We start from the raw sequence: 63,214 nt of genomic DNA on the forward strand, positions 1-63,214 counted from the left end.
TATGGCTAATGAAATAATTTATTTCTTCCATCATCAACTAGGTGACACTGATCCTAAAGTTCAACCTCCTGACCCTTCTACCTTGAGAAACTTGCTTTAATTTCATCTGCCTACTGAGGTTACTACTGGTCTGATTAAAAATGTCACTACTGATTAAATCAAAGAAGCTTTATTTAACCATGGGAATGACAAAGCCTGATGGATTTACTCCTTTTTTTCAAACACTCATGGTCTACCATAGAGGATGATTTTGTTGAGGCTATCAAATACTTCTTTCAAGAGTCTAATATCCATCCTGCTTTTAATTCCACCATAATTACCTTGATTCCTAAAACCCTGAATCCTATCAAAGTTAGGGACTTTAGACCTATCTCTTGTTGTTCTGTTGTCTACAAAACTATTACTAAAATCCTTGTCAAAAGAATGAATCTGTTGTTGCCTGACCTTATATCCCTCAATCAAACTACTTTCGTGAGAGGTAGATCTATCATTGACAACACCCTCATTTCTCAAGAATTAGTCAAAGGCTATGGTAGAAACAATATTTCACCAAGATGTGCCATTAAAATTGACTTACAAAAAGCCTTTGATTCCCTTAACTGGGATTTCATATCCTCCATTCTTAGAGCCATAGGACTACCTCCCATTTTCACAAAATGGATCGAAACTTGCTTCAAAGAAGCTAGATATTCCATTTCTTTTAATGGTAGTCTAATAGGGTATTTTAAGGGTCAGAGAGGTATTAGACAAGGAGACCCCTTATCTCCAATCCTTTTTGTGATAGCTATGAATATCCTCTCTAAAATTCTCAATCTTGTTGCTACTAGAGGTATTTTTGGATACCATCTTAAGTGCAAAAAACTTGGAATTACTCACTTGTCTTTTGCTGATGGCCTCTTAATCTTTTGCAAAGGAAACCTTGAATCTATTGCTAGAGTTACAAGTGTTTTAAACCATTTCTATGTTTTATCTGGTCTGAACCTCAATGTTAATAAAACTGAATTTTATGCGGCTGGTATTCCGGATAGAACCCTGGACTCTATTAAATCTGTCACTAGCTTCAAACAAGGTTTCCTACCTGTTAGGTACCTTGGAGTTCCTCTAGTTACTCGGAAGCTTACTGAAAAAGACTGTCTACCTCTCTATGATAATATTAAACGTAGGCTTCACCATTGGTCTGGTAAACTTTTAAGTTATGCTGGACGTCTCGAGCTTATTAAAACTGTTCTTTACATCGTTGTAAACTTTTAGAATAGGCAATTTCTCCTACCTCAGAAAGTTATTAATCGTCTAGAACAACTTTTCTCTCGTTTTCTTTGGAAATGAAACGATACAGTTGTTAAAGGAGCTAAGATTAGCTGGGATAGACTTTGATGTCCTAAATCTGAAGGAGGTCTCGGGTTGAAGAACATTCATACCTGGAATAAAGCTTGCATGTTACAACTCATTCGGAAAATAATGGTTGGAGAGGGATCTCTATGGGTTGCTTGGATTCACTGCTATGTTATTAAAAATAATGATCTTAACGACATTAATCTTAATTCTTCCCACAATTGGACCATCAGAAAACTAATGAAAATTAAAAGTGAAGCCTCTTCAATTTTAACTGTTGGTGACACGAATACAAAAGAATTATGGGAAAATATAAGAGTTCATAGAGATAAGGTTTCCTGGCAAAAGGTGATTTGGTTTCCACTTCACATCCCAAAGCTAAGCATTATCTCTTGGATGGCAATTTTGGATCGTCTTCATACTTGAGATAGACTTATTAGAATGGGTATTACGACTGAAAGTCTTTGTATTATGTGCAATGAAGAACATGAATCTAGAAATCATTTGTTTGTTGACTATATTTATGCTACTTCACTATGGAATTCTATTATGAATCTATCTAGCATGAGAGATACTCACAGGTCTTGGGATTCAAGGCTTCAATGGGTTGCTCAAACATGGAAGGGCAAGTCTCTTCTTTCTACTGTAATGCAGATTGCCTGGACTTCTTTCATATACTTTATTTGGGAGGAGAGAAACAGAAGAATTTTCAACAGAGGAACAAGAACAGCAGACCAACTTCTCAAGGCTATAAAGGAGCTTGTTCGAATCAAAATCAGTGACAAGGGTTTTAATAGACTAGACTATGTTAATTCTAGACTTTGTAATTATTGGGGTATAGACTAACTTTATGTAAATTTGTGTTTATACTCCCAATTGGGATGACAGTTGTACGATGAACCTTTTTTATTTGGGTAATAAAATTCTACTTATCCAAAAAAGAAAAGAAAAGAAAATAATCTCTTCTCATGATACTTACTCTTTTTTCTTTTTCATTTTTATTTGATTGAGAAAGATATTAATTTTAATGTTAATTGTTGAACATTAATATTTTTTATTTTATATATTACTTTTTTGAATTTTTTGTTTTTAGTAGGTTTACTTTTCATGTCGCATTTTTCTTTATCTTTTGATATATTTTTTATTTTCTTTATCTGTTCAACATTTTCTTAATCTATTGTTAATGCATACATATCTTACAAAAACTACAAATATCATTGCTCGAGTTTAAAATCTCTAAAAAAATAATATACATTTTTTACTACTGATATCATTTTATGAGTTCAATAAGAACTAAAACGTACAAAGAAACATGGGATATATTCTTATTGTGCATTAGAAGGAAGTATGATGCTGAAAAAAATAGGAGAAATTAAAAGGAGATGTATGATGCTGAAAAATAGGAGAGCGTAAGGAAATTGAGGTGTTAGAAACAGACATCCAGGGTCAACCATTGTCTAGCCGCCACGTTATCAAGTAAACTAATATCCACAAAAACCCTAGTTAAAAATGAAAACCAACTCATAAACAAAATGATCAACAATACGACAAAGGAATTCGCGTATTTAACCCAGTTCAATCTTAAGGTAGTGTTGAAAAGGGCAGCCTCTTCGCATTTCGGAGAAGTCGCGGAAGGAAAGGGAGAAACTTTGTTTTTGGTAGGAGAAACTTTGTTTTTGGTAGGAGAAACAAATTGAAATGGCAGTCTCCACATCTTCATTTGCTCCTAGGGTTTTTAATGCTTATTCTTCATTTGACTGCCGTCCGGATCCCGACTTCTCGGGTGCGCCGATCGGGGACAAGCCTCGTGTCGCGTCCAGCCGAAGGGTGACGGCGTCGTCACTTTATGCCGGAGTTATCAGTAGCCGTGGTTTGTCGTCCCTGATCTTTCGCTTCCCGCCGAATTTCGTGCGCCAACTCAGCATCAAGGCTCGCCGCAACTGTAGCAATATCGGTGTTGCACAAATCGTCGCTGCTTCGTGGTCGAATGGTCCCGCCTCGGATTCCCCCTACTCGGCGTCTGCTGCTTCTGCTCATGCAGCTTCAGCCGCTGTCACCGTCACCGTCAATGATGACGTGTCGGGTGTAGAAGTTTGTATTGACAATGGTAGTGTACAGATTGGAGGTTCAGATAATTCAACGACATCGTTTTTGAGCTCCGATGGGAGCATCACTGTTCATGCTGGTAATTGAATTAGTCATTTTCCATTTCACTGAAATTTGAAATATATTTAATTATTTTTCTTTTTCTTGAAAATAGTTTTATTTTGAAAGGAAACTAAGAGAAACCGATGCTTGTGCTCCAGATTAGATTCACGTATTCGAGATAATTAGTAATTTGATAATTACAATAATATGTGTATGTTACTAAATTGTTTAAGATTCATTTTTATCTAGGTTTAATCATGGATTTTTTTTAATTATTTATTTGTAGTTTCCTCTTATTTTCTCTCATTAGATCCTTACATTTTCGTGAAAATAAGTATCTAAAACGATTTTGCTTCTATTTCTTTTTCTTTTTTCTTTTTTTTTTTTTGCAGGTGAAAGATTAGGTCGCGGTATTGTTACTGATGCAATTACCACTCCAGTGGTTAATACTTCTGCTTACTTCTTTAAGAAAACTCAGGAGCTTATTGACTTCAAGGTATAATAATAGCATCCATATATCTGTTGTCATGACGTTTAATGTTTGCATTGACCAATTAGTTTAATTGGTAAGGTTTATATTTTAATAAATTTCTTGGTTCACTATATGTAAGTAGATATTGCCATGGTCAGAGTACCATGTGTTAGTATTTTCCAAAATACAATGCAAACAAGCTCCTTTTGCTTATTCAGTTAATGCGTAATCTAGAGATGAAAGGTTGAGTTCTTAGAAGCATTTGATGTGTGACCTATGAATTTCAGTGGATTAATGTTCTATGTGATCTTGCTGCAGGAGAAACGCCATACAAGTTTCGAATACGGGCGGTATGGAAATCCAACTACAGTCGTTGTGGAGGAGAAGATAAGGTTTGGCCTCCTCTTTTTTATCATATTTTCTATTGTACTTTTTGGCAGTTTAAATGGAGTTGAAACATTCATAATGCAATCTTCCTTTGGTTCAGTGCACTTGAGGGGGCTGAATCGACCCTGATTATGGCATCTGGTATGTGTGCTAGCACGGTCATGCTGATGGCATTAGTCCCTGCCGGGGGACATATGGTAACAACAACAGATTGCTACCGGAAAACTAGGATTTTCATTGAGAATTTTCTGCCTAAAATGGGAATCTCGGTATGGCTTCAATTTGTTCTTGTTTCTTTTCTGTCATTATATTGTTTTTTGAGGATCTTGTTGAGGGGAATGCCAGGGTTTTGTACCATTCTTGTTTTATAGAGGGCAGTGATGTCGAAATTGCTTCTACCAATTTTTATGTATATCATTTTTTAAACATTACAACTATACCAGAAGTTACAATCATGATCAATTGTTACATCCATATATTACCAAATAAACTGAATTATCCTACTAACAAACCAGAATACATATAAACAGTTATATTCAAATACCAAACCCACTCTTTGTGGAACTTGAACTTGGTACCTCAAAGTTCCCAAAGTCTCCTCCTTGCCATTAAGCTAAGCCCCAAGGCCTCATCAATAGCTTCTACCTAAAGAGTGATGCACATGCACCTAAATGATGTAATTTGTAGAGTAAAAGTGCAATAAGAACATTGAGAAATGCAATATTTAATTGAGTTTTTCGCTATCATCAATATGCAGGTTACTGTTATTGACCCCGCAGATGTGGATGGCCTGGAGGCTGCACTCAGTGAGAACAAAGTCAGTGGGACAGAAAGTGGTTCCTTTTTTTTCTAGATTTGTCTTTTATGTTAACTTTGGAAATGACAGCTCATCCTGAATTGAAAATGAATTATGATTCTGTTCAGGTTTCTCTTTTCTTTACCGAGTCCCCCACAAACCCTTTCCTAAGATGTGTTGACATAGAAAGAGTTTCAAAGATGTGTCACAGCAAAGGAGCACTTGTCTGCATTGATGGTACCTTCGCTACACCTCTTAACCAGAAGGCCCTGGCCCTTGGCGCTGATCTTGTTTTGCACTCTGCAACAAAATTCATTGGTGGCCACAATGATGTAAGCACTTGCTCTTGTTAATTTAATCGGTTTTGAAATCCATTCTTGCTGCCAGTCATCGTAAATTCAAACAATAAATGTGTAATTCTCCATTTCACAGGTTCTTGCTGGTTGCATAAGTGGTTCAGAGAAGTTGGTTACTGAAATTCGTACGTTGCATCATATTTTGGGTGGTACTCTCAACCCGGTGAGTTGTCCTTACCTGAATCTTGATCAATTAGTTTCAGTGTCTCATGTTGTCAAAACATACATATTTGTCTGCCTTAGCCCTGAAGTAGATTTTATTTGGTAATTATATTCGGTCAAGAGTGCTGGATTTAAAAGTGGTTGGGCAGACTTCTCGTCTAAGAAGAATATGTTGTGTTATTTTAAGAATGATGCATTAATGACTTTCACTTTATTCTTCAAAGATTTGTGCCCTAGTACATAGTTCTCCATTATTTGTGGCAAGGTTCACAAAGTAATATGTTTTTTGCTACATATTAACAGAATGCCGCTTACCTAATCATCAGAGGCATGAAGACGCTACATCTTCGTGTACAGCAACAGAATTCAACAGCATTAAGGATGGCCGAAGTTTTAGAGGCACATCCTAGGGTATGTGTTTCTGTGACATTCCCTTTTCTGTTATCGTTTATGTACAGTTCATTTAATGCTATTAAAATAAGAACCATGAATGGGCAAAAAATCTAAAGAAACTGAATTCAAACTTTTAAAAAAGAGTGAAGATGAGCATGTGAATCAAGTTGGCTTCGATTGGTTTTTGGCGTTTCAATGATTGTTTCCAACCCTTGAAACGCCAGTGGTAATGTGATAGTACTGTTAATATACTTTCAATTGATGTGATAGTTCTGTTGCATCTGATTCCCAGCGGTAATATGCCTCAACTGTGGGATGCATGTTGTGTTTGCATGGTATAACTGGTTGAATGACCACCTAGCTTTTGGTGTTGTCGTATTTTATAATTATGTATTTATCTGATTTAGCATTTATGACTTTCAATCTGGAAAATTACCTATTCTCTTGGCTTATTAAATATCAATGGCAGGTGAGATGCGTGTATTATCCAGGTTTGCCAAGTCATCCAGAACATGAAATTGCCAAGAAGCAAATGACTGGCTTTGGTGGTGTGGTCAGTTTTGAGGTTTGTTTTACTTTAAATACTTCAAACCTTGAATACCTTGGAAATTCATGTTTAATATCTTTTTATACTTCCATTTGGTTTTATGCATGCAAAAATTGTTTGAAGTTGATGTCTGCTAAATCATTCAGGTGGATGGAGATTTGATGACCACCATCAAGTTTGTTGATGCATTGAAGATTCCATACATTGCTCCATCCTTTGGTGGCTGTGAGAGCATTGTCGATCAGCCAGCTATAATGTCCTATTGGTATGGCACTGTTTCCAGTTTTATGTATAGATCCGTACTGCTTGAGTTTATCCCACTAATGAACTCAAATATTTAATGCATCATAAGCTTATTAGTGCAGATTGATGTCAATTTATGTTATTAAATAGGATTGTTAAGTATTTGCTAGGGACTTTGGAGACAGATGGAGAGCGGTATCGTCCGTGTGTGTGTGTGTGTTTTTTAACATGATATGTTCGAGGGTTATAATCCCTGTGGATCATGAAACAGGGATCTTAGCCAAACGGAGAGGCGCAAGTACGGGATTGAGGATAACTTGGTTCGTTTCAGCTTCGGAGTTGAAGACTTTGAAGATTTGAAGGCTGATGTACTGCAGGCACTGGGTAGCATATAATGGCGCGCTTTTGAGGATTTATGGGTTTAGGTTTTGAAACTTAGTTTGTTGTTTCAAGTGGCGTTGAAGTTTCCTGGCATTAATAATTTGGAACTTCGTTTGTAATCCCATCAAGGGGGGGGGGGGGGGGGGCATTTTCTGTTGTATTAATGTTTGTTTCCGCCATCAAAATTGAACACAAAAAACAGCAACAAGCTTAAGCAGGAATATCAGCTACTGTTTGGACAGAACAAAAAATTATATGATATGAAAGATAAGATGAAATTAAATATATTATGAAATTATTTTAAGCCTGCTTTTGTTTCATATCAGAATTTTCAAAAATATTAGATTTTTAAATCTTAATAGTTTAATAATGAAATTTAATATTAATATTAAATACATATTAATAATATTATTTTTGTTACATTAAAATTAATAATATCAATTTGATAGAATGTATAAATTTTAATTACTAAATTAATTTTTATATAATTATTTTTGTTAAGTTAATTGTCGAACTTAATAATAAATGATAAAAACATAAATAAAATGTAAATTTGAAAACATTAAATGAATAAAACCTAAACAACAAAATAGATGGTGGCAGAATATATATATAATTCACCCTACTTTTTTTTTCAGTTCTAAATTAAAAGGAAATTAAATCAAAATTATCGATGGTTTTACCAAAATCAAGGACGATTACCCACAACTTTCAAAATTAATGTATCATTCGTGTTAAATCTATAAATAATTTCTCATGACATCATTTCCTCACTTTTTTTAATTTCTCCTAAATTTGTCAATAAAAATTATCTATCATATTTATCCCATTTCCTTCATAGTTCACAGTTATAATTACACAAAATATTTTAATATATTTTATTTTCATCATTGATTTTTTAAAAAATTATTTTTTATTATTATATTTTTAATTCATTTTATTTTGATAATTGAGTCATTAATTTTTATTCTTTTACTGACATCATACTTTAATAAAAATTTAATAAGTTCATGTTAGTGAACCTTTAAATGTGCGACATCCTCTTAAACAACGTATCTCCTTAAATCAATAGTGGTTTATAAGAATTTACTAATTATTCATTCAATAAACGTATCAGAAATATATTAAAATATAGATTTATAAGAATTTTATACTCGATATATATATATTATCTCAATGTATCTAAGAATAATTTTGAAGCTCAATTAAATTTAAAAACGTATTCAACACACAAAAATTGGTTAAATAATGACAAAATTAAGAGACGAGATATTTTTCATTATTATTATTATTATTCTTATTATTGAATAAAAAATATATTTTATTATATTATTTTCAGGATTTAATGAAAAAATTTATTAAAAAAAGAAAAAAATAATTATTTGAAGAAAATGATAAATGTGAAAGACACATGATTTTCTTTATGGTCATAGGACTTAATTTTTCAGAAACAATAAATGTTATAGATCCAACAAACAAAAATACAGTTACTTTCTTAATATTCCATAGCGTTTTTTACATAAAAATCACCATAACATAAATTAATTACGTATCAAATACCATTTTAAAAAATGTTATAGATCTAACACCCATCTCAGAAAGACACGGATGATGATCCGCGCCTTAGCCCACGTGAAGCCACATTAGCATAAGGCATATATCATCACTCGTGTCTTTCTGCAAATGATATTAGATTAATAAATTTTTTTGAAACGGTACCTGACAAGTAATTAAAATCTATTAGGGTAATTTTTTTGATAAAAACGTCTATTTTTTTTAGTTTTTGGATAAATTATAGTACCATTCTATCCCATACTCTAAACACTTGGAAAAGAAAAATCCCCATTGAAATTGTGGAAGAAACATCAGTTTTCAAATGAAATTTGGTAAAGAGTTCAAGACCCATCTACAGGAGACTTTACCCGAGTGGAGGGACAAATTCCTTTGTTACAAACCCCTCAAAAAGCTCCTCAAAAACATTCCTTCAACCCCTTCATTTGATCCCAATCTCCCCCATGATCAACGATCTGTATTTGCTGACGCCACCAACACCGTTGTTACGGTCGTCGATTCTGACCATCAACAGCCTCCGCTTGATTCGCAAGATTGGTTTGTTAGAATTCTGAACGAAGAGCTTGAGAAATTCAATGATTTTTATGTCGATAAAGAGGAAGAGTTCGTTATTCGCTTTCAGGTTTCAACCCTTTTTAATCACTCTTTTATCTTCATTTTTGGGGTAATTTATATGATCTCGTGTTAAGAATGGGTAAATGGTTTATTGGGTCTTTCATAAATTTTTTTTTCATTTAACGTGAATTTCTTTCTTGACAGGCATAACAATGAAGTTAAAAACTTGCTTTTGATAACATAAGATCTAATTAAAATTCTTTCAGGTGTAAACAGTTTGCTTTTACTTTATAAAATGTTGGGTTTTTGCTAATTTTGAACTAGAACAGTTGTTTGCCTCCAGAAAAGTTTAATTGTCACTTAGAATTTAGAAACTCTGATTATTGCCATAGGTAAAATAGTTTTGGAATGTGAGGTTTCTAACTTCCATGTCAATGTGATTCCTCTGTGTTTTGTAATTTTATTTCCAAATCTGTGCTTACAATTTTTGGAAAGGTTATTGTTTTAGTAGTTGGTCATATATGATGAAGGTTTAAATTTTTTTCAGCAAATGTAGCAATCCAGAATCAGTATTCAATCTGTGTGAGATTTTAACTGCATATTGTTGTTTGCATCTAAGTTTCCACATATTTTGAGTGTTCTTTGTTAAGTTGAGAAAATCTCCAAGAAAAGCCATTTAACAATATTCACTGGATATATGATTTATGTTTATTTTCTGAAGTTATTTAAGTATATACCTTCTTGTCGTTTGGGACTGGTGTAGCACATGAATATTATTGGCACATCATATATTTTATATAAGCTGCTTCCTTGGGTTCATTTCTTTCGATGATGCCAAATCGGTTTAGTGAATCTAGTGAAGTCATTCAAGAAATCTAAATTGGTCTATCGTTTGTAATATGCTATTTGCTTATTGAATGAGTGTTATCTCTTACCAGTTCTCACCATGGTCTTCTTATTCCCAACTATAAAATGGCCTGCAAATCTTTTCATTCTATTTTAACTGTGTGTATCAGGTGATTGTTTCTTTCATGTTCTAGTTAGCATCTATTACATTAAAAACAAAAGATTGAAATCTTGTGACATGGTCTGAAAGAATACTAATCTCATTTGATTGTTTCCCAGTTGTTTATTTGGTTCCCTTTATATTAAAAAAGAAAGAAAGAAAAGAAAACACTTTCTACTTTAGGTCATGGTGCCTGAGAGCTATGTTACTCAGATATGGATGTAAGTGTCAAACATGGGTATATGTCCGACTTGGTTATGTTCTATTTCCCCCTAGTTTCCATGCATTTGGAGAGGCCTTGGAGGATCATATTCCCATACTAATGTCTGTGTATGTGTTGAGCACCAGTACTTTGAGAAAAAAATGAAGAGTTGGAGTAACATATATTAAGAGAATGAATCCTTGAAATCTTATACTGTATTTTTTTTTAAGATTCTCAGTTCAATAATCTCCGTTGGAGGTGTTGCAACTCATTATTGTTGTATTTTTTTTAATTTTTTTTATGCATCCGTGACTTTTATCACAGGAGTTGAAGGAAAGAATTGAACAAATTAAGGAGAGCAGTGGGAAAGGTGGAGTTTTTGCATCAGAGAGTGAATTTAGTGAAGAAATGATGGATATCCGCAAGGATCTCGTCACCATTCATGGAGAGATGGTGCTTCTTAAAAATTACAGTGCCCTCAATTTTGCAGGTAAGGAAATTACATCAGAAATGTATTTGCACTATATGTTGAGTTCAAGTTTCTGAATCGTTTCCATATTTCTGCTTCAATAGGGATTGTTAAAATCTTAAAGAAGTACGATAAACGAACGGGGGGTTTGTTGCGACTACAATTCACTCAGCTTGTCCTTCACCAGCCTTTCTTCACAATAGAATCTCTTACAAGGCTAGTTCATGAGTGTGAAGCCAATCTCGAGCTTCTCTTTCCACTGGAAGCTGAAGTCATTGAATCTACTCCACAAGGAGAACCAAACCCACTGTTACATAACACTGCAAATTGCTCAGAGGAAGCTTCTTCGTCGACTCTGGGAGAGGAAACAATAGACATTTATCGTAGCACTCTGGCTGCAATGAAAGCAATACACGGGCTTCAGAAGGCAAGCTCCACCTATAATCCTTTATCATTCTCGGCTTTCCTCAAGAACAAGGATGATGACAGTGGTGCTGTAACAGCTGAAAATTCTGCTTCAGACTCTGCTGCCACATTGCAAAAGGGTAAGGAGTCTGATAAAGAGGATGCGCAATCTGTGCGCCGACACTAGGTTTTCAGTTTTCCCAGGTACTTTTATCTTGTACTTCCTTTTGTTTCTTTGAACAACTGACAAATTAATAAAGTGTTTGAAGCTGTGTTTTGCAATCAGTTTCATGGTAAATTAGCTGGGTTCGAGATTGTAATTTGTAACATTACCGATTATTGTTGGTTTTGAATGTTTTACTTATTTTTTTCATTTGGTATAAATTTTAACATCAAATCTTTACCCTTCCCAATGGTTAAAAGTTCTTATCGGAGGACAAATCGGTGAGATCTCTAAGGCGCACATGCCATTGGTCGTTTTGCACTTCTATTTTCATCAATAGAGATCACTAAATGATTACCATCCCGAATATTCGGTGACCCGAGGCTCTTGACCCGTAACCATCGGTTCAACATTAAAGCTGCTATCACCCACAAGACCCCCCCCCCACACTTGGACATTTTTCTCTTTCAAAGGCATCTTCGACGATTGGCCGCCACTATCCAATGGCCATAAAGATCGTCACCCACCCCTGAAGGACTAGTCGTTGGAGGCAAGTGAGTGGTGTTTTCCTCCTTCGGGATAGCTTATTTTGCCATGGTCGCACCACATAAGTCCTAACAGTGCCCATATATTCCACATTTGGAAGAAATATTTTGCAAACCTTCACACTCTAATTGTTGCACCAATCCATCTACTCCAATACACGGCAATAGAGGTTTGTTAAGATCCAAAGCCACTGTTAATAGCACAAATTTCCCTCTTTTGCCTGCATTTGTATTGTAATACACTTTGGTAACTTTTTTGATCCAGCAGCAATCAAACGAAAAGAGATTTAGGGGCCGTTTGGAAATGCTTATGAAAGTGCTTTTGATCCAAAATTCTGTTTGAGACATAAGTATTCACAGACAACTAATTTCTAGCTAAAATTTCGATTTTAAAAAGTTATTGACACAAACCAAGTCGTTGGAAAAATGATGCTTTTGCGATAGACATGCCTGTTGAAAAAATTCTTTTAGAGAAGCATTTCTAAACGAAGTATAATAATGATAAAGAAGTCATGACAATCGAACTCAAACAATGACCTGATATGGCTATCCAAAGTACTAAAATTCCTGTTCCAGGATTGCACCGTCATGTAGCTACTAAAGATCACCTTTGACCCTTCCGTTATTACCTTCGTGTAGTCACTTTATTGTTCTAGGCTAACTAGATATTACTCATTTTCTGAGATTAAAGAGTTTAAATTGATCCTGAGGTTGCTAGAGTAATTTAATTTTATTCTATAGTGCCCTACATAACCGATTGTCTTCCCCAAGAGTCGAATGATTACTCTCTTTCGCATATTTAGTAAATGGGGTCATGGACCTGATTTGAGAATTGAATGACAAGGTAAGGATCGCTCCTATCAACGACTACATCAACGTCTTGAAGCGCAACGTCGTCATCTCCAAAGTCAAGACTTCCGGTCTGTCCTCTCGAAGTTCTGACTGACATAACGGCAAAGGATCTCGCCCCCCCCCCCCGGTCCGTTGGTTGCGATAATTGTTGAACACCCGCATCCTGCACAGCCTCGCCCATGGCAACATCATAACCATCAGCCAGGCCGTCACTGGCAACAGAGTTCCGATCTTAGAACTCTGACAACACATAGTGGAAGACTTTGGTTGGTGCTGACATTTTATCTGTTGCTTGTTTCCTTTCGGAAGTTGTAACATTGAGCGTTGACACAAAGTGGGTTGAGAGCATGAAGCACAAAGTAGATGGTTGGTTGCTTGCTTCAAGAAGAGAGAATGATCCCAAAAAACGTGGTTTCCCACATCTTCACAAAACTTCAAACCAAAACCCTCATATGCAGTGCCATTTTTAAGATGACAAAATAGGTTTAGAGAGAAAGAGACTACGAAAATTTAGCAGTGTAATTTTGTTGTCTGTTTCTGATTGTTATAATCATAACAACAAAAAGAGGGGAAGAAAAATGGAGAAGTGGGGGATCAAACCCTGTGCTTCTCTCATGCGAGCGAACGCTCTACCATTTAAGCTACACCTTCAAATAACATTTTTAATTATTGTTTTTTCAGAAACTTCTAAAGGATGTCAAATTAAATATTGATATTTTTAAGGGTAAATTATATCATTGACCACTTAACTATAATCCTTTTTCATTTCGACCACTATTTTTGAATTCTTGTCAATCAAACTATCCAACTATTTTAATACATTCAATTAAATATTGATATTTTTGAATTCCGTTAACATTTAACGGAAGTGCTGACATGATAGTTAATAAAAATGGTATAATTACATATTTGATCACTCTTACTTGTATATTCTATCAATTTGGTCCTAATTTTAATAAATTAAAATAAAATTAATCTTCCAATGGAATGCTACCATGTGTCACCATTCAATTTGATGATAAAATTTAATTTAATCTACTTATTTAATATATTTATTTTCTACCAATAAGAGGGTGGCAATACCACCCTCTGGTGGAAAAAAATCAAAGAACAAAGAGAGGGGCAAGGGAATCAAACTCAGGCTGATTGGATAAGAAGAAAGAAGACCAACCATCAACTAGACTAATTGTTGGTTTCAAAATATACTACATAAAATATATAGCTTATATCTAAGTCAAGAAAAAGTAAAACTTATTGTTGGAATCCAACCGAAGCTAACTTTTAAAATATATTTAAATATATTTTATCTTAACATTAACATTAACATTAACATTAAAAATAAAAATATAACTTTATTTTTATGCATTTAAAATATATTGAAAAATATGTTTTTATTTTTATGCATTTAAAATATATTGAAAAATATATTTTTAATGTTAAGATATGAATTAAATTTAATATATGAATTTAACATACAAAATATATTCTTTAATGTTAAGATATGAATTAAATTTAACATATGAATTTAAGATAAAAATAAACTTTATTTTTTAATATTAGCTTGGGTTTTATTCCAAACAATAAGCTTTAATTTTCTTAGTCTTAGATATAAGATATATATTTTATTTAGTAGCTTTTGAACGAAACAATCAGGTCGAGTGGCTGGTCTTCCTTCCTCTTATCTAATAAACCTGGATTCGATTCCCTTAGCCCCATTTTTGTTCTTTGGTTTTTTTTACGCCCGAGGTGACACACGTCACCCTATGATTGGTAAAAAATAAATATACTAAAATAACATTAATTAAATTAAATTTGATCATCAAATTGAATGGTAACACATGGTAATATCCCATTGGAAGATTAATTTTATTTTAATTTATTAAAATTAAAACTAAATTGATAGAATATATAAGTAAGAGTGATCAAATATGTAATTATATCAATTTTACTAACTGCCACGTTAGCACTTCTGTTAATGGCAAGTGGCCTGATTGAATGCATTTAAATAGTTTGGTGGTATGATTAACAAGAATTTAAAAATGATGGTCGAAAAGAAAAGGGGTTATAGTTAAGTGGTCAATGGTATAGTTTACCCTTAATTTAAACAAATCATTGGTTCCGTTGGTTCGATTATAAGAATGGGAAAATGAAGACGATATATAGAGATTCTATGTCAACCAAATACCAAAACAATGAAAAGAATATACACATCTTGCATTCAGGGGATAGAAAGAGCAATAATTTTAACATCATCCAAAATGTTAATGTTTAGCAGTTGGTTATTTCAATGTCAGGTATAGGATATGGTCACCAGAAATCACAACAAGAGCATGATCCCTCGTTAAAACAATGAAACCGGTTCCAATCTTGGACTACGATTTCCCGATCATAGAGCTTCGAAACAATCTTAATGGCAGTCATGGTATATTCGTAAGTTGTTGAAAATATAGAGGTTTACCAGGCTATGTGCTTACAAGTCCAAAACAGACCGCCAGCTTCTCACTGTGTGTCAACATCTTTTCGTCCTATTATGATTCAAACTCCTAAAAATAGGATAAAATTTTGTTAGGATTCAAACTCTTAAAAATAGGATAGAGTTCTACTATGATTTAAACTCCTAAAGATAGGATCCACAAGCACTATAAATAGCCATTGTAACTCACTATTGTAACACACGATTTACAGCAAAATACAGAGAAAAACACAGAAAATACAAAGGCAAAACTATTGTAAACGATTCAAAAAGGAAATAAAAGGTAGCATTTTTTTTGTTTCGTTCATTTCTCGCATGTGCACGTTATTTTTTTGAGATTTGGTTCGAATAACCCAAAACGTGGGTTGCACCGATGATAAAAAATGGGTGGGATTTCGAAGTTTTGAACCTAGATCTACCCTGAGGCGTGTTCATTTTTTATCCCCCTAATGCGTAATATCAACGTTAATTGTCTTTCAAATTTGACCCCAATCTTTATTTTTTTATATTAGTTCTTTTATTTATTGTATAGATATTTTTATTTATTTATTATTTACATTATTGTCATTATATAAATATATATACGCATATTTTTTAAATGATTTTCAATTGATTTTTTACACTGTATATTACTATTATATATACATATATTTTTTATTTATTTATATTCATTTGGTTATTTTTTAATACTATATTTATTATTTTTATATATGTATATACTTTTTTTAAATATTTTACTTATAAGCATATTATTACTATATATATATATATATATATATATATATATATATTGTAATTATCTTTATTTAGTTTTTTTTACTTTATCATTATACATATATATGTATGTTTTTAATAGTTTATTTATAAGCCAATTATCATTATATGTATACTTTTATATTTGGTTTATATATTTATTTATTTTTGTTTTTGATTTTTTTATTTATATTATATTATATTTTCATATTACTATTATTATTGTTATGATTATTATTTTTCTATTTTACTCATTTATATATATATATATTAATATTTCATTTATTTATTTATTTATTTATTTTTCCTTTTATTGTTTTTACTTATTTTTATTCTTCATTTTTTCATTTATTCATTTTTTCCCTTTAACACATCTTATGATTTTTTAAGAGTATTTTCGTCAATTAATCAGAGGTAAGTAATTCATGATCAAATTTTATCTTTTAATTTAGAATTACAATTTTCTTAATTAAGACAACTAGAAATTACGTAGTACCGAAAGGGCGGTTCAAGGGTGCTAATCCTTCCTTGACCGTAACCGACTCCCGAGCCCGACATATTTATGGTAAGACGCAGATCAGGTAAGAAATAGGGTATCCGATCAACCCATTTATTTTTAAATAAATGATCGGTGGCGACTCCCAATCCACATTTTTCAAGTCGAAGCCCAATCCCGGGGCCCAACCGAAAGACGGTTGCAACAGCTTGGCGACTCCGCTGGGGACTTTCAAGTGAGTCAGGCTAAGGTAATTTTCAGTTGTCTTTTTAACGAAAATGGTAAGTTTAAATTTTAAGGTAACATTTCGATCCTTATTGCTTACTTTTGATTATATTTTTTTGAGTAAATAGTTGTACTAACCGTTTTCTCAATGATTTCAGCCCTTAAAGTCTTTTTTCATCTAAGGCTCTAAACCCGAGCTCCGAACCCATTTTAAGTGGGGGTGAAAGCGACGTATTCGTGTGAATTTATTCACCGCATGTGCCTAGTTAGTAGCCTTCGGGATTCATATACCTTATGTCTTCGTGTGAATTTATTCTCCGCATAGACATAAGGGAATGTGTCCTCTCGAGTTTAACTTAGTCCACACGAGCCTGTGATGGGTTTAGGACTAAGGGTCTGGCAAGCCCAAGGGGGCACCAGCAAGGAGAACTCGGGTACCGTTTTTTAGCACATAAACCGGGAGACTTTGAAAAATTAGAGCCTACCCCAAAACCTCATTTCAAACCCTAGGATGGCAGAATTATTTCATGCTTTACTTTCTGTTCAAAGAATGCGAACTAGATAAATATGCGGTTAGGATTTGTTTGAAATTAGCATGCGGGATAGATATCATCTCTGAGTAGGAATACTAAGCATGTTCGGGTATATATCATGTGGGGTAGGATTTTTCATTTTATTATTTTGATTTACCTCACTATTTTTTTTTATTTTGTCCTTTTTTATTTTGTTTTCATCATTTGCATCATAACAAGAGGCCATTGATCCCTAAAAAGGTGTTTGTTACACAAAATAATCTGAATTAATGGATAAAGGTGTTGTAATACAAGAGATTAAAAACCCCGAGGTACGACTATGGTCCGAGAAGATTCAGAAGGAAAAGGGAGACAGTCTTCAAGGAAGCTATGTGTCAGAACTGGTTAGCTACGCCTCTATTAGCCTAAAGCAGAACGACGTACAAGAGCTTCGGGACATCTGGGGCAGTTGGAAGAATAATTGGAAACAGAAGTTCGGTCAGTGATATGGTGACATTGCACTTTTGCTTCATGTTAAGACCGATGAGCCCTTAATCAGAGCCTTGGTTCGATTCTGGAACCTGGGATACAGTTGCTTCACTTATAACCAGGAGGACATGGTACCTACCATCGAGGAGTATACTACACTATTGCACTGTGAGAGAATTAAACTGGAACGAGCCTACATCAAACACATCAAGATTCAGCCTTTCAAGAACAGACTGGCTAAGATTGCAGGAGTTGATGAAAAGTGGGTGACTGACCGACTCCGAAACAAAGGTAACGGGCAGGGAATTGAGTGGATCCATATAAGGAAACTAATGAATGACCACCCTGATGAATGGAAGACTATAGAATTTTTTTGCACTAGGTCTGTATGGCTTGATCATCGTTCCGAAGATTTTGGGATGCATTGACGCAGCCGTGTTGGAACTGTTTGAGCAACTTCCAAAACGGGTCAACCCAGCACCAACCATCTTAGCCGAGACCTTTCGGTCTCTCAACCATTGTCGAAGAGCTGGCGGAGGTAGATTCATTGGATGTGTTCGGCTCCTTCAAGTCTGGATTCACAGCCACTTTTGGAAGACTAATAGGGTTGCCTACCGCCGATTTAGCACTACATATTCACCTTTGAGAGAGTTCATCACCATGAAATGGCATGAAGGAACTTCAAAAGAGAAGTTGATGAAAGTCTTCACTCATCTATCAAGACCGAGATATTACCTGGAGAGCCCCCTGGTTGTTCTTCAGTGACGTTCTTTTCCAATGTGGGGACTCTGACCTTACCTGAACTTTGGGATGCAGTTGGGTATGCTCCATTGTTAGCACTTAGACATTATGGGGCACGTCAGTTTGTCCCAGCAACATGCGGACTAGCTAAATCAGAATTTGAGTATCACGGTGATAGTTATACGAAGAGGATCAAAGAGATTGTTGATTCATGGAAGAAAGTATTACAGATGGATATTGTGGCTGCTAAAGACATGCTTACCCCAGACTATTTAGAGTGGCGAAGATTGCAAAAAAATGACAACACCCCGGTGCCAAACTGTGAGGACACACGGACCATGGAGGAGTATCTCAGGCATGTCCCTTCTGGACTTGAGATAGCCAAAACAGAGTTTGAAGCTGTGAACAATGAGCTGGGGAAGAGGATAAAGGAACTTGAGGCTGAGCGCTATCAGTGGAATCTAGATGCCGACTCTCAGAAATATCGAGCAGACAAACTAGAAAGAGAACAAAAAGAGTCCGTTTAGAGCTCGAAGACTTGAGAAAAGGGGTATCAAGATAAAGTCAAGGATAACTCCAAGTTGAAAGTGGCTTCTAAATACTGGAATGAGAGAGCTTGGAAGGAACAGATGAAGACTGCCCAGAGGCGCTTAGCAGGCAGTCAGCATCAAAACCAATGCTTGAGAATCCGGATGGCTGATCTGGAGAAACAACATGAGAGAGATGGCAAAACAATAGCTGAGTTAGAAGCTATTATAGATGGGTTCAAGAAGCAAGCAAGCAAGCTTCAGATAATGCCCTTCGACGGATGTTTACAGTGGCATTTCCGTTGGGAGCAAGCATAACAAAGGGTGAAGGCCAGAGACGCAGTACAGAAGGCAGCTCGCCATCTACACAGCCTGGCAAGGGAAGCTGGAGTGGTCTGACAACGCATACAACCAGTGACAGATGAAAACAGAAGACTTGTCAACCTGCTGGAAGCTGTTCGGGGTCTAGAGGATTTAGTCCGAATGTACCTTTGATTGTTTTTATGTCTCTTACAAGATAAAACATTTTTGTCGAAATAAGGACTATTTATAATAATGGACACTTTTCTTGATCAATGCCTCGAACATTTCATGAATTTTTTTCATTTTGCGTTGTGCATCTACATTTCATTTTTAAGCATTTTCATAAACATGAAATTTCTTCATGGAGGATTCGATGAAGTGGTTTTAACCACATGACACCACATGGAAGCAAGATTGTAACATCAAAAGAAAAAAAAACTTAAAATAATACAGTGGGAGCCTGATCAGCTGATTGTAAGACAAAGCCTGCCAGGATTATCTAAGAAAAGAATTCACATATCCTAAGGGCTACGATGTTGAAGCTGTTAGCTGTTACCACATAAGAAGCCCCAAACATTCCTCTAAAAACTGTAAGGCGCTTGCCGAAGAAGGAGGCATGGCATATACCATTTGCACTTAGAGGATTGTTTTGTTTGAACACGTCTTTGATCTTTCATGTTTGCTTAATCTTTTAAATGATTGAATGCTGCTTTCTAAGGTGGAGCAATTGAACAAATTTTAATCTTTAGTTCTTTGAATATTAAATGAATTAATGATTCTTTTAATTCTTCAAGAATTATAAATTTTTGACATATAGAAAGATTAGACCTTTCTCACCCTGCCTCAAACCCCAGAATAAAATACCTTGATTCTTTGCCCAAAATAACTCGTGGTCATTACCAAAAGACGAAATTTTGACATTACCTCCTTTTGAAATTCTTGAACATTGCCTTTATCTTTTTGATACACTCATACCTTTCTTTGAGTAAATAAGATCACACTACTGTCTTTTTTAGACTCAAAAATAACCTTTCTTACCATTAAAACCCAAGGCATTGAGTTGTTCATTTTAACATGAGCATTCTTCTAAAGAACCAACTTGGGGCATCTTGCGGGAAGCCTGAACATTGAGACATCTGGGGGGAAAAAGAAGAAAAATTCATTCGAAATAATTCTATCGTGCATTAATTACACTGTTTTCATGTGAATAGAATTAATCTTGAAAATCTATCCCCCTGGGGATACCTCTTCTGTGAAGATTTACATGTATGAAATGATGAACGACTTTCTTTCTTTATCCCTTCACAACAGGAGAAAAAATATATCCCTTGTGTCCCCTTTTGAGCCTGTAGTATTTTTCTTCTGATTCAACCCTAACCAAGGATCACCCTCCACATTGGGGGGCAAGGTGGAAGAAATATGCTCACATGAGTGAAGACATTTATTCAGATGAGATACCAAAAGGTGAACCAATGCCAAGTGCGAATATTCAATCATAACAAAAAGAAAAAAAAACAAAAAAGAAAAGAAGCAAAAAAGAAGAAAACAAAAGAAAAAAGAAAGAACAAAAATCAAAAAGAAAAGGGACAAAAAAGCACATGCAAAGATTCCCTGAAGACAAATGGCGCATCAAGCTTCAAATTATGAGATTGATCAAGCACAAACATTCCTGAATCACTCAATCACTTCACTCGAAGATCATAGAGCATCAAGAGAGAGACATTTTGAGCAAGACATGATTGAAGGCATCAGAATGAATTGATCCTTGGTTCAACACTCTGAAACACTTGTTTGGGCCTATTTATCCTTTTCTTTTATAACCATGAACTCTGGCCTACATTACATGCCTTAAAAGTCCCTTCTAATCATACATGGATTTCTAAATAGAAGAGACTATCTTCAGATTTCATCCCGCCCATCAGGATTAATCTTTGTTTGCAAAAAACAATGTAATTAATGCATGGTATAGAAAAATAACAAAGGGGGGGTTCAAGAACGTCTTGAAACCAAAGGAGGGTTCGAGTTGAAAACCTGAAAAGGCGGCTCGAATATAAAAATTATGCAACTGAGGCGATCACACAAGTTCCTTGATACGACATCGCATAATCCGAGTGTAACCACGAAGGTTGGGAGTCAGAGAACACTTCTAGTAGAGGAGCATGCAAGGTACCCCATCAAACCTTTGAGCATCAAATGTCAAACCTTTGACCAAACACAATAACCTGAGACTTTTTTATCCTTTCCTTACTCAACCATTTCCCAAAGATAGCTTTGATCTTGGCACTTGTCAAATAGCTATAATTTATTGAAGGATTAACATTGTAATTAATTCTTTAATATCCAATGAACTCTAGTTTTATGATTCGTCTCAATTGTAAAACCGTGAAAGGGAAACTTTTGATATTTTCAGAACTTTGAAAATAAAAATAAAAACATTTTTTTTTCAAACAAGACAGTTTCTCTAGAATGGATCTTGGTAAATGACATGTGACTCTTAGACACAAAACTCATGCTCAGAATTAATGCTGAAGCAAGAAATGAGGAACATTTGGGGCATCTTTGAAGATTCAACATCAAATATTGGGGCATTTTTTGATATTAGGGCATCATTTGGGGATTCAACATCCTAATGCAAATTATCAGACCTTTTTCAGGAGATAAAATATAACCAATTCATGTTACATGCATCTTATGCATACATTTTAGAGCATCATATTTATCATTTTCCACATAAATAATTTTTTACAGCTTTTAGAGTCAAGTTTCGACTTCAAGACGAAAGATACTCGATTCAAAAGCACCTTTAAAGATTGATGTTGGTTACTTAACTCAGCAGCAAGAAGCTACACTTCAACCAACTCGACAGATTGAAAGATCGACATTCATCTTCAGATTCGACATTTCCAATATAAATTTTGTCTCGCTTGAGACACTCTCATTTAAAACAAGATTTTATCTCGCTTGAGGTGGTTTTTCTTTGAAACAAATTTCGTCTCCCTTGAGACAGTCTTCCTTGAAACAAATTTTGTCTCCCTTGAAACAAATTTTGTCTCCCTTGAGACAGTTTCTCTCCAGACAACACAAGTTCAACTTCACGACGAAGGGACCACTGGTTGTCAATAAACAATTTCCCAATTTCAGAGCCAATTTCAACTTCACAGCGAAGGATATTGGACTCAAGACAGCACAAGCTCAACTTCACAGCGAAGGGGCGGCTGACTGTCAACAAACATCTTCTCAATTTCAGAGCCAATTTCAACTTCACAGCGAAGGATATTGGAATCCAGACAACGCAAGTTCAACTTCACGACGAAGGGACCGTTGGTTGTCAATAAACAACTTCCCAATTTCAGAGCCAATTTCAACTTCACAGCGAAAGATATTGGACTCCAGACAACGCAAGTTCAACTTCACGACGAAGGGACCGCTGGTTGCAAAAACAATTTCCTAATTTCGGAGCTAATTTCAACTTCACAGCGAAGGATATTGGACTCCAGACAACGCAATTTCAACTTCACGACGAAGGGACCGCTGGTTGTCAACAAACAACTTATCAATTTCAGAGCCAATTTCAAATTCACAACGAAGGATATTGGACTCAAGACAACACAAGTTCAACTTCACAACGAAGGGACGGCTGGTTGTCAACAATAATTTCCCAATTTCAGAGCCAATTTCAACTTCACAATGAAGGATATTGGACTCCAGACAACACAAGTTCAACTTCACGACGAAGGGACCGCTGGTTGTCAATAAATAATTTCTCAATTTCAGAGCCAATTTCAACTTCACAGCGAAGGATATTGGACTCCAGACAACGCAAGTTCAACTTCACGACGAAGGGACCGCTGGTTGTCAATAAACAATTTCCCAATTTCAGAGCCAATTTCAACTTCAGAGCGAAGGATATTGGACTCCAAACAACGCAAGTTCAACTTCACGACGAAGGGACCGCTGGTTGTCAATAAACAATTTCCCAATTTCAGAGCCAATTTCAACTTCACAGCGAAGGATATTGGACTCTAGACAACGCAAGTTCAACTTCACGACGAAGGGACCGCTGGTTGTCAATAAACAACTTCCCAATTTCAGAGCCAATTTCAACTTCACAGCGAAGGATATTGGACTCCAGACAACGCAAGTTCAACTTCACGATGAAGGGGCTGCTGGTTGTCAATAAACAACTTCCCAATTTCAGAGCTAATTTCAACTTCACAGCGAAGGATATTGGACTCTAGACAACGCAAGTTCAACTTCACGTCGAAGGGACCGATGGTTGTCAATAAACAATTTCCCAATTTCAGAGCCAATTTCAACTTCACAGCGAAGGATATTGGACTCGAGACAACACAAGTTCAACTTCACAACGAAGGGACGGCTGGTTGTCAACAAACAATTTCCCGGTTCCAGAGCCAATTTCAACTTCACGACGGAGGATATTGGACTCGGAACAATGCTACTTACTTGGACTTCAACTTCACGACGAAGGATATCTAATTTCAGGCTCAACTTCACGAAGAAGGGAATCATGCACACAAGCATCATCCATCTTTAGATTGGATTTCAACTTCACGACGAAGGACATCCAACTCAAAGAAGGAGTATCTGTCAACAAAGACCTTCGAGTTTGACTACGCTCAGCTCCAATGCACATCATTTACAGCATAACTCAAGGCTAGAAGGGTTATCTGCCATCAAAATTATCGAGTTCGATTCCATTCAGCTCGATGACACATCAATCGCACTACTTTCCGGTTACAGTCGAGGTTTTCAAGTCGAGAAGAGGACCTGGGTTAACCGTGCTTTAGTGACAAGCAACCATTTTCAAGCAAAAGCTATCTGTCAATGAAGATTTCCGAGTTCGATTCTGATCCAAGGTCTTTAAACCGAGAAGAATACCGAAGGGCAACGAGAAGCCACGTGTTGATTCAAATTTCGAACTACGGTTTCAATTTCATATCATTTCAAGATGAACTCGGCTTCACGACGGAGGAGTCATCCGTAACTCAATTCGACAGGGAGTTATTGAAATATCAGAGTCAATTTTCAACTCCACCGAACGAAAAGTGTGTCTTTTAATCTTCGCCCTATCCCCGTTATACGACTATGGGCAAAGAGGGGCAGCTGTCAACACAGCTTTTCGTCCTACTAGGATTCAAACTCCTAAAAATAGGATAAAATTTTGCTAGGATTCAAACTCCTAAAAATATGATAGAGTTCTACTATGATTTAAACTCCTAAAGATAGGATCCACAAGCACTATAAATAGCCATTGTAACTCACTATTGTAACACACGATTTACAGCAAAATACAGAGGAAAACACGGAAAATACAAAGGCAAAGCTATTGTAAATGATTCAAAAAGGAAATAAAATGTAGCATTTTTTTTTGTTTCGTTCATTTCTCGCATGTGCACGTTATTTTTTTGAGATTTGGTTCGAATAACCCAAAACGTGGGTTGCGCCGATGACCAAAAATGGGTGGGATTTCGAAGTTTTGAACCTAGATCTACCCTGAGGCGTGTTCATTTTTTATCCCCCTAATGCGTAATATCAACGTTAATTGTCTTTCAAATTTGACCCCAATCTTTATTTTTTTATATTAGTTCTTTTATTTATTGTATAGATATTTTTATTTATTTATTATTTACATTATTGTCATTATATAAATATATATATGCATGTTTTTTAAATGATTTTCAATTGATTTTTTTTACATTGTATATTATTATTATATATACATATATTTTTTATTTATTTATATTCATTTGGTTATTTTTTAATACTATATTTATTATTTTTATATATGTATATACTTTTTTTAAATATTTTACTTATAAGCATATTATTACTATATATATATATTGTAATTATCTTTATTTAGTTTTTTTTACTTTATCATTATACGTATATATGTATGTTTTTAATAATTTATTTATAAGCCAATTATCATTATATGTATACTTTTATATTTGGTTTATATATTTATTTATTTTTGTTTTTGATTTTTTGATTTATATTATATTATATTTTCATATTACTATTATTATTGTTATGATTATTATTTTTCTATTTTACTCATTTATATATATATATATATATATATATATAATATTTCATTTATTTATTTATTTTTCCTTTTATTTTTTTTACTTATTTTTATTCTTCATTTTTTCATTTATTTATTTTTTCCCTTTAACACATCTTATGACTTTTTAAGAGTATTTTCGTCAATTAATCAGAGGTAAGTAATTCATGATCAAATTTTATCTTTTAATTTAAAATTACAATTTTCTTAATTAAGACAACTAGAAATTACGTAGTACCGAAAGGGCGGTTCAAGGGTGCTAATCCTTCCTTGACCGTAACCGACTCCCGAGCCCGACATATTTCTGGTAAGACGCAGATCAGGTAAGAAATAGGGTATCCGATCAACCCATTTATTTTTAAATAAATGATCGGTGGTGACTCCCAATCCACTTTTTTCAAGTCGAAGCCCAATCCCGGAGCCCAACCGAAAGACGGTTGCGACACTGTGCAAAATCAATGCCTTGTAACATGAACCAGGAAACACTCGCGCACCTGGATTCTGAAAATATCCACTCGACCATAACCTTTGAATCACACTTTCTAACATGATACAATTTTCCCGAGTTGTTGGAAGTGAATTATCACCTGCACTAAACTGATGGAGTTGACCCTCTATATGGATACAACTCAATCCAGGAATTTCCCTAATTCCTTTAGTTTTAACAACTTTCCGCAGAGCATTTGCTTTGTCTGGCTTCCCTGCCAATGCATGCATATTCGAAAGAAGGATATAATACTCGGTGTTTTGAGGATCCATCCGAATCAGCTTTTGCAGAACGCGATCGACATATTGTAGCTTTCCATGTGAATTGCAGGACCTTAGAAGAGATCCCAAAACCAGCTCATTTGAAGGTATTGGCATTTGGTTTACCAATGTCTCGAAATGATCAGCCCTTCCAAGTAGATCCATCATCCACCATATTAGCATAGTGATCGATCTTAGGCGTTATACCATAAACAGATTGGAGACGATGAAAATAATAATAAGATTCTTGACCTATCATGCCAGAATGACTGCAAACACTTAGAACTCAAGAAAGGTTAAATCATCAGGACTGACTTCCTTAATCAACCGCTGGAACATTTCGAATACATATCCAGCATGGTAGTTTCCATCATGATATCCATCTCCATCCCGATGTCTTCAAGCCATAACCATGAATCCATCTGCCCATCACCACATCTCCGGTCTGTGCACAAGATGAAAGCAAAGAACAAAATGTTATGTAATTCAATTTAACCCCCCCAATGAAACATCTGACTCAAAAGCAAAAAGCCCTCCTTGATATATCCATTCCCTCCATAACCAACAATCCATGCAACTTCGTTTCGGTGTGGCATATCATCGAACACCCGCGTTACAGACTTTCACCCTCCCTCTGAAACCATCTTCGCCACACGCCCATGGCCCTGACTGGCTGACTCCCCACCCCAACATCCCGCTGCCAGGAACATACACAAAACAGGTAAACCATCGCCACATCAACAATTTCGGTATTGTTTTCAAGCGTTTAAGCTAATAAAAAAAATGAAGCATCGTCAGGCCTAATTTTAATCATAATTCATAACAATAAAAAGAAAATAAAATTCAGTGGAGATGCGGGGGATCGAACCCCGTGCCTCTCGCATGCAAAGCGAGCGCTCTACCATTTGAGCTACATCCCCACCTGCTCTGTACTTGGGTTATAATACATACAATACAAAAAGATATGGTTTGCGACATCTTCACATAACTGCAAAGTAAAAGAGTAAAAACACACTTGCAATTAATATGCAGTGCTATTTTAAGATGCCAAAATAGGGCTACAGAGACTAAGAAAATATAGCACCATCATTGTTGAGGGTTACTGATTTTAACATGAAAAATTGCTCCAAATTCTTGAGATTGTATGGATATTATTTCCTTTGAATGCAATACCGCCGACTTGTGTTATCCGTATCTGATTTATTTATAAATCATAAAAAAAAGGAAAATATATTGGAAATTCAGGGAATCAAGGATGGGCATGGAACCCGAACCTAACAGGTTTCGACCTGACCAGAGCTAATCGGGTCGGATTTAAAAAAAAGTTTGGGTTCGGATTGGATCGAGTCGGGTTTTTTTTAATGTTATGCTCGGGTCAGATCGGGTTTGAGTTTAGAGTGAAAAATACTCGACTGGATCTAACTCGACCCGAAAAAACTTATAATTTTACCTTATATATTTAGGGATAATTGCAATAATATATTGCTATATATTTTTATTTTTCAATTAATTATTTATTTTTATTGAATAAAAATAATATTTTAATAAATATATTACTTTGGGTTAGCTTCAGATTTTATCTCAAAAAATTATGTCGGGTTTCAATAAAGTGGAATGTGTATATTTTTCGGGTCGGGTTCAGATCAGGTGGAGGATTTATAATTTTCGGATCGAGTCAGGTGATCCGAAAATTCGGCTTGACCCATATACATCCCTGAATCAAATCCCATACCTCTCACATGCAAAGTGAACACTCAACCATTTGAGCTACATAACCTAATTTTGCTTTTGTTCCAATAATAATATTATTACATATAACATTAAATATACATTCCAATTTTTATTTAATATTACACATAAATAAAATGATATTACAAGTAATAGAAGAATATTAGACTTCATTATATAAATTTTAAAAACAAACGGAGGTTTAGAATAAAAAAAAAAGTTAGATAAGATATATTATTTATCCATTTTAATAATAATATATTGATTGTCATAACCAATTTTATAATTATGACTTTATTTTGAAAATTTTAGATTTTGAAATAGTTTTGATTTAGAACAAATTAATTTATCTCAGTAGTTAAATGAATTATTATTGTTCTTTGAGATCATAGATCCGAGCACCAGCGATTGTAGAATAGTGATTGAGCGTTCAATGTTAAATGGTTGAGAGTAGTTAGAACATATACTACTTTGTAGTCACCTTAGCTTAATAAAAAATTAATTTGATTCAATCTGAATTTGGAGTCGCCATCAATCTTTGACTTTAAGTTAGCTAGGTCGAAACCTAAAAATGTCTTTTTTAAAATAATTTTAGGAAAAAAATTATTTTAAAGATGACTTTTTACCATAAATTTATTTTTTAAGGATTCAGAAGTCGCCATAGTAGCGGCTAGTTGATTTAAAAATAACAAAGGTAGTATTGATACTCACTTTAGGAGTATCGATACCCTCTATAATGGGTAGTTTTATTTTGCAGAGATTTCATCCCCAAACGGCTAGAAATCATTCCCAAAGGCTAGAAACGGACACAACTTCATTTCAACATATAAATACAAGTTCAAGACATTTGAAGAAGGGGTAGAACACCTATCCAAGCATTCAAACACCAAAGAAGAATTTTTCCAATCTTATTTTATATCTCTTATAAATATTAAGTGTTTTGGTGAGCTAAATTTGTAAACACCCTACCTTTGAGAGGTTTTATTGTTTATTTCTTTTTATCCTTTGAAAAAAGGGATTGGTTCTATCTTAGTCAAGTGAAAAGATAGGGAGTGTAAATGTTATCTCTTGATCCTTTAAAATGAAAGAACAAATTAGTGAATTTGTTAGAAAATCCTAAGTGGAGAGCTTAGGTAATGGAGGTAGACTTGGTTGATAAGTCAAACCACTATAAATCCTTGTATCAAATTTCTCTATTTTTTACTCTCCTTACTCCCTAAACAAATTATTGCCAATTCACCCTCTTGCAACCCTTTCGATTATGAATTTGAGCTTCCGCAAATCTCAAAAATTGGTATCAGAGCTTGACTCATTAGAAGGCTTCACATCGTTGAGACGATCTTTGAAGAAGCTCTATCAATTCCCGACACAACCGACAAAGAGATGACTTCAACCTCCAGTGCCTATTTCATTGAAGATTCACAGCCGGTCAACCTACTTCAATAAAGAAAATTATGATTATTGGAAGAATACGATGATGCTCTTCATTCAAGCCAATGATCTAGGAGCTTATAACTCAATCATGAAGGGTTACTCCACTCCACCCGGTGAGATGGACGATAGGAGTGATGGAGAAAAGAAAAAGTTCCAACTCAATGCTAAGACTATGAACATCCTCTTTTGTGAATTAGGCTCGGATGAATATGGAAGAGTCTCTTCTATTTCCAATGCCAAGGAGATATGGGATAAGCTCCAAGTCACTCATGAAGGAACAGATGAAGTGAGGGAAACCAAGATAAGTCTTCTCAACCATAGCTACGAGAATTTCAAGATGAAACCTGATGAAGACATCAAAGTTATGACAGATAGATTTTCCGTAATTGTCAACGGTCTCAATGAATTTGGAGAAGTAATTCCTAATGAGAAGCTTGTGAGGAAGATGATCTACTCTCTTCTAAAGTCTTGGCAATTCGAAGAAGACGATGATTATCGAGGCTAAAAAACTAAAGTCTCTCACTCTCGACGAGCTTATTGGTTCTCTTCTTACTCATGAGTTGATGGTGAAGGAAGAGGAAGATGAAGAAGAAAAGAAGGAAAAGAAGAAGGAAGAAAAAAAGGAGGTAAGCATTGCCTTCAAGTCCACCAATGTTAGCTATCAAGATTCAAATGAAGAGGTGGATAAAGACGATGATGAAGAATAAGAGATGGCCAAGATCTTCAAAAAGTTCAAGAGATTCATGTATTCCAAGGAAGTGAAGCATGAATCTACCAAGAATAAGAATCCCCCGGTGTGCTTCATTTGTCAAAGAACGAGGCATGTCAAGTATGAATGTCCCCTCCTAAAGAAAAAGGGATCATCCAAGAAAAAGTCATTTGTGGCAGCTTGGAGTGATGAATATGACTTCAATGATGAAGATGAAGTAGTCAACCTATGCCTCATGGCCATCGAAGAAGTTTCAATGGTATCTTCTAACTCAAATGATTCAAAATTTACATTCTTTTGATGAGTTTCAAGATGCTTATAATGAGTTGTATTTGGAATTTGAGACCATGAATTCTAAATATAAAAAATTGATTTCAAAACTTAAAGTTGAAAATGATTTGGTTTTGAAAGCAAAAGTTGATTTTGAGAATCAAAATGAATTTTTGAAAAATGATTTAGAGCTTTCAAAAGTCAAAATTAATGATTTAGAAAAAGAAAACTTTGATTCAAAAGTTAAGCTTGAGAGCTTAACAAAAGAAAAAGAATCAATTTCTAAAAACAACTCATTATGTTTAAAAATGACAAAATGTTCAAATTGTCATCTTTATGGTCATTTGGAACATGCTTGTCCCATAAAGAAAAGAAAATCTTTTAAAATTAGACAAGTATGGGTTCCTAAGGGAACAAGGGGCATTGAAACTAACGTCCAAGGATTCAAAACAATTTGGATACCAAAATCCAAATAAATGCCTCTTGTAGGTGTGTGGGAGAAATGATGATGAAAGTGATGATATTCAAATGCTCTAGCCACACTTGAAAAAGGAATGGGTAACCTCTAAGCTGAATGCTTTTATTTTGGTTATTTGGTTGCTCATTTTGTTTATGCATGCATGAGTTTTGATTTTAAATGATTATGCATTGCTTTTAATCTCATGTATGTTTAAAAATACTTTATGATGAACATTTTAAAGTTTTAATGAATTTTCATAATTTTTAGTTCATCATAATGAATTTTGGTCAAAATTGATTTTCAATGCAACTGATATCTCTCTAACAATTGATATCAACTTTTCAAATGCTTTGATTTTACAAATTTTAAAATTTTGACCTAAATTTAAATGTTTATGCATGTGTTTTTAAAAGCAAAAGATATCTCTCTAACAATTGATATCAAATTCTTCAAATGCATAACATTTTTGAAAGTCTTATGTACATATACTTAATTTCAATAATTGGTATTGCATAAATATTTTAGACTTGGATATATTGAATATAATGTGTTACTAACATGTTTGTTACTCTATTTTGAAATTCAATTTTATTTAAGTCTCAAGCTTTTAAAGTCAATTTTTGTTTGGAATGCACTTTTTGAGTGGAGCTTTGATTTTTTTAAAATGCTTTTTATGTCAAATTTAGCACTTACTCTCAAATGTTATTTTTGAATTTTAAAGTTGAATTATTTTTGATCTAACAAAAGGGAGAGAACTATGGTTCGGAAATTTCAAATTTCTTAATAAAAAAGGAGCTGGACATTTTCATATATTTTCCAACAATTTGTATCTTTTTCATTAAATATTTTATTAAGGGGAAGTTTTGCCAAAAATAATTTTTTCAAATATTTTGTTATATCAAAAAGGGGGAGATTGTTGAACTATATTTTGATATAACAATTAAGGCAAAATGTTTTTGGACTTGAATTGAATTCATTCAAAGTTTTCAAAAATAATTCAAGGTCCTTAAAAGTTGATTTGAGCACAAACTGATTTTCACGTACAAGAAGTATTGATAATGTTCTTACAGTATCGATACCTCATGAACAGTACCAATATTGTTAATATGATATCGATACCAAGGTAACCAAGGTAAGGAAAGTATCAATACTTACTAGGTAGTATCAATACTACCAGCTTTGCTCAAATTCCAGAATACAAAAATTGTATTGATACCCAAGAGGGTACCTATACTACTTTACATAGGAGTATCTATCATAGGCATAGTATCGATACCATCAGGCCCAAACGACTAGTAACGAATAGTTGATTTAAAACTAACAAAGGTAGTACTGATACTCTCTTTAGGAGTACCGATACCCTCTATACTGGGTAGTTTTATTTTGCAGAGATTTCATCCCCAAACGGCTAGAAACGACCACAACTTCATTTCCACATATAAAGTTCAAGACACTAAAAGAAGGCTTAGAACACCTATCCAAGTATTCAAACACAAGAGAAGAGTTTTTCCAATCTTATTTTATCTCTCTTGTAAATATTAAGTGTTTTAGTGAGCTAAATTTGTAAACACCCTACCTTTGAGAGGTTTTATTGTTTACTTCTTTTTATCCTTTGAAAAAGGGGATTGGTTCTATCTTAGCCAAGTGAAAATATATGAAATGTAAAAGTTATCTCTTGATACTTTAAAAAGAAAGAACAAATTAGTCAATTTGTTAGAAAAACTAAGTGAGGAGCTTAGGTAGTGGAGGTAGACTTAGTTTATAAGTCGAACAACTATAAATCCTTGTGTCAAATTTCTCTATCTTTTACTCTCCTTACTCCCTAAACAAATTATTGTCAATTCACCCTCTTGCAACTCTTTCGGTTGTCAATTCAAGCTTCCGCAAATCTCAACATAAACATTTTGTCGGCTCCTATAATTATATTAGTACTAGGGTAAAAAAAAACATAAAATTGGAGTAGGGGTCGGGCCCCATAGGCCCCAAGGGCCCTCCGTTTCCGATCATGATCGACTTTGATCACTTCCTAAAGATAGAGACAAATTCTATGAGCTTGCACGTTGACTCTTCGTTGAGTTCCTGTAAAAGCCAATCAAACGTCCAGATTGATTCGAAGCTGGTTCAAAGACATTCACATGAATATGGTTAGATGAGAAAGATCGAATGAAGATTGTGATATCCCAAGTCCAATCAATAGAGAGTCCACCACCAGAACCACATGCACTAACATCGAAACCATACACAAAACCACATTTACGATGAACATTAGACATCTTTATATCTGATAATTTTGTTTCCATACGAAATAAAATTTGGAGATGAATTTGTTTTAATTTATTTATGAGACGTTTCATAGCCCGTAGCTTCTTCAAATCATCGACATTCCAACTTAAGATTTTTATTACTGTCGACGGGCCTGCGGAACAAGTCCTGCCAATAAAATAATAAGAGTCCCATTCAAAGATTTTTTTAATTAGAGTTAAAAATTATAAGATAAGTCTGTAGCAAAATTAAATATCAGGGTCAAAGATTTAAAAAAAAACTTTAAAAGAATTCAATAAAATATATAATTTAGAGGACAAATCATTCATTAAGTCCCTATCTTATTATTTGTGGCTATCTTAGCTGTAAAATGAGACCATTAAAATGGTTGTCTCTTATTCCCATATGTAATGGGGTAAGGGGAGGTAAGATAGTAAACTACCCACAACACCAGGTTGAGACCATTAAAAAATATATTTAAAATATGGAAAGTAAATTCAAATGATACTTAAATATTTGTATGGATTTTACTACTAAAATTTAAATTTATTCAATTTTAATATTAAATTTAAATTCAATTAAAATATTGAACCTTTAAATTATTAATACTATGATGACATGGTAGTTTGATGCTAATACGAGTCAAAAAAAAAATTTAATCTCATGTTTTTATTCATCAAAGTTAAAACTTTTTTATTATTTTTAACCTTGATTAAAAATTAAAAGTTTATATTTAATTTTAGTGTTTTGCGATATTTTAATTTTTTGCAAATTTATTTTGAATTTTAGAATAAAATTACATTTTTAATTTAATATAATTTTTATTGGCTTAAATGTATCATTGTCCCCTAAAATATTCCATTTGTATCAATGTTGTCCCTTAAAATATTTTTCAGAATATTTTATCCCCTAAAATTTGAAATGTTATCTCGTTTCTCCAAAACCATTAATTCTATTACTGAACGCCCGAGACAACATGTGGCCGCTTCAACGTGGTCTCCGCCACCCCGGGGATGGATGTGTTTAAACACAGATGGTGCAGTTGCGACACTTGATGGGCGAGGTTCGATTGGTGGTGTGCTTTGCAACTCCACTAGTGACTGGATTACAGGTTTTACAAAAAATATAGGGACAACATCTGTCCTTCACGCAGAACTCTGGAGCATCTACGAAGGTTTACTCATTGCAAGGAGTTTTTGGGTTTTTAGATTATTGATACAATATGACTGCAGCAGAGCAGTCAAGCTGGTCGAAGATAGTGTTGTCATTAACAGTCACATTCCTTTATTGCACGCAATTCTGAAGCAACGACGGCTTGGATGTTGGATAACAAAAGTCCAATGAATAAGCAGGAATGGGATCAGGATTGCAGATAAGATGGAAAACCTTGCCCCTGTAATCACTTCAGTTTGATTCGTTTTGACTACCTTAAGATGAGATTGTTGACCTTCTTCGATTAGAAGCAGTCATTGCCCAGCACGATCATGTCACTAGCCATGCTTAGACTTCTGTCTTAAGCTTTCTTTTAATTCAAAAAAAAAAATTAGAGACCAATCTAAACAAAAAATGTCGTCCTTCAATTTTTATTTTATTTATCTTAATAAATGAAAATTAATTAAAAAATAAAATAAATAACATGCAAAAATTACCACTCTTTCCCTAACCCCACCACACCTCCACCGTCAGAGCCTTCTTTTCCCATACCCTACTTTGATTGCTTTTAGAATCAAAGTGGAGAATCCTCAAGGATGGTCGTGGCAAGACCTGTTCGACGACATGACTCGCCTCGCCTCGTCTGTAGCAGCATCAACCGCCATGCTCGCGGCTTCAACTCCGGCCGGTTCTAGAGCAAGCGGTAGTAAGTAGACAAGTACTAAAAATTAAAACTCAGGGAAGTGAATTTCTTTATGAATTAGCCTTTGATTGTTGATTTGTAGGAATATCGGTTGAGCACATGGAGATCATCGAAGAAGGGTCGACCGTGCACGATGATAAGAAAGATACTGCGAAGCAAGATATTGAAGCTCAAAACATTGAAAAACCAATGGTTGTTTATAAGTTCAAGGAACATAAACCAGCTCAATCATGAAGAAATATGACAAGGTATATGTATACCTCGTTTATGTCAAAAATTATTTAGATTTCTGTTTTTTGACATTGTTTTATTCTTTATGATTGCAGATCAGTTCAAGGAATGCTTCGAAATCATACATGAACTTGGTGGATAGTTCTTATCTGGGTAGCTCCGAAAAGGTTTCGAAACTTATGGCAAGGGCGACTTTATTTTGTCCTTCCTTTTTGCAGAAAACTTACGGGAAGGAGAGGACTGATATTGAGCATCTGACGGTGGACATGGGAAAAAGAAGGTAGAAGTGTGGTGGGGTTGGGGGAAGAGGGGTAGTTCTGGTATGTTATTTATTTATTTATTTTAATTAATTTTTATTTATTCAGATAAAAAAAGAAAAACTAAAGGAAGACGTGACGTTATGTATTTTGATTGGCCATTGATTTTTTTTATTTTAATAGAGTTAACGATTTGTAAATGGGGTCATGTTTGAAACTTTAAGGAGTAAAACGTTTTAAAATATACTATAAAGATAATTCAGTGCTAATAGAATACTTTAGAGGTAAAGGTGTATTTTAACCATTTTTCTTTAATAGAAGTATATTTTTTGAATTTATTTAATTCAATGTTTAAATAGAATGTTATTCTCTTCAAATGATTCGGTTGTACAATGTATTTGTTATTAATAAATTAAATGAATTCTAACAAATAATTTATTATTATTATCTTAAATTATTAAAAAGTACATAAAATAATTTTATGATAATTATCTTAAATTGAGATAAGCTATTTTTTATTTTTAAATTTAATTTTATTTAGTTTTCATCGAAAATCGTCATTTTCTAGTGTATTTTGTAAATACCCAGATACTAACCGATTTGTCTTAGCATCTTTATTTACTTTATAGATTTAATTTTTTTTTCAAAATTCACGAAATTAAATAAGACATCTACTATTTTTGAAATTTTGAGAATATTTACTTATTTTATCGATTTATTTTTTTTCAAAATTTTTTAAAATTCACGAAATTAAATAAACCATCTACTATTTTTGGAATTTTGAGAGTTTTTTAAAATTTGAAGGTTTTGAAATGTTTGTTCAAAAATTCGAAAGTGAAAAATATTATTTCAGAAAGGCAAACAACATATTTTAAAACTATTCTCATTATTAGAATATATAATAGAGTAAAGCATTAAAACAATAAAGCTCTAAATAAATCTTCGTTAATCTTAAATGAATTTTGTATAAAAGAAGTTTGGGAAGAAAAAAATTAAAATACAAAATATCAATCTTGACACAGATGACAATAGATAATAAATATTAATTGACCCATAACAATGGTCAAAAGAATTTCTTTTTTGAAGATCAAATTAATACACAAATTAATATTCGGTACTTAAAACTGGAACATTTTAAATCTAGTGACAAAATTAATACATAAATTAAAATTCACGAGAAAAATTAATTACGCTATTAATGATTTAACAATGCTCCAGTTAAACCCCAAACTAAAATTTAATAGTGAAAGTAAAAAAAAAAAAATCAGAGATAAAAACGATACATGTGAGAGAGAAAAACATATAAAAAAAGTAAAAGCTCAACGCGGCAGAAGATAAATAATATACTAATTAACGCCCCATAGGAAAATAATATACTACGCCCCATAGGAATACGAACTTATTTCAAAATTTATGTAAGTCAGTTATTCATACATAAAAGTTCGTATAAAAATAGCTAAGCGTGTTAAGCCAAAGGGTACTACTAAACCTACCGAAAAAATAATAAAAAATTTAGTCATGTTGAAAACAACAATTAGTGGACTAACTCTTTTTCAGTTTTATTTTCACAGGCCCTACTAGACTACACGTGGCGTTTTGTTGCTGACTTTGTTTATCATGTTACTATCATTTCACTATCATTTTACTAAAATATATAATAATAAAAATCAAATATTCATTGATTTAATTTAATTACCAGATTAAAACTAGATTGATGTTTGATTCAAATCATATTTGGACAAATTTAATTCAAACTATCGGGTCGGGCTTTTTTTTAAAAAATTGGGTTCGGATCGTGTCAGATTTTTTTAAGGACAAAGTTCAGGTTTGGTTGGACCACCCTATCCGACCCATGTCCATCCCTACCGCTGATATCAACCGCTCGACAAATCGTAGCCGACAAAGAAGTCTGCTTACGACCTACCAAGGGAGTCGTGGGCAATTACGTAAATAATTTACAATATAAATATAAAACTATTCAAACATCGAAACTTTTAAAATAATTTGATATTTATCAATGAATGTTTTAATATTTATTTTTTATACATGTATGTATAATTAAATAATAGCGTAAATACTACACGTATAATTTATTATTTACTTAATAAGAACATTTTAGTTAATAATATATTTTAATATGTCGCTTTAATAATATATAGTGGTCTACAACATACGTTGTAGACTTATCCTAATTTAAATTATCAATGTTATAAATAATATTGATTTCTTTAATTGGAATTAAAGATTGAAATCCGATATAATGAATAAAAAATAGAGCTAAAAATTATCTGTAATAATGTTTTATAATATTTAATTTATGAAAATATATATTGTGCAAGATCCGGTTGGAATGAATGGGAGGCGGTTGGGTACGTTGAGTTCAACGCACGTGAAACATAGAAAAAGGTGAGTTGCTGTCCAAATGCTGACAAAGCATTCCTTTTTTATTATTTTATTAAAAGAATTGGTATGTTTAGTAAAACACTTGGTACATTTAGACTATCCCAAGCCAAATCCATCAAAAGAAAACAGAAAATGATAACTTACAGACGATCACAATAGCAAGTCGGGAGAATTGATGAAAACGAAGATGCGATGTCTTTTGAATTAATGAAAGCATATATTTTTATTGGCACTCAAAATGGACAATAAAAATGTCTCACAGAAGAAACCCACAAACCAAAATAGATCCAAGAGGGCGAAGAGATACAAATAATTGACTACTTAATAAGTTTGAAGTACAAAACAAGGGCAATAGCAATGACAAGGACCGCAATAATGATGCCAATGATCCACTTGTTCCTGCTCATCCTCCTTGACATAGCTGTCATGATTCTCTTGCTCTTGCCAATGTTGACATCTACTCCATGAAGCTGCAATAGAAACGGAAACATGGCCGAAAAATTTCAAAATTTTCAAGTCTAGTTACCACATAAGCCCTTCTATAAAAAAAAAAAGTTACCACATAAGCCTTCGTCATAGCATGTTCTTGCAATTGGAAAGGTTTGCAACTAACCATTATATCTTAAGATGGGAGAATTTGAAGTCCAACTATTGTATATGCTTTTGGTATAGCGAGATTTAATCAAATTACAACTAAGATATGAGAAAGGTAAAGTGAAAAGGAGCATAGGTACCGTGTTATTGGCGTGTAAGAGAGCCTGTCGTTGTGAATGCAAATCCTGAAGAATTGAAACCCCAAGCTCTTCTGTTTCTATCATGGTTCTTCTGCTATCCTTAATTCTGCCACTGCTCTGATTCAAACGCTCTGTGGTCGTCATTAATCTTGATCTTTGATCAGCTGATGCCTATCATATGGTCATGGGTTACATAAGAAATCAAAAGTTAATTGGAAATAAAGCAGACCCGTGATAAAACTCCAGAATTTTAAAAGGCAGGTAAGAAGAACCAAAACATACCGTGAGGGTATCAGCCATTCCAGACTCCAGCAACTCATCTCGAGCAGCTGCGTTCAAATTACCAGATGCAATTCTTTTAACTTCACTTTTCACATTGTTAAGATCTGATTTATATTCCCTTAACTTAGCAAGAAGTACAGCCTTAACATTTGGCTGCAAATTTCTAGCCTCAAGGTCCATCTTACGAATCTGAGAAAGAAGATAGCAGCATCAGGTTCACCCAAAACAACAGAAAAGCTAAAAAAGGATTATTTGAAACAGGCAGTGAACCAGATACCAGAGCTTCTGCATTTTCCAACCCAGCTCTTATATCAGAAAGTTTTTGTTTCTTCTGCTCTGCACATAAGAAAACAATTATGAAATTTTGTAACAACCCGAAAAAAAATATTTAAATCGGTGTAATTTGGTGACTAAATTAAAAGTTTTCAAAACTTATAAGCCATTTTAGAAGTTGAAGAAAATTCAGGGATCAAGCTCTGAATTCTTCCAATGAGTGTCGACAGTCTTGTATTATAAGTGTGTTTTCTGATTGAAAACAGAAAACACATGTTTTATTTACAAAAACTTTCTTCCTCCCGTACCTCTACTTTCAAGCTCAATTCCGACGTCGTCCGACTTCTAATCATAAAATTGAAACTACCATCGTGTTCATCTTCGACCCGTGAACAAAACCCAGTAAACCAATTTTAGCGAAACGCTGCCAAACGCCGTGAATTTCGAGTCATAGTATCGACGTTTTTTTAGCACCACCGCCGGGAAAATCTTAAATTCATCTCCGATCGTTAATCGATTTTCGACACCTCCCGCACCATCGTGTTCCTGGTGTCGTTCCAAGTCCGAAGGTGTCGTCCTTGTCTCCGTAAGCGGCGGCGCGTGTGGGAGGTGGAGCGATCAAAGATTCAGCTGAGTTGAAATCGAGCTCTCCACCGTTCAAAAATTTGAACCAATGTTGGTAAGTGATTCAAAATCGCTTAAAATAATTTTTGGAAATTTTTGAAGACCAGAGGAGGTCTCACGCGCCCCCACGCGCCGCCCCTGCGCGTGGGGAAAGATGCGAATGGATGGGTGATGTTGTGACTGGTTTGACCGGTCCAAATCGGTCTGAACCGGGTTGACCGGTTTGACCCGACACGTTGACCCGACCCGATACAGTGACATTCTGAGAATTATTTTGAAAAAGGTGACATTTTGGGAATTATTTTGAAAAAATGTGACATTCTAGGAATTATTTTGAAAAAATGTGATATTCTGGGAATTATTTTGAAAAAATGTGATATTCTGAGAATTATTTTGAAAAAAAGGTGAAATTTATGGAATTATTTTTAAAAAATGTGACATTCTGAGAATTATTTTGAAAAATGTGACATTTTGAGAATTTTCGAATGTGGACTATTGAACCCCTTTGACCATAACTTTGATCGACATTAAACGGCCATTAAACGACCTTTTATTTTGTTTAAGTATACTTATTCTGATATTTTTCGACGTTCCAAATCCGTTTTCGAAGTCTGTTTTTCCAAATTCGAACCCGAAGGCCTTCAAATCATCAGTCAAACCCGTTGACTTTGATTTTGACCAAGAATTTAAATTTTCGAAAAGTCATACTTTATGTTGTTCAACGCCCTGATTCCGATTCCGCACTCCGTTTGATCAAATTCAGACTCGAAAGCCTTCCAATTGATAGTCAAATCCGAAAAATGCTTATGTACTAAGGAGTTTAAGCTTTGAATGGTTGAGTAAGACTTGGGACTGATAAATTATTAATATTTGAAGGTACATGAGACTCTTCTGACCGTTCGACAGCTCGACCCAGCTCCTCTAGATCAGTTAAGCCGCGTGTGCCAGTATTCACCCGTAAGACCCGTAAATTTTATGATTTCAGAAATTAATTTTGTTACCCATTAGTAATATAGTGTTATTATGGATTAGGTTCGAAAACAGTAACAGAGCGTGGCGAGGCCAGCAATCACTAGATCTATTAGTTGAACCTATTGTCGAGGTGTGTTCCCTGTGTACTACTTGATTGTTTTATATGTTTTGAAATATGGTACATTGAAAGCTATGGTTTAATGTTTTATTAATCCACCAATTTACTGGTGATGGTTTATGGAATATGACTGATATATGATTGGTTTTCATTGGTATATGATAATATTGATTATGAAATTATGGAAATTATGCTTACTGCATAAATAGTATTTTTGAAATACTGATTTTGGGTTGGATTGCATTTCGGAGATACAGCTTTGATCACGCTCACGCTGGTAAACCTTATGGACCTAATGTGACTCTTGGGTAGGCCCACGAGCCTCAAGATGCTTCATTAGGTTGGCCTTCTTTGCTTTGTGCTTAGGGTAAGCCCTACGGGCTTACGGACTTAAGGATACAGGCCTCAAAACCTATCTTTATGTTGGCTTCCTTTCTGTTGCGTGCTTAAGGTAAGCCCTATAGACGCAGTTCTGAGGAATTGCGGATGGTGTACAGGAAAAGGGTTTAAAATTACGAGTTTCAAAAGTTAAACTTCATTATGGTTTGATGATGAATTTCTGAACTATTATTCAATTACTGTACCTACTATGATTTTATTGTACTATTGGGACACACTGAGCCTAGCTCACTTTTCGAAAATATTTTTCCCCTTTCAAATACTGTTGGTTAGATACTCGGATCAAGCACTTGGAGGATCAACATATCTCTTGAAGTATATCGTATTGTAATGTTTTATCTTTTAAGTTGACTCTATTATGGTAACATGGAACTTATTTTAAAAGTATTGGATTTTATAATGAGTACACCTTTTGCTAATTTATATCCATTTATTGTAATTTGGATTTTTAAATACATGTTTTAATTAAATTGTTATTTTTCTCATAATTATGAGTTGGTTTTTTTATAGTATAATTTATTATAATTTCATAAATGTCATTTATAAATATGATTTTTCGTTGATAGAATAACGGTTTCGGAAAAATGTCTTTAAGAATCATGAATGTGATCCACTAGACTTAGTCGAAATGCATAGGCCGGGTTTAGGGGATTACATTTAATTGGTATCAGAGCTTTTGGTTTTTAAACCTCGGACTGTGTATGAGTTCAAATTGAAAATACGGTTTTGAAACATTTTACAAAATAAGTTGCTAAGGCCATGTCTCAAAATTTTTACGGTTTTAATTGTGTTAGATACTCCAAGTGCTTATCTAACCCTGAGTTTTATCTTCTGTAGTAAACTAGAGATCTACCAAAATGAGTGCCAGACGTGGACGTCGAACTAGCCGTGGACGAGGTCGAATGACTAGATTTGTAGACCCAATCGATGAGATTCGAGTAGATCCCCCACCTCCGACAGGTAATCTTGCTCCTGCGACCCCGACGAATTTGCCTCCTGCCGTTGGTATTGGCATGACTACACCGATCATAGGAGCGACTGATATTGAGCCTGATTCTACCAGAGTTGCACCTGATGAGAATTTTGGTAGACAATTTCTATAGTTGATTCAAGGAGCGGTCAGAGCTGCTGGTGTTGGATCCGAGGTGCCTATTTCTCGGACTCTGATTGCCAATGGAGTCAAAACTTTTGGAGGACAGATTGATGGACCTCCTACTGAAGCGGAAGATTGACTCCAGGATATAGAAAGACGTATGGATCAGTTAGGATTGGATCCAACTAAGAGATATCTAGGTGCAGTGGCGATGTTAGATGGCAATGCCCACACCTGGTGGGAGTCAGTAGTGTTTCGGCTGATCGTCTGACTTGGGATTTCTTTAAGGAACGCTTTAGGAGCCGTTTTCTGGGAGAGCGTTACTTAGCTCAGAGGCGACAGCAGTTCCAGGACCTGGTTTAGGGAGACATGACCGTTTTTAAATATGAGATCGAGTTCTTGAAGTTGCTAAAGTATGGATTCAGTATGGTACCTACTGAGAGAGATCGATGCCGTAAATTTGCTCTCGGACTCAGATATGAGCTACGTAGGCAGGTTGTTACCCATCAAGATGAGATTTTTGATGTGCTAGTGGGCAAAGTGAAAGATGGTGAGGAGGTAGAGACCTTAACTCCAGCAAGATATCGTGTTGATCGAGAGCGGCCTGGGAAATTTTCTGGTCCGAACGAGTTCTCTGCACGTCCTGGAAAGAAGACTCGTACTTCAGGTCCTTTGAGAAGCAATACCAGTTCTAGGCCTGCAATATCTTCACCTTTAGTTGTAAGTCGAGGTGGTTCCTCGTCGTTTTATTATGGGCCCCTATGTGAGTATTGTGGTATTCGACGCAGAGGAGAATGTAGTAAGAAGATGGGACTTTGTTACCAGTGTGGATACAGTGGTCATTTCCGGAGGGATTGCCCGCAGTTAGTTTCATCTGAGAGGACAACTAACCAGACTCCTGCGCGTTCCCAGGCATCAGTTCAGACTCCAGCCAGAGGTCGTAGTCAGGGAAGACCTTCCGGATCAACATCCAGAACAAATAGTAGAGCCCGACCTCAGCTGAATAGAGAGCCAATAGTTTCTGAGGCTAGACAGCCAGCGTTGGTTTATGCCACTAGACGTCGGGATGACAGAGATGAGCCTGATGTTATTGCAGGTACATTTACTATATATTCTATTCCATACTTTGCATTACTGGACAATGGCTCCACCCACTCATATGTATAGAGTTCAGTATCTCGAAACCTTCAGATTCCGATCGAGAACTCTGATAATACTATTACGGTTACGAGTCCAGTAGGACAGGCAGTATTAGTGGATAAAGTATTTCGGCGTTGTCCTCTGAAGGTTCAGGGAGAAATTTTTCTCGCTGATCTTATGGAGCTTTATTTAGAGGAGTTTGATCTAATTCTTGGGATGGATTGGTTGAAAAAACACAAGGTTAATCTGGATTGCGAATACAAGCGAGCTACTCTGAAGACTTCAGATGGTCGGACTGTTGTGTTAATTGGAGAACGACGTGGCTATCTCTCCAATATTGTTTCAGCTATGGAAATTGATCGTATGATCAGGAAGGGATATGAGACTTTCATTGCCTTTATTTTGAACACTAAAGGTTCCTTGTCCACGATCGAGGAGATTCGTACAGTTAGCGAGTTTCCTGATGTTTTTCCGGAGGAGTTGCCTGGGTTACCACCTGATAGAGAGGTAGAGTTTGAGATTGAGACTTATCCGGGATCTTCACCTATTTCTATGGCACCTTATCGCATGGCTCCAAATGAACTTAAGGAGTTGAAGGTCTAATTGCAAGAATTATTCGATCGAGGATTTATTCGGCATAGTACCTCACCATGGGGAGCTCCAGTTTTGTTTGTGAAAAAGAAGGATGCGCTAAGGCTATGTATTGACTATCAGAAGTTGAACAAGATGACGGTCAAGAATAAGTACCCATTACCCAGGATTGACGACTTATTTGATCAGTTGCGAGGAGCTACTGTATTCTCTAAGATTGATCTTCGTTCGGGGTATTACCAATTGAAAGTTAAGGGCTTCGATGTTGCAAAAACGGTCATTCACACTAGATATGGTCATTATGAATTCTTAGTAACCTTTTGGTTTGACGAACGCTCCCGCAGCTTTTATGGATTTGATGAATCGTGTGTTCCGGCCATATTTGGATCAATTTGTGGTTGTCTTTATTGATGATATTCTGGTATATTCTCGGACGGAAGCAGAGCATGACGAGCATTTGAAGATCGTTCTGCGAACCTTGAGAGAGCGTCGTCTATATGCCAAACTAAGCAAGTGTGAGTTTTGGCTTCAAGAAGTGTCATTTTTTGGGCACATTATTTCTGCGCGATGTATTCAGGTCGATCCAAGCAAGATCGAGGCTATTGTGAATTGGAAACGACCCAAGAACGTCTCTGAGATCTGCAGTTTCTTGGGCTTGGCCGGATATTATCGACGTTTTATCGAGGGTTTCTCGATCATTGCTGCTCCTTTGACAAAGCTGTTAAGGAAGAACGTGTCGTTTGACTGGGGAGAAACACAACATGAGAGCTTTGAGAAATTAAAGGTGATTTTAACTCGAGCGCCAGTGTTGATTCAACCAGTGTCCGGGAAGGATTTTACAGTGTATAGTGATGCTTCACACTCAGGACTTGGTTGTGTTCTAATGCAGAAAGGTAAGGTGGTGGCTTATGCGTCCCGTCAACTGCGACCATATGAGTGTAATTATCCAACTCATGATTTGGAGTTAGCAACAGTGATTTTTGCCTTGAAGATTTGGAGACACTATCTTTACGGAAAGAAGTGTTATATTTTCACTGATCATAAGAGCTTAAAGTATCTTCTGACCCAGAAGGAGATTAATTTGAGACAACGACGCTGGCTAGAGCTTCTAAAGGATTATGATTGCGTGATTGATTATCACCCTGGTAAAGCTAACATCGTGGCGGATTCTTTGAGTCGAAAGGCGGTATCGGAGTTGAGGTCTTTAATAGCCAGGATGAATTTATATGACGATGGCACATTGTTAGCAAAATTACAAGTTAAGCCGACTTTGGTTGATGAAATTAAAGTTAAGCAGCCCCTTGATAGCTCCTTGATATCCCTCTTTGAGCAAGTAGAGCAGGAGACAAGCTCAGATTACGCCCTTGATCAGGATGAAATTTTATGCTTTAAGGGTCGATATTGTGTACCTAATGATGCTGAGTTGAGGCAGATTATTCTTAATGAGGCTCACAGTAGTCCATATGCTATGCACCCCGGTGGAGAAAAGATGTACCAGAATTTGAGGGAGATGTATCATTGGGTCGGTATGAAGGACATATCGGATTTTGTGGCTAGGTGTTTGACTTGTCAGCAAGTTAAAGCAGAGCATCAACATCCATCAGGTTTGTTATAGCCTATCAAGATTCCTGAATGGAAATAAGAGCGTATTACTATGGATTTTGTTACCGGATTACCTATGACTCCTTCGAAAAAGGATTCAGTGTGGGTGATTGTGGACAGACTTACAAAGTCAGCTCACTTCATTCCTGTGCGGGTATATTATACTTTGGACATGCTGGCGAGATTGTATATTTCGGAGATTATTAGATTGCATGGTGTTCCATTGTCTATTATTTCTGATCGAGATCCGAGATTTACTTCGAGATTTTGGAAGGCGCTATATACAGCTTTGGGAACAAGATTGGATTATAGTACATCCTTTCACCCACAAACTGATGGTCAATCTGAGAGAGTGATTTAGATTCTGGAGGATATGTTGCGGGGTTGCGTAATTGATTTTCATGGTAGCTGGGAGAACTTTTTGCCATTGACTGAATTTGCTTACAATAACAGTTATCAGACCAGCATTCGTATGGTGGCACCCTACGAAGCACTCTATGGGCGTAAATGTCGCACTCCGATTTGTTGGAATGAGTTGCGTGAAAGAAAGACGTTGGGACCTAAGTTAATACGCGAGACGGAAGACACAATTAGATTAATTCGTGACCGTCTGAAAGAGGCATTTGATAGACAGAAGTCTTATGCAGATCAAAAGAGGAAAGATATTCAGTTTGAAGTTGGAGATCAGGTCTTTTTAAAAGTATCGCCCTGGCAGAAAGTATTGAGATTCGGGCGTAAGGTAAATTGAGTCCAAGATTTATTGGACCATTTCGTATTTTGAAGAGGTTAGGACCTGTTGCATATCAGCTTGAATTGCCTCCTGAGCTCAATCGTATTCATGATGTCTTTCATGTATCAATGTTGAGGCGATATCATCCAGATCCAGGTCAAATCATTCAGGTTGAAGAGGTAGAGTTGAGACCTGATTTGTCATATGAAGAGGAGCTCATTCAGATCTTGGAAAGTGATGAGCGAGTTCTTCGGAATAGACGTATCCCAATGGTAAAAGTTTAATGGAGTAACCGAGGCCCCTCTGAAGCTACTTGGGAGACATTAGAGTCAATGGAGGCTCAGTTTCCTCAACTATTCTCATAAGGTAAATTTCGAGGACGAAATTTCTTGTAGAGGGGGAGAATTGTAACAACCCGAAAAAAAATTTATTTAAATCGATGTAATTTGGTGAAATTTGGTGACTAAATTAAAAGTTTTCAAAACTTATATGTCATTTTAGAAGTTGAAGGAAATTCAGGGACCAAGCCCTGAATTCCTCCAAGGAGTGTCGGCAGGCTTGTATTATAAGTGTGTTTTCTGATTGAAATCAGAAAACACATGCTTTATTTACAAAAACTTTCTTCCTCCCGTACCTCTACTTTCAAACTCAATTCCGACGCCGTCAGACTTCCAATAGTAAAATTGTAACCACCATCGTGTTCATCGTCGACTCGTGAACAAAACCCAGTAAACCAATTTTAGCGAAATGCTGCCAAACGCCGTGAATTTCGAGTCAAAATATCGACTTTTTTTAGCACTACCGCCGGGAAAATCTTAAATTCATCTCCGATCGTTGATCGGTTTTCGACACCTCCCGAACAATCGTGTTCCTAGTGTCGTTCCGAGTTGAAATCGAACTCTCCACCGTTCAAAAATTTGAACCGAGGTTGGTAAGTGACTCAAAATCGCTTAAAATAATTTTTGGAAATTTTTGCAGGAATTTTTGGAGACCGGAGGAGGTCCCACGCGCCGCCTCTGCGCGTGGGGAAAGATGCGAATGGCTGGGTGATGTTGTGACCGATTTGACCGGTCCAAACCGGTCTGAACCGGGTTGACCGGTCTAACCCGACCCGTTTACCCGACCCGACCGTTGACCTGACCCGACTCAGTGACATTCTGAGAATTATTTTGAAAAAGGTGACATTCTGGGAATTATTTTGAAAAAGGTGACATTTTGGAAATTATTTTGAAAAATGTGACATTCAAAGAATTATTTTGAAAAAGGTGACATTTTGGGAATTTTCGAATGTGGACTATTAAACCCCTTTGACCATAACTTTGACTGGCTTTAAACGGCCATTAAACGACCTTTGATTTTGTTCGAGAATACCTATTCTGACATTTTTCGACGTGTCAAATCCGTTTCCGAAGTCCGTTTTTCCAAATTCGAACCCGAAGGCCTCCAAATCATCAGTCAAACTCGTTGACTTTGATTTTGACAAAGAATTTGAATTTTCGAAAAGTCATACTTTATGTTGTTCGACGCCCTGATTTCGATTCCGCACTCCGTTTGATCAAATTCAGACTCGAAAGCCTTCAAATTGATAGTCAAATCCGAAAAATGCTTATGTACTAAAGAGTTTAAGCTTTGAATGGTTGAGTAAGACTTGAGACTGATAAATTATTAATGTTTGAAGGTACATGAGACGCTCCTGACCGTTCGACAGCTCGACCCATCTCCTCTAGATCAGTTAAGCCGCGTGTGCCAGTATTCACCTGTAATACCCGTAAATTTTATGATTTCAGAAATTAATTTTGTTACCATTAGTAATATAGTGTTATTATGGATTAGGTTCGAAAACAGTAGCAGAGCGTGACGAGGCCAGCAATCACTAGATCTACTATTTGAACCTATTGTTGAAGTGTGTTCCCTGTGTACTACTTGATTGTTTTATATGTTTTTGAAATATGGTACATTGAAAGCTATGGTTTAATGTTTTATTAATCCACCTATTTACTGGTGATGGTTTATGGAATATGACTGATATATGATTGGTTTTCATTGGTATATGATAATATTGATTATGAAATTATGAAAATTATGCTTACTGCATAAATAGTATTTTTGAAATACTGATTTTGGGTTGGATTGCATTACAGAGGTACAGCTTTGATCACGCTGGTAAACCTTATGGACCTAATGTGACTATTGGGTAGGCCCACGGGCCTCAAGATGCTTCATTAGGTTGGCCCCCTTTGCTGTGTGCTTAGGGTTAGCCCTATGGACTTACGGACTTAAGGATACAGGCCTCAAAGCCTATCTATAGGTTGGCTTTCTTTCTGCTGTGTGCTTAAGGTAAGCCCTATGGACGCAGTTCTGGGGAATTGCGGATGGTGTACAGGAGAAGGGTTTAAAATTACGAGTTTCAAAAGTTAAACTTCATTATGGTTTGATGATAAATTTCTGAACTATTACTCAATTACTGTACCTATTATGATTTTATTGTACTATTGGGACACACTGAGCCTAGCTCACTTTTCGAAAATATTTTCCCCTTTCAGATACTGTTGGTTAGATACTCAGATCAAGCACTAGGAGGATCAACATATCTCTTGAAGTATATCGTATTGTAATGTTTTATCTTTTAAGTTGACTCTATTATGGTAACATAGACCTTATTTTAAAAGTATTGGATTTTATAATGAGTACTTCTTTTGCTAATTTATATCCATTTATTGTAATTTGGATTTTTAAAGACATGTTTTAATTAAATTGTTATTTTTCTCATAATTATGAGTTGGTTTTTTTATAATATAATTTATTATAATTTCATAAATGTCATTTATAAATATGATTTTTCGTTGATAGAATAACGGTTTCGGAAAAATGTCTTTAAGAATTATGAATGTGATCCACTAGACTTAGTCGAAATGCATAGGCCGGGTTTAGGGGGTTACAAATTTGAAGAACAATTGGCTCATTATAGAGGATGATTCTTGAACAAATAGAAAAGTTTCTTATCGAACACATCTAATGAATTATCAAATTGACGAATCAAAGATAAGAAGCAAAGTTGACCACACAATCTTTTTTTCTTAAAATGGAGTAAAAAATTAAAACTTTCTGTTCCCAAGTAGAGTTGCATTTAAAATTTTTGTTTCCCTTGAATAGGGTACTCTAAACCTAAGTTGTTTGGACTCAGACTCGAATGAGTGATACAGGTATGTATATGACACAAGTATGCTTAATTTAATCTAAAATATTTTCATATATTTGAAGGAGCATATCCTTATAACTATGTCCAGATAGGTACAGATAAAGGTACTTAAAGAAAAATGAAGACTCACATGAAAATTGCTCTAAGCCACTAAAGCTTTATGCCTTGGTTTACACATTACAAAGATAACCTTTATCAATTAACAGAAACTCACTTTCTTTGCCGATTCAGAAAATCACATGAAACATGCAACTAATACATTCATTCAAAGATTCTAAGTATAAAATCGAAAGCCCTCATAAGGCTATGTCAAAGCAAGCCAATATGATACAAATTCTTAGCTTAGATATATTCAACTTAAAGTTCAGAAATCAAGTCGCATAGGTTTATTTCTTTGCCTAATCTACATCAATACCTTAGAGAAAAATAAATAAATAAATACTTTAAGCTGAAAATGGACACCGGGAAATCATGATTATTAACAAATTAGATTGAAATCAAAATTAAAAGACCACAGTAGAGATAAAGAAGATCGGATCTTCCTTTCTTCATCCTCATATCCCCCAATTAAACATTCTAATCTTATTTTTGTTTTTTTATAAAAGAAAAATAGAAATCCTAATTTGTCATCAGAGCATTAGAAAAAGAGAATAACATCAGATTCCTTACGCTATATTTCAAAGGAAAGAACCGATCAAACAAATTAACTTAATATAGTAAAGAAAAAATTATATGTATATATGTAAAATGATTTGAATTGTAACCTCCAGAGAGAGCATCAACAGCCGTACACTTTTTGGAAAGATTCGCCGATAGCTCACAATACTGCCGTTCATATCCTTCGAAAACTTCACTCATCTTTTAATTTCTTTTTTTTTACAAAAGAAACTTCTCCTTAAATTTAACTGAAAAAAATAGTAAAATTAAAATTAAATAAGCTAAATAATTGATCTAAAATATGGAAAAAGAAATAGAGAGTGTACGAGGAAACCTGAGATGAAGACGATCGATGCTCAACGGTGGCTTTCGGAAACTCTCCTTTTTCCTTTTACGTCGAAGGCGATCGAGACGACAGCGCTTTCGGTCGTTTATGGTTATCGTTTTTCTTTTCCGTATAGTAGACAACGATAAAAACACGCCGATAGTGGGAGTACTTTTGGGAGTTTCGAGGTATGTGCCTGACACGTATAAGCTTGTGGTTATTACGGAGTTCTGTTTTAGTTTGCTGAACAAGTTCAGTATGATTAGTGTTTCAAGTAATAGCTTGAAATTGTTTTATGATTATTTTTCAAATGATTTGGAAAATTTTACTGTACGTGTCACATATTATAATATAACATTAAAGATTAAAGTGACGTATTAAAATACATTATTTATTAAATAGATATTAAAATGATAAATTATTTGTTTTGCACTTAAATTATCACAATTGTTTTGTTTTAATATCTAAATTTTAATATTTTAAAACCATTAATAATAATATTTATGTGGTATAGCATGTAATTTTTTCTAATTTTTAATTATTACACTACTTTTTTCTTTATTCGTCGGTATTTTTTAATTAATTTTATTCAACCAATTAGATTGTGACATGTGCCACAACCGTGTCACAAATTACGGGGATAAAAAGTTAGAATTAAACTTGAATCTCATATATGAGAAATAAATCAATAAACCATTAAACTAAACTAGTAATTTAGTTAAATTTCATCATATTTTGTATTTAACTTATATAACGATGTCACCACAAAATCAATATTTTTTTATGATTATAAGATTCAAATATGAGACACTTTAAATTAATTATCGAAAGCTTAGTCACTCAATTATAGTATGAATTTTTTTATTATACTGAACTTAATACTTACTTATTCATCATTAATTTAAGATATTAATTTTTTAATTTATTTAAAAATAATATATTTTTATAAAATTTATAAAATTTATATGAAATAATTTATAAAAAATATATTTATAATATTATAAAATATTTATTTAATTTTAAATAATTTTAAATTTAGGTTAAATTATACATTTAGTATCCAATTATCACTTTGGTTCCGTACATTATTATTTAAAATTAAATAAATAATTTAAATATAACAATATTTAAAATAAATAATTAATATTATTTCAAATAAATAAATAATATGATTTTAAAAATTAAATAAAATTTTTAAAATAGTTTCATAATATTATAAATATAATTTTTAGAATAATTTAATATAAATTTTATAATATATATAAATAATTATTTAATTGTTTTTTATTTCCAAATAAAGTGAAAATTTGTTCTTTAATTTAATAATGGTATAAGTAAGTATTAAGTTTAATATAATAAAAATAGATTTGCATTATAGTTGAATGAAAAAAACTTTCGATCATTAATTTAAAGTGCCACATATTCGAATTTTATAAGAAAATATTAATTTTGTGATGATGCTCTTATATAAGTTAAATACAAAATGGGGTGAAATTAACTTAAATTACTAGTTTAACTCAATGATTGAGTGTTATTTATTTCATGTAAGAGACAATTTCAATTCATCTTAAAAGCAAAAATACTTTCTTTTATTTTATCTTCATAGTTGGTGACATGTGTCATCATTTAATTAATTGAAAATATTGATAAAGAAATAAAAATGTGATATGGAAATTAAAAAATAAAAAATTTAAAATGTCATGTCACATTAGGATTGTCATTAATGTTTTTAAAAAATAAAGCTTAAGTATTAAAATGAAATAAAAATGATAGTGTAGATATTAAACATATAATTTATCCTTTTAATATTCCTTTAATAAGGACAATTTAATTAATGGTGTGTTTCAGTAAGTTACTTTAATGGTGTGTTGCGACATACAATGTAGGCTTGTCTTTACAAAACTTTACTCTAAACTTTATTTTTTAAAATAATTAATTATTTAAATAAAATAATATTAATATTCTAAAAAGTTATACATTTCAAAATATTAGTACGTATAATTTTAAAATAATATTAATATCACAAGTTTTTTCTTCAAACTTATCTATATTGTAGCTATATTAAAAAATAATACATTTTGAGAGAAAAATAACTAATTTGTATAGTTATAAATAAATTAATAATATTTTTATTAAAAATAATAATAATTACATTATTATTATATTTTGAAAATAATAATATTATTATTTTTAATATTTTTAATATAATCACATAAATTCAATTTATTGATTGACCAATTTGAATAAAACAATATAGATTGTAGAGGTATAAAATCAATTTTTTTAATTTAATTTACTAAAAAAATGTAATTTATTTTATGAAATATTTTTTTGAATAAAACAAACAAACTCTTATTATCGATAGATGAGCTACCAGATTTAAATTTCTGATCCGCCCTTGGTGCATGCATGCTAAAGGTATAATTAGATGGCAAGAGATGCATCTATCGGAGTTTATCGAGCGAGTCGATCATGAGTTGGGCAGTGCTCGACTCTTGCTCGTTAAAAAATATGTTGCTCAACTCGACTAGTTAAGCTCGTTAAAATTATGCTCGACTCTTGCTCGTTAAAAAAATTTGTTGCTCAACTCGACTCATTGCTCGTTAAGCTCACTAAAAAATTTACCTTATTTTTTTTAACTAAAAATAAAATTTACTAATATTATACGAGGTATTAGGGTTGGGTTTTTTGTATTAAAATAATATTACCAATTAATAATATTTTATTATTTAATAAAAAATAATAGATTAGTTAACTTATTATTTTTTATTTTTTTAATAAATTAATAATTATTATTTAGATTTATTTTTTGAATGAAATACTTTTGAAGTAATTACTAAAAATATATTTTAAAAAATTAACGAATTGTTCGCGAACTCATCGAGTCAAGCCAATTCGAATCAAGTGTTTACTGAGTTTTGACCGAGTTAAATTCGAGCTACTCAACTCGTTAAGCACCCCTAGATGCATCACCTCAGGAATGATGAATGCTAGTGCCTCAAACCCAGACTCGGATGCTTCTGGTTGTCAAGCCGTGCACAATTGAGTTGAGCAAATTTCGATTTGATTCCCTTTAGTTGTTCGAATCAACTCAAATTTCAAGTTCAAATTTACAAAGATCGAATAATTGAAAAACCGAAAATTAAAACATCATTTAAGTATTTAACTAAGCAATTTGATGAAAATTCATTAAAAAAAATCCCCTTTAGTTCCATACAACATTGTGGAAACCTAATTATGTTAAAGGCAAAGCTGTGTACCTGCGGACACACATTAATATTGCCTTGGCCTCCACAATTACCCATCTAAAATGGAGGGTTATAAAACAAAGAGGTGAAGCTTTCCTCCAAACTACCGAGAAAGAAGGAAAGAGAGTTGTATACATAGAATATGCTCATTCTTATTCACTTGCATTATAGGAGATTCATTAGCAAGAGTCTTAAGAGTCTTTGGAGATATAACTTTCTCACGCTAGAGGACCCTGAGCTGCGTGAGGAATGCAGCACAGAGATCCAAGAACAGAAACTGTGGGCCCTGAACCCTCTGAAGATCCAGCAAATATTTCTCCTCGCGGGTTTTATAAAGCTGTCGACAACATCCATGACAGCAAAAATACATGTTAGCACTTTTAATCAGGACTTTCAATAATTACAACATAGCAGAGCAAGCCTAGCACCTGATTTCCATATAAAAATTCTGATTGCAATCCAAAATTACCTGCACTTCGAACTTGACAACATTTGGGGCCTTGGTAATACCGTCATTTTCTACAATGGTTGCTTCATCCCCAAAGTAGTTATTATTGTGCACAGAATTGTTAACCATGCCTTCATTGAGACTGGGAATATTAGCAAGCCACCTACACTTCATGTTGTAATGACCAATCTTCTTCCAACACACGTTGAGTTCTTGCAGGGCTTTGAGAACTTCTGTCATGATTTCACGAGGATGGGCACGAGACTACAAAAATAAAAACAGAACAATATCAAACTCAGGTACATAAAAGTAGTCCTACAAAAATAAAAACACATCCTACATACTAAATCTAGTCTTAATTGTCAATCTCCTCAACTAGTAAGTATCAATGTAAAAGAAGCACTTGTGTGCGAAAACCACTTGAAAATCACAAACTCAACTTGAAGTCCAAGAGCCCATTTCCTCTCAAGTCCCCTTAAACCCATTGCTTGATAATCACCATATCCTGCAAGGCGGTGTCCAACAGCTGGAACTGTAGGTTCATTTGGATGGATGAGGTTGAAGCCAGATTCCTAAAAGTTATTAAAAAATAAATTAGAATTGCAACCCTAAATGAAAGTCAGCAAAATAAAATTAAAATAATAATACTGTAAAGTAAGAGAAATAGGTAACTGATCAGTCAACTCTCTTAGATCATGATTGAAGATTCTTTTTTCCCCTCAAATTGTAATTAATTCAATGAATGAGGCAGCTTTAGATCAGCAATGTTAGCGATGAATTGAAAAAGTCAAATAAAAAAAATGCACCACAGTTTCCTGAAATTCAGCTCCAAGATAGCCGCTGGAGACCCGGAACAGGTTGTCCAATAGTAGGTAGTACGCAATGGTTCCCTGGAAGATACATGAAATAAGAAACTGCCCAAAAATCATGAAAACAAGGGGTTGGAGAAGTTCAAACCTCATTTTGAATTCTGTTGCGAAGAGATTCAATCAGATGGTTCCGATCAAACCCCATTCTAATCACTTCCTGAAGGATCTCCTCATCAATCTGCAATTATATTTCAATCAGTAAGTAGAGCATCAGAGCATCAAAATACATGATATATCAGAATTCAAATGTTGAGGCACTAATAAGTGGTTAGCTAAATCTTACGATATGATCCAGAAAGCATTTAGGCAAGGCTTGAGTCAACAACCAAAAGATAGATGTTAGGGGATAGGTAATAGTAAGGAAATAACTTATTGGAACAAACATATTTCCGAGTCCAATAACAAGAAAGAAAAATATGATTAATACAAGTCTCCCGTTTTATCCTTAATAGCACAAGTGCTCAGAAGGATTTCTCCCATGAAACGGGCTTCTGGAATTAAAATGTCTGAAAACCACATTCAAAAGCTTACAAGAGTTCATAATTTTACAAGGACATGCAGTCTAGGTATATTTATTCAACCATAACGGTCGATTTTCACATCAAACGAATCCTTTTCAGGGTCAATATCACAGTAAATAAATATACTTACAACTAAATAAATATACTTACAACTAAATAAATATACTTACAACTGAGTTCAAGTTGGGAAAAAATATCAACCTTTTTCGCTTGCTGCATTGAATCTGGTGGGGGAACAGCTAAATATCTTGGAAGATGTGCTTGAAACCATGGATGCTGGCGGATCTCGGGAATGGTCATTCTCTTCATTGGGTCAACTACAAGCATCCGAGGGATTAAATCTCTAGCACCAGGGGATAAATGGCTTGGTAGAGTGTATATGCCACCCTGAAGGACAAATAATGCAAATTCCAAGCTATAAGCACTTTCAGGATTCAAGAAATAAACAAACTTGGAAGCAAATTATGCAGTTTAGGGAGAAAACAGTAGCAAATCAAAGGGTGAAAAACATGTAAGATAAAAGTTGGAACTTTAGAAAAACATAGGGTTGAAATAAACCTCTAGTTTCTGAAGTCTATTAATCCAAAGAACAATAATAAAAATTGGCTGTAAAGCTGTTTTACAACTTCTTTATACTAGGTTACAAATAAAGTTTTACTCCTAAAGATAACGTAGGATCCTAACCATCTATCTATATGCCAAAAAATAATAAGACAAATAATAGATATACCTAATTCTAAAAAACTCACATGTCAAATATGTTATTCAGAATATCGACAGGAGAGAAACAACATGAAGATCAAATGATCATAATCTGAAAATAACGACTTATCAGAGTTCCAACAGAGACATCTCAGAAAGCAAACATGAAAATAGATGTATCTTACCTTGATTTTCTTAAAGAGGTTGGGAATGTTTTCATCATCAAAAGGAAGGGTACCACAAAGAAGGGCATACAATATAACACCGCAGCTCCAAACATCCACTTCAGGTCCAGCATACAGTTTCCCAGAGATGACCTATAACAGTGTAGATCCACTTTAGCTCTGGATAATGTCATCACTAATTGTAATTCACAAACTCCTACCTCTGGCGCAGCATAGTTTGGGCTTCCACAACTTGTCTTCAAAAAATGACCATCTCTCATTATGTTACTCAAGCCAAAATCAGCAATCTTCACATTACATTTTGAATCCAAAAGTAAATTTTCCGGCTTAAGGTCTCGATGGACCACCATATTCCTATGGCAGTACTCCACCCCAGAAATTATCTGGCATCCAAACAAAGATTTCATACTAATAATTTCCGAGAAACATAATGTACACAAATACTAGTACTCCAGAATATCCAATCAGACCTGCTGAAAAAAGTTGCGAGCCTCATCCTCCTGCAATCTTCCTTTCTCTACAATATAATCAAAGAGTTCTCCAGACTTCACATACTCCATAACCACAAAAATGTCGGTTGCAGTCTCTATGGCCTCATAGAGTCGTATGATGTGAGGATGCATAAACAATCTCAAAATTTTAATCTCTCTTCTAACTGCACCAAAATGTAAGCCTCTTTCAATCAATAAATGAGAAAATCTCAAAAAGGAAAACTAAAAGTGGAAAAGAGAAAACTTTTTAGTGTATTTTTATGAGTAAGGAATAGTATATATTTATTTACATAATTAATAATTAAAAGATCTCCGAGTAGCACGAACCAAACACCTCGATGGTAAAGGAATTGTTATTACTCTTTGAGGTATCGGGTTCAAGCACCAGGGGAATGCTAGGGAGCATTCAATGTCAAATGGTTGAGAGTTGTCTTTAAATAAATACTACCTTATACTTATCTCAGTTAATCAAAATAAAATCTCCGAGATTTAGGCCAAAATCTATTAACTGTTACAAGGAATAGATCAGTATGCAAAAAATCATGAAAAAGATTAGAGAAGGCTATTAAAGGTTACCTCTTAATTTTACTTACTGAATTGTTTCCAACCTATAGGAATAAATAATAATGAAGTATGAAACTTGATTTTTCAAAATAATTCTCCTTTTTTTTCTTCAGAAAACAAAATTACAAGTAACAAAAACAATAACCAAATTGAGCCTAAGAAATTTGATTTTCCAATATGACAAACTTAAAAAAAATACCCAGAACAAAAAGGGAAAAATACTTGTAACCAATGAAATTAATTATCCGTAAACTTAAAAAAAACGAATTTTTCATCCTAATTAACAATATTCCTCAGTCTTAATTTTTTTCCCTCATCATAAACTAAACAAAACCTAAAAAAACTCAATCATTGAAAAAAGAATACAATCAAATTTTTATTAAAAAAATACCTTTCTCCTCCATCTCCATATTCTTGATCTTCCTTCGGTTAAGAATCTTAATGGCAACTTTATGACCAGTCAAAATATGCTCAGCAATTTTAACCTTTCCGAACGAACCAATTCCAAGCGTTTTTCCAAGCTTGTAATTAGGTAATGCACTATCCACTCCACTTCCTCTTCCTCCCGATCCATCCATTTTTCCCTTAAATGAAAATGAAAAACGATTAAACCAGAACCGTTAAAACATCGGGAAAAAGTAGTAAAAGCTACCTGATTTGATGGGAAATACCACGGTTAGGTTTATTTTATCGTAGAATCCGAACGAAGAAGAGGAACAAGCCTCGGATTTTAATTTTTTTCCCTTACCGCTTAAATATATATGTTTTTCTTTTTTAGTTTTTTGGGAAGGTTTATAAGGAAGCCTTTGGAATTGACGAATGACGGTGATGCCCCTTTTTCTTTGTCCTTTATTCGTGCTCTTGTGGGATGTTTTCGAGGGTGGATTTTCAAGCTTTTAATTAATTTTAGGATACATTATAGTATTGGTCACTGAACGATTATCATCTTTCTATTTAGTCACTAAACGATTATCATCTTTCTATTTGGTCATCAAACTATTACGATTTTTCTACTTTGGCATCCATTTTTCGGCATAATCCCAAAAAATGTCCCTGTTACTTTTATTTGAATAGTCAATTTAAATCTTATTTTTTTTAAAATTTATTAGGTATTGTCGGAACCGTCTTTCGGTTAGGCCCCAGAATTGGGCTTCGACTTGAATTGATTGGGTTGGAGTCGCCACCGACCACTTTAAAACGAATTTAGGTGGGTCGGACACCATCTTACCTGATATGTGTTTTACCATAAATGTGTTAGGTTCGGGAGTCTGTTACGGTCAAGGAAGGATTAGCACCCTTGAACCGCCCTTTCGGTACCAATTAATTTGTCGGTTGTCTTTAATTGCGAAAAAATTAAAATTAAAATTAAAATTTAAAAACTCGATTTGAATTATTTACCTTTGACAATCGTTTGAAATTGAATTGGATTCCCTAAAAAATAAAATTAGAGTTAAGAAAGAAAATGAAATAAAATAAATAATAATAAAATAAATAAAAATATACAAAATTATATATTAAAAGTGTTGATTATAGGAACCTGAAATAAAACAAATAAAGGTTAGTAAAAACAAAATAAAAGCAGGAAAAAATAAGGTCCAAAGAGAAACGAACGTAACCTGTAAGTAATGAATGAAAACATATTAGAGACTAAAATAATGAAAATCAGAACTAAGTATCAAAACTAGAATTACAAGGAAATAAAGTAAAGGATGTGTCAAAATCAGAGGACCTTGAGGGTTTTACCCATTATAGTTGGAGGACCTTGGAGAGAATTTACCCCAAAGTCCTATGTCACATGGGCATTCTGCTTTAAACAGAAGTTAAGAATAAAAAGCACAAAACAATAAAAGTTGATGCTGCTGTTTACAAAGGGAAGGACGACTAAAAAAAAGAAAAAAAATTGTAAATAATAATGGCCTCTGGAACCGTGAGAGGATTTGCCTATCGAGATCCATTTTAAGTGAGAATTGTTAAAGATTGGTCAGGCCTTTCCTCTTCATCCCCTCGGTTTTCTTTGCAGATTCACAAACAGATTGGAGATGGTGAGATCCGACGAGGTCGCTCTTTATGCCGTGGAGACCAAATCGGAAAGCATTATTCTGGACTCCTCCAATTTCATGTTGAATCGTCTTTGATGCCTCCATGTTTCTCTTTTCCAAATTCGCCGTTTTGTTTCACTTTGATACCTTGGCATCGGTGTTTCGAAATAAGCTGCTCGAAATACTCCTGGACTAAGGGAAGAGACGGTGGCAGGAGAAGGGGAACTGCGGCGTACGATATGGTCTGGGTTTGGTGTAATCAAATACACAGAGAGGAAGGGATGGACAATTTGGTTTTGCTTCCTTCAATTTCTGGCCGAATGTTGTTAACCACGAGGAATAAGAAAGGTACCATAGGATTTGGTTTAAACCCAAAAAAATTCCATTTCTCCCCAGTTCAGTTCCCCCTCTTCTCCTCCTCCTTGCATGTGTATTTATAGTGCTAATCCGGTTTTAGACTCCCGTTAGGACTGAAATTCTTGCTTTGCTGGTGATTTGTTGGTTGTTGGCGAGGATTCCGGTGACATGGAGGGAGACGTGAGGCGAGAGGCGTCTTCGGGTTGACCGTGGAACTCGACGGGCGGTTCCCCCTTGCACGTTGGTTGCGGTGCTTGTGAGAAAATATGGAAGCTAGGGTTGTTGATGTAGGCCATTGGGACTTGTTTGCATTTGGTCTTTGGGCCTGTAACAATAAATAACAAATTAGTAGTTAAATTATAATATATAATATGCATACATATAATACATACACACTATATAATAAAAATAACAACACATAAAGTAACATGTAAATGTCGCGTGATCGGACAAAAATATGTGTCGACAACTGCCCCTCTTTGTCCTTTTTCGGGGAACGAAAAATAGGACAAAGATAAAAAGACACAAATTTTCGTTCAGTGGAGTTAAAATTGGAATAGAATAACTCCCTGTCGAATTAATTTGCGGATGATTCTTCCGTCGTGAAATCGATTTCATCTTGAAATGATCTGGAATTGAAGTCGTAATCCGAAATTTGAATCAGGATGCAACTTCTTGTTGCCCAATTGTAGTCAACTTCAGTCTTCTTCTTGGTTTAAAGACCTTGGTTTAAAAATTCGACTAGGAAGTAGTTTCTTGACTCCACCCTATGGTTGATAGGGCCTCGAGCTGAATAAAATCGAACTCAGAAGGTCTTCGTTGGCAGATAGCCCTTCCCGACTTAAGCTATGCTGCAAATGACATGCGTTGGAGCTGAGCGTGGTCGAACTCAAAGGTCTTTGGTTGGCACGATTCCCTTCGTCGTGAAGTTGAAACCATGGATGGCCTCTCGTTGTGAAGTTGAGCCTCGAATTGGATATCATTCGTCGTGAAGTTGAAATCTGAGTAAGTTGTATTGTTCCAAGTCCAATATCCTCCACCGTGAAGTTGAAATTGGCTCTGGAACTGGAAAATTATTTATTGACAACCAGCGGTCCCTTCGTTGTGAAGTTGAACTTGTGTTGCATGGAGTCCAATATCCTTCGTTGTGAAGTTGAAATTGGCTCTGAAATTGAGAAGTTGTTTATTGACAACCAGCGGTCCCTTCGTCGTGAAGTTGAACTTGTGTTGTCTGGAGTCCAATATTCTTCGTTGTGAAGTTGAAATTGGCTCTGAATTTGAGAAATGTTTGTTGACAACCAGCGGTCCCTTCGTCATGAAGTTGAACTTGCGTTGTCTGGAGTCCAATATCATTCGTTGTGAAGTTGAAATTGGCTCTGAATTTGAGAAATGTTTGTTGACAACCAGCGGTCCCTTCGTCGTGAAGTTGAACTTGCGTTGTCTGGAGTCCAATATCCTTCATTGTGAAGTTGAAATTGGTTCTGAAATTGAGAAGTTGTTTGTTGACAACCAGCGGTCCCTTCGTCGTGAAGTTGAACTTGCGTTGTCTGGAGTCCAATATCCTTCGCTATGAAGTTGAAATTGGCTCCGAAATTGAGAAGTTGGTTATTGACAACCAGCGGTCCCTTCGTCGTGAAGTTGAACTTGCGTTGTCTGGAGTCCAATATCCTTCGTTGTGAAGTTGAAATTGGGAAATTGTTATTGACAACCAGCGGTCCTTCGTCGTGAAGTTGAATTGCGTTGTCTGGAGTCCAATATCCTTCGTTGTGAAGTTGAAATTGGCTCTGAAATTGAGAAGTTGGTTATTGACAACCAGCGGTCCCTTCGTCGTGAAGTTGAACTTGCGTTGTCTTGAGTATCCTTCGTTGTGAAGTTGAAATTGGGAAATTGTTTATTGACAACCAGCGGTCCCTTCGTCGTGAAGTTGAACTTGCGTTGTCTGGAATCCAATATCCTTCGTTGTGAAGTTGAAATTGGCTCTGAAATTGAGAAGTTGTTTATTGACAACCAGCAGTCCCTTCGTCGTGAAGTTGAACTTGCGTTGTCTGGAGTCCAATCTTCGTTGTGAAGTTGAAATTGGGAAATTATTTATTGACAACCAGCGGTCCCTTCGTCGTGAAGTTGAATTGCGTTGTCTGGAGTCCAATATCCTTCGTTGTGAAGTTGAAATTGGCTCTGAAATTGAGAAGTTGGTTATTGACAACCAGCGGTCCCTTCGTCGTGAAGTTGAACTTGCGTTGTCTGGAGTCCAATATCCTTCGTTGTGAAGTTGAAATTGGGAAATTATTTATTGACAACCAGCGGTCCCTTCGTCGTGAAGTTGAACTTGCGTTATCTGGAGTCCAATATCCTTCGTTGTGAAGTTGAAATTGGCTCTGAAATTGAGAAGTTGTTTATTGACAACCAGCGGTCCCTTCGTCGTGAAGTTGAACTTGCGTTGTCTGGAGTCCAATATCCTTCGTTGTGAAGTTGAAATTGGGAAATTATTTATTGACAACCAGCGGTCCCTTCGTCGTGAAGTTGAACTTGCGTTGTCTGGAGTCCAATATCCTTCGTTGTGAAGTTGAAATTGGGAAATTGTTTATTGACAACCAGCGGTCCCTTCGTCGTGAAGTTGAACTTGTGTTGTCTTGAGTGGCACGATATCCTCCGTCGTGGAGTTGAAATCGCGGGTGTGTGGGTACAATATCCTCCGTCATGGAGTTGAAATCATGGATGGCCCTTTCGTTGTGAAGTTGAGCCCTGACTTGAATATCCTTCCAAGTATTTTATGTTGCGGGTGGACACGATTCCCTTTGTCATGAAGTTGAAACCATAGATGACCCATTCGTCGTAAAGTTTGGCCTTGAGCTAGATATCCTTCGTCGTGAAGTTGAAATCTACTCTCGAGCTAATTGTGTCGTTTCGAGTCCAATTTTTTTCGCTGCGAAATTGAAATAGACTCTGAATGAAATTGGAAAGTTGTTTGTTGACAGACAACTTTTCTTGACTTAAGTTGTGCTGTAAATTTCCTTTAAATGAATGATGGCCCATTTCGTCAAATTTTGTGAGCCGGATGTCTTCCGTCGTGGAATTGAAATCTGGCTTGTGTTAACTGGAAAC

The 63,214-nt window shown here is 34.7% G+C and overlaps 4 protein-coding genes, 1 long non-coding RNA gene and 1 other non-coding gene across 6 annotated transcripts; 3 read left to right on the forward strand and 3 right to left on the reverse strand.

The window, feature by feature from the left end:
• Positions 1–2,970: 2,970 nt before the first annotated feature.
• On the forward strand, positions 2,971–7,237 carry LOC120131071 (cystathionine gamma-synthase 1, chloroplastic-like). Its single transcript, XM_039148172.1, has 11 exons — positions 2,971–3,517; positions 3,873–3,976; positions 4,271–4,344; positions 4,440–4,608; positions 5,097–5,156; positions 5,264–5,467; positions 5,568–5,654; positions 5,957–6,064; positions 6,516–6,611; positions 6,740–6,858; positions 7,108–7,237. Exons 1-11 carry the CDS (start codon positions 3,031–3,033, stop codon positions 7,229–7,231), a joined length of 1,632 nt encoding a protein of 543 aa, XP_039004103.1. The 5' UTR covers positions 2,971–3,030; the 3' UTR covers positions 7,232–7,237.
• A 1,788-nt stretch (positions 7,238–9,025) lies between these two features.
• Positions 9,026–11,724, forward strand: LOC120130532 (SPX domain-containing protein 4). Its single transcript, XM_039147757.1, has 3 exons — positions 9,026–9,411; positions 10,877–11,042; positions 11,126–11,724. Exons 1-3 carry the CDS (start codon positions 9,094–9,096, stop codon positions 11,611–11,613), a joined length of 972 nt encoding a protein of 323 aa, XP_039003688.1. The 5' UTR covers positions 9,026–9,093; the 3' UTR covers positions 11,614–11,724.
• Positions 11,725–27,187: 15,463 nt separating this feature from the next.
• Positions 27,188–27,260, reverse strand: TRNAA-UGC. Its single transcript has one exon. It is a non-coding gene; the product is annotated as a tRNA-Ala (tRNA).
• A 7,616-nt stretch (positions 27,261–34,876) lies between these two features.
• On the forward strand, positions 34,877–35,741 carry LOC120130870. The gene is made up of 3 exons (XR_005516871.1): positions 34,877–35,061; positions 35,141–35,306; positions 35,385–35,741. It is a non-coding gene; the product is annotated as an uncharacterized LOC120130870 (long non-coding RNA).
• Positions 35,742–38,220: 2,479 nt separating this feature from the next.
• Positions 38,221–50,720, reverse strand: LOC120130753 (vesicle transport v-SNARE 13-like). The gene is made up of 6 exons (XM_039147912.1): positions 50,698–50,720; positions 50,471–50,611; positions 39,243–39,301; positions 38,966–39,154; positions 38,684–38,854; positions 38,221–38,419 (listed from the first exon to the last, which is right to left on the reverse strand). Exons 2-6 carry the CDS (start codon positions 50,562–50,564, stop codon positions 38,267–38,269), a joined length of 666 nt encoding a protein of 221 aa, XP_039003843.1. The 5' UTR covers positions 50,565–50,611; positions 50,698–50,720; the 3' UTR covers positions 38,221–38,266.
• A 3,173-nt stretch (positions 50,721–53,893) lies between these two features.
• LOC120130597 (SNF1-related protein kinase catalytic subunit alpha KIN10-like) lies at positions 53,894–58,459 on the reverse strand. The gene is made up of 11 exons (XM_039147808.1): positions 58,369–58,459; positions 58,108–58,301; positions 57,132–57,316; positions 56,862–57,044; positions 56,662–56,793; positions 55,976–56,161; positions 55,342–55,431; positions 55,191–55,274; positions 54,825–54,956; positions 54,406–54,648; positions 53,894–54,273 (listed from the first exon to the last, which is right to left on the reverse strand). Exons 2-11 carry the CDS (start codon positions 58,292–58,294, stop codon positions 54,160–54,162), a joined length of 1,536 nt encoding a protein of 511 aa, XP_039003739.1. The 5' UTR covers positions 58,295–58,301; positions 58,369–58,459; the 3' UTR covers positions 53,894–54,159.
• Positions 58,460–63,214: the final 4,755 nt, after the last annotated feature.

The sequence above is a fragment of the Hibiscus syriacus genome, unplaced genomic scaffold (genome assembly GCF_006381635.1).
Source record: "Hibiscus syriacus cultivar Baekdansim isolate YM2019G1 unplaced genomic scaffold, ASM638163v2 tig00110548_pilon, whole genome shotgun sequence".
Taxonomy (NCBI): Eukaryota; Viridiplantae; Streptophyta; class Magnoliopsida; order Malvales; family Malvaceae; genus Hibiscus; species Hibiscus syriacus.

What these genes read in the sequence shown, in the direction of transcription:
- LOC120131071 (XM_039148172.1), top strand. Translation starts at nt 3,031, where the DNA reads ATGGCAGTCTCCACATCTTCATTTGCTCCTAGGGTTTTTAATGCTTAT. An exon ending in AGGAGCTTATTGACTTCAAG is followed by an intron (nt 3,977 to 4,270) that starts GTATAATAATAG and finishes ATCTTGCTGCAG; the next exon opens with GAGAAACGCCATACAAGTTT. An exon ending in TGCCTAAAATGGGAATCTCG is followed by an intron (nt 4,609 to 5,096) that starts GTATGGCTTCAA and finishes ATCAATATGCAG; the next exon opens with GTTACTGTTATTGACCCCGC.
- LOC120130532 (XM_039147757.1), top strand. Translation starts at nt 9,094, where the DNA reads ATGAAATTTGGTAAAGAGTTCAAGACCCATCTACAGGAGACTTTACCC. An exon ending in AGTTCGTTATTCGCTTTCAG is followed by an intron (nt 9,412 to 10,876) that starts GTTTCAACCCTT and finishes CTTTTATCACAG; the next exon opens with GAGTTGAAGGAAAGAATTGA. An exon ending in CAGTGCCCTCAATTTTGCAG is followed by an intron (nt 11,043 to 11,125) that starts GTAAGGAAATTA and finishes CTGCTTCAATAG; the next exon opens with GGATTGTTAAAATCTTAAAG.
- LOC120130753 (XM_039147912.1), bottom strand. Translation starts at nt 50,564, where the DNA reads ATGAGTGAAGTTTTCGAAGGATATGAACGGCAGTATTGTGAGCTATCG. An exon ending in GAATGGCTGATACCCTCACG is followed by an intron (nt 38,855 to 38,965) that starts GTATGTTTTGGT and finishes ACCATATGATAG; the next exon opens with GCATCAGCTGATCAAAGATC. An exon ending in TCTTACACGCCAATAACACG is followed by an intron (nt 38,420 to 38,683) that starts GTACCTATGCTC and finishes TTTCTATTGCAG; the next exon opens with CTTCATGGAGTAGATGTCAA.
- LOC120130597 (XM_039147808.1), bottom strand. Translation starts at nt 58,294, where the DNA reads ATGGATGGATCGGGAGGAAGAGGAAGTGGAGTGGATAGTGCATTACCT. An exon ending in CAAACTATGCTGCGCCAGAG is followed by an intron (nt 56,794 to 56,861) that starts GTAGGAGTTTGT and finishes ACACTGTTATAG; the next exon opens with GTCATCTCTGGGAAACTGTA. An exon ending in AATGGGCTCTTGGACTTCAA is followed by an intron (nt 54,649 to 54,824) that starts GTTGAGTTTGTG and finishes TTATTTTTGTAG; the next exon opens with TCTCGTGCCCATCCTCGTGA.